This window comes from Schistocerca nitens, chromosome 1, assembly GCF_023898315.1.
Source record: "Schistocerca nitens isolate TAMUIC-IGC-003100 chromosome 1, iqSchNite1.1, whole genome shotgun sequence".
Classification (NCBI taxonomy): domain Eukaryota; kingdom Metazoa; phylum Arthropoda; class Insecta; order Orthoptera; family Acrididae; genus Schistocerca; species Schistocerca nitens.
In genome coordinates, this window is record NC_064614.1 from 665,779,191 (window position 1) to 665,851,279 (window position 72,089).

The 72,089-nt window shown below is 41.7% G+C and overlaps 2 protein-coding genes and 1 pseudogene across 2 annotated transcripts in view; 2 read left to right on the plus strand and 1 right to left on the minus strand.

Annotated features, from left to right (window-relative positions):
• The first annotated feature begins 14,139 nt into the window (after positions 1-14,139).
• LOC126236694 (uncharacterized) lies at positions 14,140-21,435 on the plus strand. Its single transcript, XM_049946194.1, has 3 exons — positions 14,140-14,197; positions 16,704-17,141; positions 20,387-21,435. Exons 1-3 carry the CDS (start codon positions 14,192-14,194, stop codon positions 20,678-20,680), a joined length of 738 nt encoding a protein of 245 aa, XP_049802151.1. The 5' UTR covers positions 14,140-14,191; the 3' UTR covers positions 20,681-21,435.
• LOC126206297 (5S ribosomal RNA) lies at positions 14,799-14,916 on the minus strand (annotated as a pseudogene).
• A 47,204-nt stretch (positions 21,436-68,639) lies between the features above and the next one.
• Positions 68,640-72,089, plus strand: part of LOC126236698 (uncharacterized) — an 11,626-nt gene continuing 8,176 nt past the window's right edge. Inside the window, exon 1 of the mRNA XM_049946209.1 lies at positions 68,640-68,671. Coding sequence (XP_049802166.1) covers positions 68,666-68,671 — 6 coding nt within the window. The 5' untranslated portion in view covers positions 68,640-68,665. The remainder of the gene's footprint in view (positions 68,672-72,089) is intronic.

Sequence of the window (72,089 nt, forward strand, 5' to 3'; positions counted from 1 at the left end):
CTTAATGAAGTCGATATGAGATTTATAGATTCATATAAGACAACTGAAAAGCTACTTTGGCACAAGGGATTTTGCACTACAAGTTCTGTTACCAGAGGGAAGTTTTGATGTGGGATTTACAGTACGCTGGAGAATAATAGCAATAGAGTACTTCTGTACTACCAAGTAAGAGTACCGATTTTCCTCAAGTGCATATCGTTGGGCTGGAAGCCCCTTGGCAGGGATATGAACCAAGAATCTTCCTTACGCGTCGTGAACAGACAGCTCAGTCGGCTGCACTTTGCGGTGCACTTATCGCGAAAACACGGTTAAAAGTTCAAGTCCAGAGCCCCATTTTTAATCTGGCAGCGCAGAATCCGCTGCACAATGAAACATTCACCATGATTGGATTTATTATTTTTTCTACTACGCCAAGTGAGAGCATAGGGGAACAACTAGTGCGACGAACGAACCAGGTAGGTTAAATGAATGTGACTTAATTTAAATCTGGTAGTACTGTGAATGCTGATACACCGATTGTAAAATTGAAGTGTTCATGATTAACAAGATCATCCTCGACGTCCATGCCTCTAACGCTGTTGGACACCGGAAAAAGGGAACACAAGACACGTACTGAAGAAGTGAATTTTTTCTGAGACTTACGCTAAACGTCTGTCATATAATCTCGTCCTATAACTAGATCCCAAATCACCTTAACTGATCATATAAATTTCCACTTCATTCACAAAGTTCCCAAGTTTCCCTCTAACAAATTGCAACACAGCGTCATCAAAATTCCCATACCACAGACTATGATATTTTTTCATGCTAATTTTTTCCATGTCTCTATCTATACTGCGTATGACGGTTTTCAGTTTGTTGAGACTGGTGAAATACTTATCTAGTACATCCTCAACTGTAGTATAGAGAAGAGGGTAAAGAGTAAGAAGAACGTCTAACACCTCGTCGGTGATGAGGTTATTAGAGATAAAGAACAAGCTGAAACCGAACGTAGATAGGACAGGAAATTGACCGAGAAGAGACGCGGAAGGGTAAGTTTTAATACATCTGTATTCTTCCATGAGTTCTTTCAACATTTCGTATGTGCACTCAATCATATGGCGATACGTGTAAGCAAATTAACTCCTAATGGATTCATGTCGTATGAGAAGCTGTCGTATATTTATAGAGTGCACTTACTTGGGCATTGTGATTGGTATGCGTATGACTTCACACTTGAAAGCACGTACAAACCGATGTCAGCATCCACGACTCACTTGTTAAGGCTATCGTGGTTTGTTATGGGCCCTTGCATACTCCGCTGACAGTCTGGCCTGGAGAAGACTCCAGAAATAGACGTCGACTGGTGCTGTGCTGAATCGTACGACCTGTTCGCATGACATAATGGCCGCTGTTTACAAACAGACGGGCACCGTCTCGCCCTAAAGCCGTTATCTGAATCCGAATGCTACTCCGTTACAGCACGGCGCCGCAGTGTGCCAAGGACAGACAGCACGGAGTCACCGCTGCCACCGGTGCTATTCGCCACGAATAGGCAAGCGGCTACCCGCGTGCGCCCGTTGTGTGAGGGGAGCAGTTGCGTGCCCGCCTGGCCCTCCGCCAGATTCCCGGTGACCGCTCACGCGTGCCCGCCCCTGGCACTGTCTGCGACTGCACGTGGCCCGCACGTGGTCCGACTACTCCATCGCACTGGCTGGCCACCTGTCGGGATGCAGACGGTATCGTTTGCTGCACGTGCCAGGTAAACCGAATTTAGCTTTGTTAGTGCGTTGAATCGCAAGTGTCTCCTGAGTTTTGTTTCTGTGTGTGTGAGTTCTGTCGTATAGTTTTATATAGATTATCGAAGAAAAGTCGTTCGTAACAGCAAACGATAAACTCTTTTAACCTAACCAATCATGCCGAATCCCATTTGTTACACTTAACCCTCGCAATACCAAGGGGAGGGGAACCTACTTTGCTCCTACCTTTTGAAAATATCTCAACGGTTGGAAGCGTTCGGCCCAAATGAGTATTAATCACCAGTCGTATTTAAAACTACTTTATTAAACTGAAATGCTATCTTCAGACAATATTTAAAACACTTTTAGTACTGATAACAATATTTCGATTAATATGGAGCAATAGCCTTTAGGCTTCGCTAGAACTTTGAAATAATAATTGAACAATTATTCTCAAGTGGGAACGCAAACCATCGGACAAAATGAATGAAATTTAACAGTTTTTATCACGCATTCTTTAGACTTAACAGGAATCATAATTGACTTTACTAATTAGAAGGGCATGGATGTGTGTGATGTCCTTACGTTAGTTAGGTTTAATTAGTTCTAAGTTCTAGGCGACTGATGACCCCCGAAGATAAGTCGCATAGTGCTCAGAGCCATTTTTGAACTAATTAGAAACCCAAAAGTGCTCCAAGAGCTGTTCCAAACTTAAAATAAAATTTTACCAGCAACAGAAGTTACAGAATAACAGCGGTAACACAAATACAGCAAAATGAGGACAAGTGCAAAACGTCATAGGCGCCCACGACCGGCGCTGAATGGCAAAGCGAAACGCCGCACTGACGTTTTGACTAAGTACGGGAACAGAACACACAGAATACTTTATTAGAAACACACACGACAATTAAATACCAATTGAAGTCTCGGATCGCAAAACTGAGTGAGAGTTGAGCTTAGGGACGGATAGATGAAACAAAATCGACAGGTAAACGAGCTAAGAACGCAATGAATAATTGGTTTTAAGATGTCACTTGCCTCTCCTTCCCCCAAAACAGTATATGACTCACGGGAGGCTCCAGCAAGAGGTCAGGTTAGACTACTAACGAACTCTAAGACGAGAGAAGACAGTGCACAAAAGTAACTGAAAGTGCCAGAATATATAAGTAGTTTCGGTCAAACTGCTTTTTAAACTGAACTAGCACATCCCAGGATGAATGCGTTACTATTCCACCTGCTAATTTACAGTTTAATATACCAGCGAATAGGAAGTAAGTTATTCAACTGAGCGACCCCAGGCATGTGGATCGACTCGGTTTCACAGTCTACAATGCACAAACTCAGCAGTAAAATCAATGTCCACAGCACAGAAAATAATCAGCAACGTTAATGCGGCTGGAGTCCACAGATTAAGGGCCATTTAGGCACGGGAACTATTATATGATCTTCTTTTTCTACTACCTGTGTCCCGCATCGTGCGCAGTGTCGGCAGGGTTAAGTACGGGTTTGGTATGGTTAATCTGAAGGGGTGGCCGGATGCCCTATCTGCCGCCACCCCATAACCCAGCTGTCTGCGTCTAGCATGAATCGTGAAATAGTGAGAATGTGTTTCAAATGTCTGTAGTCGTGTAACTGAGACGGGACTTGGCGACCAGTCCAGTCTTCACCAAGAGGGATGTGGAAAACCGCCGGCGCGCCAATCGGAGTCCAGGAAGCAGCACATTAGCGCTCTCGGCTATCCTGGCGGGTAATTATTATATGATCTATGATACATAGAATATCTTGGAGAGACACAAGTCACGCTAAGCCATGAAAACTTACAACACAGTGAAGCTGAGCAGAACCAAGCTATAGAAGTGGGTCAAATATCGGCTACCGACAGTACAAGTAGCGATCGTTTTGATTCTGGCAGGAACCGTTCTGCGGATGCATAAATTAGCCGTTGAATTAACCAGCATTGACCACCACTTAATTGCAGCGCAGAAACGGAACTGTGGTTCGAATAATTCCAAATCAAGTATGTGATCATCGGATTCTCAGGCAGCGTAGAAGACAGTTAATCAGTGTGGCGGCAGCAGGAAGGTCAGCGGACGTCATTCCAACACCCGATCTTACTGCAGATAGACCAGACCTCTCGGACAGCTCTGCCGTGTTCCAATCAGACATCCCAACCGGCGTCAGTCTCCACATTCCACGTCTTATGTGACCACGAAGTCTTCTGTTGGGCCTAGGAACATTGGAACTCAGAATGCCGCATGCTAATACCGTATCACTTCAGTACGCAACCGACAGTAACCCCCCCCCCCCTCCCCCCACCCGCGTCGCCACGAGCAGTATCGTAGTATCGTCAAATCTCCGTTTTAACGGCACACGTGCGCCGTCTTGATGACGCTTTCCGCACACCAAAATCTTTGCCTCGAAAGAGTACTACGATTAATCGATAGGCCGTGGCATAGCTGACTTTTTATAAAAAATATTTATTGTTTTTAATAATTCCGTATATCAGAATTCGGTTACAAATTACTTCTTAGTAGTGAATTGACTTTTCGCAACAGATTTCATATTCATATATCCAGGTTCAGGACCGTTCTCACACATCTGCATAATTTAAAACATTATATTGTGAATGGTGATCAACGACAGTTAACGAAATTTGCGTTTCTTTAAGTTTTTTTGTATTCATAAGGTATCCCTCCGGTCAATGTAACATTACGGAAAATGCGTTTGTTTTGGTAAGAGTGTGCTAAAAGATATTTTCAGCTTCTGTACCCTACTTATACATGAGTACCTTCTTACGAAAGTATGTTCATAATAAAACTTAAACACATTTAACAAAATATGTTTTTCTTTTTGTAGTTTTTTGTGGTGGTTACAAAGAAGTACCCCCCCTCACTAAGCCACCTTGGTATTAGGCGTTATGGAAAATGCCTTGGTTAAGGTATATTTATGACAACAGCGCAGTACCTCTGATTGCCTGACGAGTGTACCGCTCAAACAATCCTTACGAAATAATATTTTAGTACTCCTGCAAGAAACCGAAATTTAGAATGTTTACCAGTTTAATTAACTACTCCATATGTTGCTACCATAAACTGCAAATCGATAGCAACTAAAAGCTGTAGCAGAATAATAATTTTCGCGGGTGGCCAAAATCGTTTGGGCAATTCCTTAGTTGTATCACATATGAGCAAAAGAAGCTGTTGCTTAATATTTAGATTCAGTTAAATGACTGTTTTCAAGAGTAACATTTATTCAATAGACGGTGGAGTAAAAAGATCATTATTATTACTAACATACGAAGCAGAACATTAAATAACCCGTAACTTAGAAACTATTGTAGATTCGCAAAATCTAAGAGCAGTTTTGGAATCAGCAGAGAAATTCCTTGAAGATGAGACTTTTTTTACATGTGCCCAGTAGGCCTACTTTTAAATTTCCTAATTATTTCAAAAATGGTTTAACAATGGTTTAAAATGGTTTAAATGGCTCTCAGCACTATGGGACTTAACTTCTAAGGTCATCAGTCCCCTAGAACTTAGAATTACTTAAATGTAACTAACATAAGAACATCACAAACATCCATGCCCGAGGCAGGATTCAAACCTGCGACCGTAGCGGTCGTGCGGTTCCACGCTCGACCACCCAGGCCGGCTTAAAAAATGGTTCAAATGGCTCTAAGCACTATGGGACTTAACATCTGAGGTCATCAGTCCCCTAGACTTAGAACTACTTATAACCTAAGGACATCACACACAGTCATGCCCGAGGCAGGATTCGAGCCTGCGACCGTAGCAGCAGCGTGGTTCGGGAATGAAGCGCCCAGATCCGCGCGGCCGCAGCGGCCGGCCCTAATTTTTTAACTATGATAGTAGGTATGTCTGAGGGTATAATACTAGACTCAATGATGGTCGCTAGCACATTAACAACCATTCAGGCAAATTTAGTATGAAGCAGAAAAATCTTTCAAATTAATACTTATAGAAATGAAAACAGAGCTGGCATCTACGGAGCATAATCAAAATTTTAAGAGTACGTTTATACTATGTTTTGTTATATCCCATCTCTTAAACCGGTGAAGAGAGGGATGTCTCTAAATAAATGTCTCACTTAAAAGTGAGTTGATGTCTTGGTGGGTACCATACAAATGCAAAACCTTAAACTTTTTTTAATGTCAAGAAACTATGACTCGATGGCAGTGTGTAAACACGCCCGATAGTAGTCAGCTTCCAGCTCTATCAGTTGTTTACGAAATAAATACTGAGCTCTGAAGACATGTTTTGTTAGGTAATATTTACTTTGTCAAAGATACAGAAACCAACTGTGACCAACATGTGGTGAATACGACAAGTATCATTTGTACGCATACTGCATGCAGTAAGGAATGGTGGCTCTGACCTTTTCTTTCCTGTTATTATGACAGTCGGTAACTGGTGTTTACCTGGAAATATTATTACGACAGCTATATTTTTTCGTATTTTTTTATTTCCTTGCTTGTTACTCATCTCATTTCAGGGTCACAGCGGCACTGAACTAGACCAGGTGGTTGAGAATGGGGCTGCGACCCCCAAAAGTAGTAACTAATAAGGAGGGAAATAATTGTTAAAATTGAAACGTTATTGCTGGACAAAATACAGTTGGTAAGGAGCACCCTGTACGGGTTTGTGCAGAATTTTGTGAAAATTCCAGTACAAACAGGTATCTTCCGCAGCTCGTTTCCTGTCTCATCTATAAAGACGTGCCTCCAAAGTTGGAGTCGTTGACTCCCGCCTTTGCTTCGCGAACATCTCGAAAGTAACCAGTGAAATCCATTTGGTGAGAGAAACTTTCACCACCATTATAAACTTAGGATTGTCACAATCAATAAGATTTTTTTCTGGGTTTGTAATCGCAATGTCAATACGTAAGACTACCGACGTTTCGGTCACTGTTGGAAGTGACCTTCTTCACGGTGTCACTGGCAATAGTGGCCGAAACGTCGGTAGTTTTACATATTGACATTGCGGTCACAAACCCAGAAAAATTCTATTGATTTCTCCACCATTGTTTGACCGAGAAGGAGAGCATAGATGGTAGCGTAAAATACCTGACCTCCAGATATTGCAGGAACGTCCTCCGCGGTGTCTGAAGGACTGGTGAAGGTGACATCTCGATGAAGATCTGTACGTCGTATGGCGACATTAAGCTTGGTCCTCTGTGCTATTCGTAGTTAATATGCTGGCACCATGGTTCACCATCTGTCTTTACTCATCATGCAGTTATACCAGACATACATTACAATCGTCAACACTCAACAGACACTTTTATCACACAAGTCTCGCACAACTCATGGGAAAGCGTCGTGCATGGACGACGAAAGCCATTTCCGATTACATCGCTGGAAAAACATTCTCGTTCTCCAGGCCAATAATACTCTGTCTTTCTTTCTTTGCACTAAAACATCTCAGGTCTTACTACGTCTAAGCTCGTAGTAGTCAGGTGGCTACAGTAGGACAATAGATGTGATCCATCCCCGATTGAGTTGCTAACACGGTAAGAACAGTGCGACATCTACTGACGATACGTAGAGCCACTATGTATCGTATCATGTGGGAAGACGCTACGGTTGTAGGTTCGAATCCTGCATCGGGCATGGATGTGTGTGATGTCCTTAGGATAGTTAGGTTTAAGTAGTTCTAAGTTCTAGGGGACTGATGACCTCAGAAGTTAAGTCCTATAGTACTCAGATCCATTTCGTCTTGTGATACTTTCCGTCTAGTGCTCAGAGCCATTTGAACCATTTGATATTTTCCGTCAGCCCCTGTAACTCCATTTAAAACCAGACATTCTGAGTTACCTGTTTCTCTCTTAGACACTTTCACTCCATCCTCAAGTTCATCGAATGCTGATTCGACGTTTCCACTGCTGTTAGACGGAGATTATTACATTTAATGCAGTTCACTCGTGACGTCAATGGCAGAGTGACGGTGACTGCAGAGGTAGTGCAAATAACTATACCGTCGCCCAAACTGCTACAAACCCTGTGTTGTGCCTCACAGTCGAAGGAAGACTGACTTGCACTCTTTCGCTGATGTACGCCGTGATAAGACTCGTCCGACGGTAGTGAACCTTACAAACATATAGTAGTCGAACAACATACAATTCAGGCAGTGGGGAACTCAGGTTTCGTATTTATTGATCGACTGAATGTTTCTCTTCACCGAGAACTATATAACATCCCATTATCCAGTATTCAAGATTTGTAAGCGTTGTTGATTAGTATGACTGACGCTGTTTTAGCTCTTAGCAGACATATTCACACTATTTTCTTCAACCACTGTGACTCCATTAAAAACAAGATGCTCTGGGTTTTCTGTTTGGGTTCCTTTCTTCTGGTTAGAAACTCTACTACAGCACGGTCTTTCTCACGCACCGACGTAGTTACGTTACGCATCGCCATGTCACAAGCTTCAGTTCGGAGCCCTCTACCGCAGAGGGTTGTACTTCGCGTCAGCGGCGCAGGAAGTCGACCGAGTAGTATGTATGACCTGTAACACCTCAACCGACGTTAAAAATATAGTAAGAGCTCGGAGGCATTACTTTTCAGCACACTCTCGCATTCTCCTTGGCTTTCTTACCGCTCCAACTATCGTGACGACTCTAGTTTTCGACACCTTTGCATCATAGTCATGTGGAAGTTGAAACATTTAATTATCACTAACACAGATACAGACAGAGAATCGAAAAACCTTTACTCGTGTCTCTAAACAGTTACTGCAGCAATTTCTCGAGTCGACTCACGTAATATTTACCACTGATATCTAAGGAGGTGACTTTAATTTATCCACGATATATTGGCGAAAATACAGTCCGGAGGTACACATAAAACATCATTCAGATTTGTGCTCGTCTCATTCTCTGAAAATTATTTGAGGAGTTAGTTCATGAGCCTACGCGAATAGTAAATGGTTGTGAGAATAAACTTGACCTCTTAGCAACAAACAATCCTGAGCTAATAAGGAACATCAAAACGGATACAGAAGTTAGTAAAGACATCGTTGTCGTAGCGAAACTGAATACTGTAACCCCCAAATCCTCCCAAAATTAACAAAAATTACTCCTATTCCGAAAAGCAGATAAAAATTCCCTTGACGCCTTCCTGAAAGACAATCTCCACAATGCAAGTGTAGACCAGATGTGTTTTTAATTCAGGGAACTAGTACCGAAAGCAATTGAGAAATTCGTACAAAATAAATTAACAATCGAGGGAACTTCTCCACATTGTTACACAAAACGGGCCAGACAATTGTTGCAGAAAGGGCGAAAAATGCATGCCAAATTTAAGCGAACGCAAAATCTCCAAGATCGGCGATCTTTTACAGAAGCTCAAAATATAAGGCGGACTTTAATGCGAGATGCTTATAACAGTTTCCATAACGAAACTTTGTCTCGAAGCGTGGCGAAAATACGAAGAGATTCTTGTTGTACGTAAAGTATGCCAGCGACAAGACATGGTCTCTGCCTAATCTGCCCGACACCGATGGAAATATTCCAGACAGTAGTGCTGCCAACACAGCCTTCCGTAATTCCTTCACTAAAGAAGACGAAGTAAATGTACCAGAATTCTAACGAGAACAGCTGCGAAAATGAGTAACTTGCAAGTAGATATCCTTGAAGTAGAGTAGCAACTTAAATCACTTAATAAAAGCAAGTCTCCTGTTCTAGAATGTGAACCAACTAGGTTCCTTTCAGAATATGCTGATGCAATAGTTCCATGCCTATTAATCATATACAACCTCTGGGTCGACGAAATACCCGTACCCCAAGACTGGAAAGTTGCACAATGATATCAATGTTCAAGAAAGGTGCTAGGAGTAATCCACTAAAATACACGTCGATACGCAGTAGGATTTCGGAGCATAATTTGTGTTCCAACACCATGAATTACTTCGAAGAGAACCAACCGTCTATTGACACATGGTCAACACGGATTTGGAGAATACCGTTCTTGTAAAACACACCTAGCTCTTTACACACACGAAGTGTTCAGTGCTATTGATAAAGGATCTCAAACTGATTCCGTTTTTCTAGATTTCCAGAAGGCTTTTGTCACTGTATCACGCAAGCGACTTTTGGTGAAACTGCGAGATTATGGAATATCGTTTCATTTACGGACTAGTTTCGTGACCTCCTGACACAGAGGTCACAGTTCGTAGTAATTGGCGGAAAGTCATCGAGTAAAACAGAAGTGAGTTCTGGCGTTCTCCAAAGTAGTGTTATAGGTCTTTTGCTGTTACTTATCTATATAAACGATTTAGGAGACAATCTGAGCAGGCGTCTTAGGTTATATGCAGATGATGTTGTCGTTTATCGTCTAGTAAATTCATCAGAAGATCAAAACAAATTGAAAAACGATTTAGAGGAGGTATCTATATGGAGTGAAAATTGACAATTGAACCTAAATAATGAAAAGTGGGAGGTCATGCGTATGAATGCTAAAAGAAATCCGTTAAACTTCGGTTATACGATAAATCAGTCAAATCCAAATACCCTAAATTCAACTAAATACCTAGGAATTACAAAGAACTTATATTGGAAAGGACACCCAGAAAACGTTGTGAGGAAGACATACAAAGGACTGTGTTTTCTTGGGAGAACACTTAGAAAATTCAACATATCTACTAAAGAGACTGCCTACACAACGCTGGTCCGTCCTCTTTTGGAGTACTGCTGCGCGGTCTGGAATCCTTACCAGAGAAGATTAACAGAGTACATCGAGAAAGTCCAAGGAGGGCAGCAAGTGTCGCATTATAGCGAAGTAGGGTAGAGAGTGTGACTGACTTTATACACGATTTGGAGTGGTCGTCATGAAAATAAAGGCACTTTTCGTTGGGGCAGAATATTCTCGCGAAATTTCAATCACCAACTTCCTCCTCCGAATGCGAAAATATTTTGTTGACGCCGAGCCACATAAGGAGAAACGATCATCATATTAGAATAAGAGAAATCAGAGCTCACACGGAAAGAAGTAGTTGCTGGTTTCTTCGACGCGATTTTCGAGATTGCAACAGTAGAGAATTATTGTGAAGGTGGTTCGATGAAACGTCTGTCAGTTACTTAAGTGAGATTTGCAGAGTATCCGTGTAAATGTAAGAAAGAATATTTCATAGGATATTGTAAAACAGTCTTCGATCCTTTCCTTTTTTCGAAATTAAATGTTCAGACATCATTACGTTGTAGTACCAATTCGATTGCACAAACCTGAGAACATCTTGCGTTTTATCAACTAGAAGTTGAGCTGTAATATTTCTTTCTTACGCTAATATTTTTCCTGAAAATATCAATGGAAAATAAGTGAGAAGAGCAGAAATAACTTTGTACAAAAGCGGAACTAGTCCATAGTCAGAAATGTGACATTCGTTTCATCATAACCTCAATGTATTGACTGTATATTTCCCTGCCCTTCTTTCTTCTCTCCATCCAGATTTTTGTCTATAGTTGTCCAACCATCTCCCATGCTGCCACCTTTCTCCAGTCACCATTCTCCCCCCCCCCCCCCGCCCCACCACCACCACTCCAAGAGCTGACAAATATCTCTCCTTCAATTTCTCTACGTGCAAGTCACATTCGTAAATTACTATAGACTCACAAGGGAAATTAGAATTATATATTAATATTCAGCTGCTAACGTGCGTTGATATGTATCGACGGGGACAAGTGAAAATGTGTTCCCCAACCGTGGCTCGAAACCGGCATCTCCTGCTTACATGGCGGTCTAACCACCTGAGCCACCGAGGGCACAGAAGATAGTGTGACTGCAGAGACTATCTCGCACACGCCTCCAGCGAGACCCACATTCTCATCTTATATGTCCACACACTACATTGGTAGTGTCCCTACCCAAAAGGGAAAAGTATCAGTATATAACGTCGCGCTGGTGACGAGGTCATAACAGTCTCGTCCTCTTTCCTACTATGTGTAATGAGCCTTATTAAACGATTTATTCCAGTTATCCATTTAAAGACTCTGTATGAAGCAACGCTGGTAACGGAGAGTGTTTCGTGATGTACTGAAAGCTAATTAATGAACGTGAAGTCTTGGAGCCCCGCCCAAACGACAACTGTTGCTCCGGATTCTCTCATATTTTTTCGGAAGAAATAAATTCCTCAGGCATCAAATTGTAACCACTACGAACCTCAAATAATGAAATTATTTTGCCCTTGATGCGTGTTCTGAAATACGTGCTGTCAAGCGGCTGCCCCGTGGCTGACACGCAGCTACGCAGCAGCCCCCCAGGATAAACGGGACAGTTGGAAGCTGACACAGCAATAACGTGACGCCGTTTCGGGCGAATTCCCTGCTCGTATACTGCCGTGACAATAGGGGAAAATAACGAATCCTATGCAAAGAGGAGGAAAAATTATCGCAATTAAAAAACGTTACAATGATGGGAGTGAAAAACAAAGGAGACAAATGATGGTGCCGGCTAAGGTATTCGTTCACTTTTTTATGTTACAATGTGACTTGTTTGGAAGCATGCACGGGTTCATCCAACATATTAAAATTCATAAATCTATCTGAGACACATGATTCTGTACTGTGGGACACACTTTGAGGAGTTGAATACCATCCCCACTTGATTAATGGGGTACTGATGTACTTTTGAGCGGAATACAACAGCTATTCTCTGTGGCGTGGATTCGGTAGGTCATTGGTAAGTTTTCGGAGATACGTTGCGCCGCACGTCTACGCACTGAATATTTGATCAGTTGAACATCCGGAACCGAGGAACATATTTAAAGAATAAAAATCCACTTCGATTGCAAGTAATTTTCTTAATGTATTCCATGACCGGTATGGAAGCTTAAAGCTTCATCTCCAGGTGCCATCAAATAATTAAGCGTCCACCTGTACAGTTGTGCTCATGTGCGAACCGTAAGTAATACACTACTATCACCATCATACCGACTGAATTAACACAAAACTCAAACCACAAACCTTCATGAAGTTAGTATATCTCTGAGCTGACAAGAGGGACCGTCAGACGTGTTAATCACTGATCTTCACGTCTCTCAGGTAAGTTGTAGATGGACCGGTCCTGTCTAACTGCGTAGCGGCTTTTAATTCGACGGCCCTAGATCCTGATGTTTAATAGGTACGATCTATACCTTTAATGATCGTAATGTTGCGACCACGCGAGCGTAGCGCAGCGGTTAAAATTTGCGAATCCTCTGATGTTTTCACGTAATCTATTCGGTAACAGAATACGCATTTGAAGAAAATTTGCTGTGATTTAACAATAGAGTAAAACGAAAGTGAGTATTTTTGAATAGTTTTGCATGGCATATAGCATTTAATAATATTATGTATGGTGAAATCGAAAAGACAAAGAGAAGGTACACATAGGGTTTGAACCTGTGCCATCAGGCTTTTAGCCGTGTACCATGCATACTGCCCTAGCTCGCTTGCTTGGAACGTTATTTGCGTTACACGTAGAGGAAGTACGCATAAAAATTCATCATTGATTTTCTTGGAAACAAGGGGCTGTCGCATGAAAAGCCGGCAGCCAGGTACACAGGGCAGATTCCTGCACTACACACCTGTCTCCTCAAAATCCAAGGTTAACAGATCTGACGGTTCACTTGTGTCATGTGTTCTAATTTATTGCACGTATTTCGATTTTCGTTGATCTCTTGAAAGTTCAGAAGAAACAGCTAGTCTCTACTCCCACACATCTCCTAAGTACTGGAGTCATGGAATAGGAAGTAGATGTGTATGTCAGTGGAACTGATTTGGTAACGGTTGAAGAGATGCTGGATGTTGACTAGTATGCGGCAAGAGTGGTAAACCTTGTTGTCATATCCTACATGACTGGCCTACCAACCTGCATACTCGAGCAGCTGACACCACGGAAGATATGAGAAATATTTGTTAGCTGACCTGCCTGCTCCTCTGATCTGTCAACCACTGTAAATGTCTGAAATGCTGTAGAAAGACGTATAGTTTTATAGCAGTCTGTAGCCTGCATTCTTCACGAAAGAACACTGAATGTGTCTCGGGCACGAGCCACAATGATGGACTTCATTTGGTACAGGTTATCTGGTGAACATCTCCACGATGTTTAGCAAGAATCGGGCTGGAGCTTCAACCTGTAACACATTCCATTTCCATCAGTGTATCTTGATAATCTAAAACGAGATTCAGCTCGGTTTTGAAGTTCAAAATTTGTTGAGAAGTATTCAGAATGATACTTACAAATATACCTCTAAGTACTGGAACTGCCGCACACAGGACGAACGCTTTGCGTGGCTCTGAATGCACCTTGACCCATGGTCGTTTCGCAACGCACGCGACACCTGCAGGACGCGTAATGGGCTGCTGCCTCGTGGCGTAACCTTAGCTTCGCCAGAGTTCGGAGCATTATAAAAGGCACCCGATACAGCGGTCCGACATCACAGTCTTCCAGGCTTCCACGTACAGCAAGCCCAACGGCAGACATGAAGGTGAGTTCTTAGCTTCTCCTCCCTTGCCTTGGTGTCAGCGGCAGTGTCCTGGCTTCATCGCATTTACATATTGGACAATCTATATACTGTTGTTCCATTCCGTGTACAAATTCCCACGTTGCCCCTGAAGTTGTTTACGAGCGACGTTGAGCAGTATTTTACGTTCTGAATTTATTGTTGAAATTATGTAGATAATTTCAGTTGTAAACCTGCCTTGTTACAGGGCACCCTAAATATCAGCGGATTCAATGTTGCGTTTGGCGACAGATTTTGCATTTCATGCACATGATAGGATATACTTAACGAAAAAAAAAAAAAAAAAACTGAAAGTGAGATGTAGGATGTACTAGGTGACGATGAAGATCAGTGGAAAAATTTTGCTTGGATAAGGAGTGAGCTAATTCCATATGTGTTGCTACAAGTGGCCGATCGGGACCATCTGACTGCCGTGTCATCCTCAGATGAGGATGCGGATAGGAGGGCCGCGTGGTCAGCACACCGCTCTCCCAGTCGTTATGATGGTTTTCTGTGACCGGAACCGCTACTGTTCGGTCGAGTAGCTCCTCAATTGGCATCACGAGGCGCAATGCACCCCGAAAAATGGCAACAGCGCATGACGGCCCAGATGGTCACCCATCCAAGTGCCGGCCATTTCCGACAGCGCTTAACTTCAGTGATCTGACGGGAACCGGTGTATCCACTACGGCAAGGCCGTTGCCTACATAAATTATAATTGTGCTTAAATGTAGATGGTATGCTGAAATCACGTATCTGGCATAATAATGATGCAAATGGAGACCGGAACCAAATCAGTCGAAAGAATGAATAGAGAATAGATAAAACAAATATTCTTCCTAACAGTATTCACAGGAGCGAAAGGACAGAAAATGTCCTTTATAGGTGGAAAATGTCCTTCCAGGCATTAAGTATTAGTATGAAACTGCGAAAATAGTTCGCAGTGGAAAGCGATTGAACCGAAAAAAGTAACTGTAGGTAAAAAAAACCTCTGCAATGCTTCTTTTCCGCTGCTTCACTCTACAAAAAGCAGCAGAACACTTCTTGTTATTACTGTTCATATATGCTCAATGTTAAAAAAATGTTATAAGTTTCATAATATGTTTTATCTTTCTGTTTGTACATCAGATATCCGCAACGTGTCAGGAATATAAATAGCTAAACAGCCTTGTTATCAGTGCATATGAAAATATACAAGACCGAAGTATTGAAAAAATGTAAAGTATTATCCCAGGGAATGAACTATTAGAGCAGTTGAAGTTAAAAAAGTTAAAGAGAGATGGCTAGGATGTTTACAGTACGCCTAATTGATGTTTGTTGCTGGTATGGAAGTACTACGGCAGTATAGACACCGTGTTTATCGTGCCCTAAAGATTCACTGAAATGTTTCAGTTCGAATGTTACATATAAACCAAATTTTGATAGAATTCGATTTTACCCACAAATTTATAGCAAGTATAAAAACAGAAATACCTACCTGAAATGGGAAAACATAGTCTTCTTCTTGTTCTTTATTGTAAATGGAGTTTTCCCGGAAAGGCATTTTCCATCCTGACTGAAGATGGCAAGTTAATTTTATGATGATTGAAATGATGTATTTGTTGATAGGGTGCAGAGAGAGAGAGAGACAGAGAGAGAGAGAGAGAGAGAGAGAGAGAACAATTCAAGAAACGGAAGGGTAGGAAGAGAACTATAACGAATTATGTACAAGAATAGTTAACAGATTCTATAGAACAACGAATTAAATTTAAATAAATTTGCAGATGTAACTGACATACTTCAGTACCTAGTACCGTTATCAGGATTAACAGCTTATTGAATGGAATGAAATGATGAAAAACTTTATCAAATAAGTGTCCTCTTTATCTGGCTCAAGAAACCATGATCAGGAACTATTTGAGCATCAGTCTCAAATGCTGCGATTTAAAATTTTTATACATTAATTAAATAAAAATGAAATAAAATTCAAAATAAGAAAATTGGGGAAAACTTTGACAAAATTTAGTTATGTAGTGGATAAATATTGTGTAAAATTGTCGTGGAGTGCCTCATTTGTTAACACAACGGAAGTTGGTCAAGTCTTAGGAAATTTTACTGGCGCAAAAGTGTCGCAGATATTTATAACAATTGGAGACTCTACAGTCATGTGCGTTACGAAGAATCTTATGTTTTTAGAACTAAGGTTGGGATGACCATGAACGTGGAAAACTTTCCTCCCATGTAGTTCCTATTTTATGATCACGGAAAAATGGGAGACATATCGGCTCTAGACTCGTGTCTAGTATCCTTCAACAGAACACAGATAAGGGGATGGGGAAATGATCCAGTTCTGATGTGTAGTAGAGTAGTTTTTAGAATAAAAAAGAAGGTCTAAATATAGAAGTGGTGTCTGAAACATTATTCTGAGAGTATGAACAGGGTTTGAGGAATGAGCCAAATCACCAAGAAACAGAATGCTGAACATACGGTAATGCAGCTCCACCTGTTGCAGGTGCTCGGTTTCCTGGTGGCGGTGTCGTTGGCGGCGATGGCGGCAGGGGAGGCGCCCTCCAACAGTTACGGCGCGCCCTTCGGTCAGCCTCAACCTCAGGCCCAGTTCCAGCGCCAGCAGGCGCAGCCCAAACTCAAGGCTCAACCTAAGGCTCAACCCAAACCTCAGCCCCAGCCTCAGCCTCAACAGCAGCCTCAGGCGTTCGCCCAGTCGCAGGCGCAGCCTGCCTTCTCTGCACCCCTGTCCTTGTCGCCACTGTATGCAGCGGGCTCCCCCCAATTCGGCAGACAGTTCTTCATCCCGGCACCAGAACCCTCTCGGCTGTCTGAGCTGTACCGCCTGCCCAACGAGTATGGTCCCCCACCAGCCACGTTCACGACCACCACTGAGGCCGCCACCACCACAACCGAGGTTCCCACCACAACGGAACAAGCTAACGTAAGTATCCTTGCCTTCTTTCACCTCTGTACCTTGTAATATACACATAAAATGGAGTGGTGAAGTACACTTTTAAGTCACAAGATTCTGAAGGAGTCAGGTTAGACAGAGAAATACTAATGAAGATAGTAGACCAGTATTTTTATTTGGGTAACCAAGGAACCAGCGACGAAAGATGAAGATACAGATCGCAGAATTAGTACGACGGATTACTACAGCAAACAAGCAAGTGCATACAGCGTGCAATAGCTACACAGTGTTGAAGATACTTCCACATGATAGACAAATGTGGAGAGCTGCATCTAATCAGTCTTTGGACCGAAGACCACAGCAAAAAAAACCTACCTAGAAAACCACTCGCGTTTCTTTCCTTTCAGTACCTTGTAATATACACATAAAATGAAGGAGTGGTGAAGTACACTTTTAAGTCACAAGATTCTGAAGGAGTCAGGTTAGACAGTGAAATACTAATGAAGATAGTTGACCAGTATTTTTATTTGGGTAACCAAGGAACCAGCGACGAAAGATGAAGATACAGATCGCAGAATTAGTACGACGGATTACTACAGCAAACAAGCAAGTGCATACAGCGTGCAATAGCTACACAGAGTTGAAGATACTTCCACATGATAGACAAATGTGGAGAGCTGCATCTAATCAGTCTTTGGACCGAAGACCACAGAAAAAAAAACTACCTAGAAAACCACTCGCGTTTCTTTCCTTTCAACCTTTTAGATACTTTTTTCAGATGATGTTAGCCATTAGGATTATTGGAAACTGTCAGACTAAAAGCTAATGGTTTCATATTCAGTTTGAAGTTGTAGGATTATTTCTGTTACTTATCAAACTTTTTATGGTCTGAGAAATCTCTCTATTTATCAAAACTTCTATGCTGAGCATTGACTGCAAATCAGTGTTGAAACATTAGTCTCTCCATAACTGACTGGGTAAGCCAGTTCGAAATACTTCCAGTAGGATCATGCGTAGTAAAGAACTTCCGTTTCTGAAGCAACCTAAGTTACCTTTAACTTGTCTCAGTGTAAAAATATACTTTATTTCGCAAACAGTACGTCAGATGATTAATTATGAGACAGCTTCCCACAGATAGGCCTAAGCAGCCTTCCTTCCATTATTACATTGTTGAATTTTCAATGGGTGCCTCAGTGGAGGACATTTTTGAGGAACAACAGTTCAATCTACGTCAGAAAACTGATAGTAATACCTGCAAAATTTTTTTCATGGCTGCACGTTCAGAGACCGCGAATAGTTACAATTGAAAGGAAAACAACCGTCGGTCACTATTTGTAAGAAATTAACCTGGTTTCAACACTGCTAGGAATGTCATCCTCACAATTTAAATCAAAGAATGGTCTGTATTCTATAACATGGTCACAGAAATTACATATAAGTACTACCAGTCTTTTACGCTGATTCCGTACTTATACCGTATCATACGATTTTAGTCATAATTCTGTGACCATGTTATAGAATATAGACCATTCTTTGATTTACATTCTGAGGAAGACACTCCTAGCAGTGTTGAAACCTGGTTAATTTGTTAAAAATAGTGACCGAGGGCTGTTTTCCTTTCAATTGTAATAATACCTGCATATTTTCGCTGTAATTTTTCAATATTTCTGTCCTAGGTAAACTGAAAAATTGTTGAGCAAAAAGTGCAAACTTGAAGATTCGAGTGGGTCTGTGATGTATATTCCAGCAGCGCAGTAGGGACTATACTGTCAGCGACGGTGAGGCCTAACAGTCTGAGTCAGAGTTTTAACTGGGTGCATGTATCCACCATTGGGAGTACTCCGCTAAATAGCTGAAATAATCCATTTTAGTATAGTTCTACCTTTTATAAGGAAAACACATCCTTATTACCTAAAAAGAATCAACTGACAACCAAAACGTTCACCTGTTTGGGCGTAAAGAGCATCATGTTACCTCATTTCTTTGCTATAAAACAGTACAGTCCCTACACTCACTACTATAAAGATCATTATAAAATGTGAATCTGCGATAAAGACTTAAAAGTCACCTGTACCGTACGGTGAAATCCCTCATGGCACAAAACTGAAACAAACTTAAATGTGTATCCACTCATTTCTTCCAAGTGCAGCGCTGAAAAAAAATATTAGTCTTCTCTTTGTATTGTGTATTCCACATTGTTTAATTTATCTATGTCTTTTTACCTTACAGTGCCAGTTTAAGCTCTACATAAAAGCATAAGAATACCATTCCTAATCTGATAGTTGTTGTTCAATAACGTAGCTACACCAGCGAGTCGGATCTGAAGACAAGTTTTGGAAATATGATACTTCATATTTGTCAGGTACCTTGTCATTTGTTTCGACGGAAATGTTTCGGTAATAGTGATGGACTGATGTGTGTCTGTTCAACCAGTTTCAGCATTTAAACAATATTTGGAGAGTGTTAGGTAGTCATGTTTCTCTTCCAGATATTAACATGTATCTCTATAATGACAAATGAAAACAACGAGAATGTGCAGAATGTATTACTGGATATTCGGCGATTAAACGTATACAATTTAGTCGGGAAATGGGGGTACGATATATTTTCCATGGAGGATTTTCTTTGTGAAGAATGTGAGCAACATTTGATGAACGCTCGATAAAAGAAAATTCCAAATCGAATTTCTCAGAAATGCATCGACCGTTAAAAGTGAAATCTAAATGGTTATGTGTACAGGCATGTTACTCTGTTTTGTGCACTTTCCCAGAACATATTTGAGGGAGACGATCTGCTCGCAGGAGTAAAGTTTGACGAAGTGAAAGCTAACAAGAGACTGCATCGTACAAAGAAAGTATGTTTCACTTAAAAATAATGTATTTCAAAGTGCAGGCTGCAGCTCATATGCAACACAGCCACCATCTTAAATAATATGTTTTAAGTTTTCCTTTCTTAGCATACCAAACTTTTCAACCACTCTTGTTCTTTCCTTCGCCAAGTTAATTCTTTACGTAGACCCCCTATAATATATCTCACAGACATTTATTCTGATATAAGTTGGGCATATACCTTTCATCCGTACTTTGCAGCAGCTCCTATTACCGTGTTATATGTATCTGACCACATACCACGTTTTAACAACTACATGAGGCACCTAGATTTGAAATGCTGCCAGGTTCTTTATGGTCACAGCTTGTTTTTCGATTCCATACCATACTGCACTGTTCGAGAAAGCTAGCCACGCTCCATACTAAAGACCACTGACCTACCCACAGTTCGGCTTCGCCGGCGGCCGCAACGCGGCGCTACGTGAGGCAGAGGAGAGCGGCGTGTACTACGTGCTGCAGCCGGACGGCCGCCTGCACCGCATAGCCTACAGCCACGGGCCCGCCCCCGCAGCAGCCGCCCCCACCTCGGAGAAACAGCGCGCCGCCTCCAGTGAACTGTCTGCCCTGCAGCAGCCAGCACTCGCTCCCGGATACCTGGCGCGCTTCCAGTACCAGGAGGTGCAACCAGCTGGGGCACCAATCTACACCTACGGCCAACCCGAGCTTGTGCGTGTTAACTAAACCCCCCGCGGATCCCTCCTACAGCTAATACTCAAAGCCACCAATAAGAGGCTATCTCCCAGTTCTTTTTATCTCAAACCGGTCTCCATGATAGATTGTTGTGCAGTGTCTCTATTCCAGGGAAGCGTTTCAGTGTCTGTTATCAACACAGTTTATGTCCTAAATATATAATAGGGCAATACTAACGTATATATTCCACAAATTTATCCTTCCATTCCCCACATATCCTTTCTGTATGGCTTCCAATATATTTTGCAATTTTCGTATTCAATAAATGAATGCATAATGGAAAATCACTGACAAACGAAGGTATATGTGACTATAACAAAAACGAAATGTCCACTTTCCTGTACTACATCGGTTGTGACAACTCTTACACATGTAGAGAAACTGATTACGAACCATACACAACACATCTCGCATCTCAAATGAGACTAATGTGGCAAACTTTCTTGATATTTTTATCAGTTGACATGTTAGTGTCAAGTGAAGTGAACTGATCTTTTACAAGTCACTTTGCGTTTTTAATTTGTAGCAGATGAGACTGAGTCCCAACTTTTCTGATATTACCACTGCTTTTTTGTTTTCCTCCTGTTCTTGTTGCTGTAGGTGATTTGTGTTACAAATCTTGATAGACTGTGACATTGTGTAGTACATGTAATTGAAACATTTGTTGTGAATATGTTGTATCTCCTTGTTAATTACTGATGTTATGTTGTGCACATATTAATAAAAATTTTATACAGTTGATGAAATGGAATCTCATTTATTCATCAGTGCCTTACCAGTTCTAAAACTTATGCCCCACTGCGAAAATTGGTTATTTGTGGACTCACAGCGAGACTGGAAAATATTCTAGTCATTTGTTGTGTAATTCTTGAGCGTTGCTACTGCAGTGCTTAGCTCAGAATTACATATAACTTGAAAAGAGTGTATCGACAGCCTAATCACATTTTAATCATTTAATAATTGAGTGACTGTTACCGTCTACGTTACCATATTGAAAGAGAAAAATATTTACTTTTCTCCTTGAAACATAGAATTGCAGGAAACTGAAGAAGTCAATTTCACATAACTGAATCATAGCAAAAAAATCTAGGGAAAGAATATTATGAGAAATGTTCACATCAACGACAACATCTTCGATGACAGATAGGATGTTGAAGAACAGACCCACAAACTGTAACCCATGTCTGGAACTTCCAACAGAAAATGTCTATTACGACATGAATGCGTATTATTATAGACATGAGTCAGATAATATCCCTCTAACAGAATTCTTTTCTTCTAAATACTAACAAGGACTAAATGTGCATAAAATAAACTCGTTCATCAGGATTTCGCGAAACATGAGAAAAACACTGAAGGTATAAAACAGTTACCAATGACTGAGCTTTGAATGGATGATTTATTTCTCTTTGCCTGATTTAGGGTTACTTGAAGATTGAGTCTGGCAATGAATATCTACGAAATAATACATTGTCCATTCAACAAAACAGATGACAGGTTCAGTTCTTTTTGTTGTCTTATCCTAAGTGATCTGTGGGGTTCATAAGTAATCTTGACATTATTGTTAAATGACCTACAGATCTCCATGCGTTGGAGGAAGCATTTTCTATCACTTATCAGAATAACCTGATTGGGCAGCTCACAGTCTTCTCCTGGAGAAGCTGAAAGATTACTTTAACAGCTAACTTGCTGGTTTTCATCCGAATAGGATAAAGGCTGTTGCATTAAGGAAAACGAGGAATGTAGACGACGAGACATCTTTAGAATGGGGAGTATCACTTTAGGTGTACCACATGGTTCGATGTTGCGTTCACTCTTGTTATAGATATCGCTGAATGACGTGTCGTCTCATATGAGAATCAGATCCCTCGGCTGAGCATGAAAACATAATGGGGCAAATTCAGTATTTAAAAATGTAAATAGCATTTTATAAAAGATTAATAAGATTTTCTTGTAAATGGACTGCCAGTGAACTCAGATAAAACACAATACACGCGATTCGTAAAATTCAAAATGTTTCTTCAGTGTAGTGGATATGGAAACTGTATATGTGACATACTGGAGTTGTTACTGAATGCAGTTATAAACTGAGGCCTGTAGTAAATTTCAGGAAACACTGTAGCAAGTTGCCTCGTGCCTAGTGATAAGTACATGTAATGTTTTGATGCTGTTCTGCAGCATACCGTACTGGATTCGTCAGCGTAATTCTTGACAAGCTTAGCTTGGAAAGTAAAAAACTTGATTCTACAATTAAAAAGAAGCATTCTAACACCACACCAACTGTCGAAGACGCTTTCTCATCCAACCTCCTTCTCCATAGCCCATTTTCTGAAAGCCAGTGACTTCATCAAGATGAAATCAGACATGACAAATTTTCAAAAAGTTATATTTATATTATTTCAGTAAATGCTGTTTTCATGTCCATGTTGCAAAAATAACATGCTTATGAAAGACACATATTCGACACACGTAACAATATATTAAACAAATACATAAATAGTAAAATGTAAACTGTCACAGCCGTAAATGTAATAATTTCGGCTATTATGTCGTGATAAAATGAATTTCTTGTATAAGCCCAACATTTCGCCACTACCTGTGGAGGACATTTTCAATGGGGATTTTAGTGTCTATCATTGTCAAATAGACACAGTGGATCGATTTTGTCAACAGTAGAAGTTCGTTTCCATGTGTTCCCCTGCAGAGGCATGACGTCATTTGTTTCCAAACATCACGTGGAATTGGGCATTGTCAGTCACTGGTTCCGGTTCTGATAGCTAGGACACGAACTTTATGAAGTTCAGTCTGATGATCTGAAAGTTTAAAGTGTCTTCCATAACAGCTGATCGATGCACTCTTCAACTTCTATACTTGCTTCTATTTTCATCCAGGCGTTTATCTCTCGTTCTGTCTTAGAACCGTATACACGTCTCCACAACTTCACCGTGTTGCGTCTTTGAACGAGAGGAAAACTTTGGATTTGGTAGACTGCTGCTGGTCTGTATGAACCTTACGTTGGGTTCTTAACACCCGTTCCATTGGACTGGGCAAATACCCATTCTCTAACAACTCACTGGTGTAAAGTTCAAACTCTACTTCAAACACCTGCACTTCCCTGATATCCTTTCCTCTATTCGCTGGCGTTTTTATTACACTAATTTTCGCTGAGGTTGGTAACAGTGCACCATGGTGACCCCTGCGGCGCAAGTTACCACACAACATCTCATTCTATTATGTGGACGTTACCTTACAGCTGTAGTAATGTGTCCAGGGTCAGTGACCGCAATGGAAGGTAAATCTGGCTGTCACAGGTCAGTATGTATTGCAGTTCACATTCCAGGGCGTAGTTGCAGAGGAACGGTGGCAGGTGTTGGGTACTGGACTTTTATGGAAACAGTACTGGTTGAATTTGGTCTTTATTGTATAACAATTACGGCTCTGGGGAAAGAGCTAGAGGCGATCAATAAGTGTCTGTTACATCGGCAGCCATGGCCGATGTGGCAGGTTGAAGTGTCAGCAGTAGCCCGCCAGAAGGACGGCACACTGGGTGTTCCGCCGCGGTGATGACGGCTGCTGTCAAGGTGCATCGGTCAGGACACTAGCAGAGGTGGTGAATCAGGACAGTGGTGGAAGCAGAAAGTGGCTTCAGCTGATGGTCTTCTTCTGCGTTCGGCGGAAGCAAACAAGGGCAGGTGGGATTAAACCGCGCTCTTCGTCGTGGCTGACGATGGCGACTTGTGCCTGCACTGAGACAGTAAAGGTGCCGGCCCACGCAAGGCGACGACGACAGGACAGATAAATGGCCATTATCGGAATTTATATTACACAGATCAGCTCTCGTTTCTGCAATTTCAGCGGTTTTGCCCTCTAATTCTAAGCGTGAGGCTTAGCCTTTGAGGACAAACATGACACCATGCTCCAGTATTTCCGTCTTGTCATTAATTTCATAGCTCTGGAGGCACTGTAAAGGTATCGGAGCTTCTCCTTTCAGAAGCGCATTCTGCAACGTCCGCCTCGTATCAGGGCACCAGTTACAACGGTGGGCAGTGATGCCTTTCCTTACAATGTTGTTTTGCTGTGATGTCGTAAGACCCTTCATCAGAGCCAGATAAGACCTTGGTGCAATCTTCCTCTCCTCTTCATGGAATCTGGTCCATCAAATTGTCGAACATTTGTGTTTCTGAAAAACCTCACAACTCATTTCATGGTGTGACAAATGTCCACAACATTCATCAGTACTCCCTACTCTAGTTCGGCATCAAATACAACGTTCTTTGGCTGCATTTTAAAAAAATTCCTGTTTTATAATGTTAACCTAGTCCACAGGTGATTGACATACAGGAAACTCCAGTGGTTAGTCGGGTTTCCGCCGAAAGTAGGTACAAATTACACAACCACTGCAGTAGCAGAAACCAAGACATCACTTATCGTTATGACTTTGGCAAATGACAATAACAGATCGCTTTTTAGTCATTTCATCTATTCATCATCCATTTTTGCTCCATACACTGTTTATCTAAATGGCTAAAGTGCCGGAACTTATGACGACTTAATATGATCCTCTGTGGACCAACAGATTGCATGCATATCTCAGGTCCTATGCCATCATCCCTCTGAACTGAGAAAGGCTGGTACCTTCGTCAGCCCTCAGAAACATCAGTTCTTGTGACAGCTTTCCCTGTCACCCCCGAGCATATGAAAAGGAGAGAGAGGAAATAACAGATCCTTTAACCGCACTCTGATGTCGAAACTGCAAGCTTGATGTGGTGATTATGTACATAACCTAGCCATTGCCATCTGTCAAAAGCTGCTGATACTACTTATAGCATGCCATGATGAGTGACTTCAATGGTAGAAGGTGCATCTGGCTGTGAGAAGTCAGGCTGTATGGTAGTCCAACTGTAGTGTAATAGTGGCAGGTGTCGAACGGTCGACTGTCATGGAAGCAATGCTACTTCAGTTAGTCCTTTATTCACTGACAATTACAACAATGGCGACAGGGCTGTAGAGGGGGTTAGTAGCCTTCATGCCTTGACGAACCTGACGGTGCAGCATGTGGATGTCAGCAGTAGCCTGCCAGAAGAGAGAGACGGTGCGTGTTCCACTGGTCTATGATAGTGGCTGGTCAGGTGCTGTGGTCAGCACAGCAGCATAGAAGCGACGAAGGGCAGCAGTGGCTGCCAATAGTGGACTCCAGAAAACTGTGGGGTCTGGCATGGGCGATGATGATGTTGATGGCGTGTGTACGTCCTGGGCGACGGGTAGCAGGTCGCAGATAGCAGTCAACAGAAGTCAGTTGAGCGTCTTCATTATATTACGCAGTTCAGCTGTAGCCCATCATCAGGTGATCTGTCGAAACAACATTTTACAAATCATTCGTAGGCCCATGGTAATCCAGATCAAAAAGTTGTAAAATAACACGTGTCACACATTATACTTTAGGTAGCAGAAGTAATACATACCAAGTAACGCAGTTGATGAAATCATTTTAATCAAATTCAGTGTGGCACGTACCAAGTCACAATTGCAAACTACAAGTGAAGTGAATAACGTCAATACACACCTGAGGAAATACTTCCTCCAAAGTTTAAGATGAACAATTGCACAGGGCAGATAGCCTGCTTATCGGTGGCGCAGCTTAAGTCTGTGCAAGAAATTTCCGTTTTATATCAATTTACTCGTTACATATTAATTTGAAGAAAGCCATGATTAACTGCGGAGAAACTCAGGACACAATCGTAAAAGGTTAAGCGGCAGATAACTAATAGATAAGAAAAGTAACTAAACTGCTAAAAACACTGTTCAATAAGTCATCACCAGTTGGCGCCAAAACATAATAATCAAATGCTCGTAAAATGTAAAAATATTTACGTGAAATTATATTACAAAGTGCTGCAAAATAATGAAACCGATACAACAATGTGAATAACCTAAAATATAAATTAACATAATCAAATGTTACTCCCGTGTTTACACGAAGCTGCACTAAAGCTATTGCATCATACACATTCAGAATAACAGAAACAATAGCGTTGATGCTAATGCGTATCAAAAAAGAATATTAGTAACAACAGATTTATTAAATGTTTTTTGTTCTAGTCTTTTGACGATGACTGGTTTCAGTCCCCAATGACCATCTTCAGTCATTACTGACCGAAACCAGTCATCGTCAAAAGAACATTTGACAGTATTGGATCACTGTTCATATACGCCACTATGTCGCAGCTGGTGAAACAGATGTATTACGTTACCAAACAAAACAGAATATTTGGGTAGACATTTCTTTAAGACTTGTACAATTCTACCAAAATGTTGTTTTATTTGTGATAGGAAGGAAACATAGACGAGAATAAAAGCAAATGATTATTTGCTGATAAATACAACATAAATAAAGGTGAAAGGAGACAGATTAATGAACCAGCACATCGTCAAAGATATTAAGACAGGGCTTCACAACATACGTGCTCGCGGAGCAAGCTGTGAGCAGCAAGGCGCGAGCACGGAGCAGTCCGAGCACGCTACCCCCACTACCGCACCAGAGCGGAGAGTGGGGAAAGTCACGTGGGGCACACAACAGCTGCCGCCAGTCAATGTAAATCCGTGGCCACCTGCCGGGATATCACTCACGAATTATTACTGCGACAAATGAAACAAATAAAGGAGAATGTACACATGCCACATAATTTTATTAGCTTAGTGTATGCCTCTACATTCGCATTAATTTGTGAACTGTTACACAATAAAAGGTGTCACTGAAGTGTGGGATTCTCGGTTATCTTGTACTTTTTGCCCTTTACAATTGCGTCTATGATCGGAGTAATTGTTCTTGTGCATTTTAGGCGCAGCGTGCAGTTTAAATTTCGATCAGACAATGCGTTTCTCAGGTGCGTCTTGTTACATTTCATTGCAGAGAACAGTTGTTCACAAACATACGTGAAACCGAACATTGATATTATTGTAGCCGCCAGTTTGTGCAAATGAGGAAATCTATAGTGAGGGCAGTATCTGTAGAATTCCAAAATGTTTTTCTTGTTCTGAAATTTGTCTCTGTATTCTCTGTCACACTGCAGGTCAATAATTTATTGCTGCAGCTCAGGACAAATCTCTTAAATATTCACTGAATATGGAGAGAACAGATCAAAATCACTGTCTAGTGCTGTCCGATCTTGAAAGCGCTGATCAACTAAACTATACGAATAACGTTCACAGTCTTTGTGAACATCTTGCATGGATGATAATTTAGGAAAATGAGCTAGGTTTCCTGTTTCCAGCTGACTCAACCAAAGTGTCAATTTCATTTTAAAAGCCCGTATTCGATCTATGAAATGAGTAATTAGCAGATCTTTACCTTGTAGTAAAATGTTCAAAGCATTCAGATGGCTGGTTAAATCTGCTAAGAACGCGAGATCACATTCCAACGTGCGCGCGCATTTCCCCTCCCTCCCCTCCCTCCCTCCCTACTCCGCGACCTTGCACCTGCTCGCGAGCATGTGCCTGAGCAGACGCGAGTACTCGCGCTCAAAACCGGCCAGTTGTTAAGCCCTGTATTAAGAAAATAGTGTACGTTCTTACCACTTGGACACTGATGACGATATGACACAGTCTCGTATCCCAGTCCATCAGGAAGACGACGTAGAAATACAGTGACCTGTTGAATGCACTGTATTAGTACATAATGTTTGCTGTGCAACTTGAGTGCATCATGTCCCGTCAGTTGTGACATACCTTCCAGACGGATTTCTAGGAGAGTTTCCCGTTACCAGAACAATATGGTGAATGATTTTTTCATCATAATGTATGTTAAACGGTAAAATCTCCACGGTAGTCCTCAATTTCACAGAAAATGGAGAAAAAGGAAGACGACTTCGAAGTCAATGAGCAAAATTAGGATAGTTTATAAATACCAACTGGTCGTTAGGGAATAGATAAAAGAAGAACCTAATAATAGTCTTCTAACTGGATCATGAACATACCATGAATCAACATATGACAGAGGTCTGCTGCTTGTTAAATTTTTCCAAGAAACATGTTTTGGTGTAAATTTCTACAACTGGATGATACACGAAATATATGGATTGCAACATATACCAATTTTTATATGAAAGATGTGAAGAGTCTAGGGAAAAAAAAGATAAGGATCCACTTTTTATGAAAAATGAGCTTGCAGTGAATTAGTACAGTTTAACGCCAAAACAATATGTTGCACTACTCCCAGAAGGCTAATAAGATGAACTATGGATACACAGCCAACAAAAATATGTTGTTGAGGCAAGAAAGATGAGGGTGACATTGTATGTGAGCTACAAGTATGAGGGTCCTCTTAGTTTGCTGTGCTAACTGCAGAGTGCTCCTCTTTCAGTTCCCCAGCTGTTGGTTGTTTAATGTTGTGTTAACCGCTGAAGCGTGTTACCCCATTGTTGGTTTATTGGATGTTGTGGCTTGTTTGGTCTATAACATATCAATGAAAATGTGTGAAATGAAGAGGATATATTTTAATAAACATTTTTGGATCAGTGATCAAAAATTTTTAAAATTTTTCTTTTTAAAATTTCGGTCGTATCACACGACCATCCTCAGGTCTGTAATTTAATTTAGAAAGTAATAGAAACCTTACTATATTGACGATAAAATATGACAAAATGCTTATAAGGATAAAATACAATATGACATGGTATACCCATGGCATCCTTCGAAGACTGTAGGTGGAGCCCTCTTCTCAGCTGCTGTGATGTCAACTGGTGCCAGCAAGTGACGAGCATACGCTTAAATACGAAGATGCTCTACCTACCTCTTCTCCCTCCACCTCACGTCAACCAATCATTATAAAATGGGTTCACATAATCGTCAAAACGTAAAAAAATAACAAAGTACAATAATAACATAAAAATAGTTATGTACAAAATATTTCTTAACAACCATGGAATTACTTAAATATTGTATAAAATATCAATTAAAAGCTTTAGAATAACTGAACAGACGATGTATACTCAGTGTGCTCTCTATGGGCTAAAGTGGTACTACCACAATGGTTTAAAAGTCAATGATGTTGTGGAGGTCTATGGCATTGCGGTATCATATCGATATGTGAGTTGTAACTCGACTGCAAGTATACATCTATGCTAGATGCAGTCTGTCTGTCTTATATTAACATTATTTGGCACTGGAGATATATGTAATGAGGAAATGATCAGCTGCAGAGTGGTATGATATTAAATAGATTTTTTTAAATGTCATAAAGCTGAAAAAAATTGAGTCATATTTCGTAATATTTCTAGTTGAAAGTTTAAAACTGTGATATAAATATTTACATACTGTTCTAAGGTACATTTCTGTCATGGATACAACTGGGTCCTATGATTTTCTGGACAAAAGAGTACATATGTGTTCATAGAATTTCGTCAAAGAGATTATAAAGATGTGTTTCACGAAAATCTAACTGTTCATTGAGAAGCACTGACGGTTCATCTCTATAATGGGCATTTATCTCGATCTCCTCCAAAATATTTAATAATAAGCCGTTATTAGCGTAATGATGGACTTGCAAATTCAGTTGTACCGTCCCTTCGGCATGCTTATTAAAAGTTATGTGATGGCCAAAGACTGATTTTGCTCGTGCAGTACCTGATGTACGTTCTTTGTATCGTGTAGTAAAGCCCCGGCCTGTTTGGCCGATGTGTATTTTTCTACAGTCACCACATTGGATCTTGTGAACCCCTGATCTGAGAAATCTATCGTTATCATTACCTACAGTATGTCTTAATTTATTTTGCAAAGTATTGTTAGTTTCAAATGCTATTGTTATTTCAGAATTCTTAAATAGATTGCTGATCCTAACTGATATGTTCTCCATGTAGGTAATTTTTGTGTATTTATGAGCTCCTATTAGTGGTGTACTTACTGATTGTTGCATTTTATTGAACATAATGTCAACTTGACGTGTGTCAAAAGAATTAGTCTTTGCAATCTGATTTAGAATATGTAAGACGTGTATATTTCTATTGTTTATTGTCAAATCACAATTTATGAAAGATGTTTATATTTTATTAATAGGATTAAGTAGGAATAATTAATATTTGTCATGTTGGAAATAATTGTGGTAGCAGGGAATGTCTGCACCAAAGTATTGTGACAAGAGAGACCGCAAATTGATATAATTTTTAAAAACGGCGGGAGAGACCGCGTATGGATACATTTTAAGAAATGAGCGGGAAAGACCGCGCATTGATACATTTTGTAATGGTAGCAGTGATTTTCTGCACCAGAAAGCATTGTTGGCAGGAGAAACGGCACATTAGCGTTCGTAGGAAGTCAGTAGTAAGCGAGAAGTGAAGCGAGTCGGTAGCAGGTCTGAAGCGAGAGGATGAGAGGAGTGGTGTGCCTGCCATCCACTAGCTATGATTTACAAGAGATTATAAACGGATGTACAGAGACATCAGCTAACTATTATAATAAGAGGAAGTAATATTATTGAATAAATTTTTTGAGAAACTCATGTTTGCGCATTGCTAGATGTATGATTATTGTAAAAATTAAGTCCCATTTGGACGTTTGTAAAATCATTTCATTCAGAATATAATGAACTTTTGCCAGCAATATTGCATTTCTAATTATAATCCATCCCAAAAACCATCAACGTAAAACTTTTCAAAATTTTATTGTTGTCAAGAAAAGGTTTAACTATGAATTACGTAATTTCAGTCAAATTAATTGTAGAATAATGTCAGCCTTGCTATTATAGAATAACGTCAGATTTGGTAATAAATACAGCCACTTATTATGAAAGCCCACCAGCAGCTAATAGAGTATAGTAAAGCAGAGTAAGTATATTCATGTCGCAGTTCGATGTAGCAGTCAGATGGCGACCCAGTAAAAGTAAGAAATGTAAGGAACAGTTTTGGGTTATTGCAGGTAACGACTGAGGGCCACGACGACGACACATTCTATGTTTCGTCGAAATAATCAGAAAATCACTTTTAATAAGCAGCAATTAAATTTGTATGCGAAGATAGAGAAAGAGAATAAATTTCAAAGGGAAGATTTCATTTGTTATTACTAAGCAAGATAAAGCAATCCTAAGGAACGGTTTCATAGTTTATTGTAAAAGGGAAGGATATCATTAACAAAGGAGGTATAGAGGAGACGGGAAGGTTTCAAATAGTTGTTTCTTTTTTAATTTCCCCTTGAAGAAAATGAAATAGATACGTGCCAGATTCTATCCAGTCGGTGCTGTATATCGTAAAAAACCCCGAGTTGTTCGATGGCCTTGCCCACAAAGCTCTCAACAGGGCAGAGATCTGGTGACCTTGCTGGCCAAGACTGGGCTTGGCAAGTAGCTAGGCAAGCAGTGGAAATCTTGCAGTCTGCGGACGGGAATTGCCTTGTGAAATGTAAACTCTGGATGGCTTGCCATGAACGGCAACGAAACTCGGCGTAGTAAATGGTTAACGTACCGTTGTGCTTTAAGGATGGTTTGGGTGACAACCAGATATTGGGTCTTGCTATGAATACACCATCACTCCTGGTTGTCGGACCGTGTCAGGTTGGTATCCCACGATTGTCCTGGAAGTCTCCAGACACATCTTTGACCGGTAATCTCATTGACCATAGCAGCGTTGTCTTCCGTGATGAGTTCCAATTCCAGCTGAGCCCCAATAACCAGCGAATACGTGTCCTGAGACGCCCTGGACGGTGGTTGGATACCAACGCGTCACAGACTTAGTTAATTTGTCAAGCTCTTTCTCGTCAACAAGTCGTGCAGCTTTTCTGAAATTGAATTAATTTGTTTCTCTGTACATGTACATTATATCTATCGATTTCCGTTCCATTCGGCTAATTAAGTCATTCCGCATCTTCTGTTTGTCTCAGAGTGTATGAAGAGAATCTTGATGACTCCAGAAAAGCTCATAGTGTTAACAGTAAAAGTATTTGATATGATTTCCCCACTGAGATACGTAGACGCTATGAGAAACAGGGGTCTGTTATCGGCACAACTAGGATGTACCTTAAAGTGGAACTTACGACGTCAGGGTCAACTCAGCGGCTTTTCTACTGTTACAGAGACCATTACGTTGAAGCAGAAGCTAAACTATACCTGGCATGTTTAATTAAAATGCTGTTGATTATGTTTTCAATCTAAAGGCTGATGTGATGTAGCTGTCCACACTAATCTGTTCTTATCAAACCTCTTCATCTCTGCATGACTCCTGCAATGTACATCCATTTGAATCAGGTTACTGTAATAACGATTTTGGCTCCTCCTACCATTTGTACGATCTCCCACACGCCCGTACTTCATTCCATTACGAACTGATGAATCCTTGATATTTTAGGAATTGTTCCCTTAACGATCTCTTCTCTCCTTATCATTTGTTCGATCTATCCAACTACTCTTCAGCTTTCTTGAAACGCTTCTGTTCTCTTCATGTCTGCGCTTATTGTCCTCCATGTTTCAATTCTTTACGTAGCTGTAACTAATCCGAATACCTACTTAAAAGGTTTCCGAACATTTAAATTTGTATTCGATGATAAGAAATTTCTCTTTTCCAGAAACAGTTTGTTGCTATTGCCAACCCATATTTTACAGCCTCTCTGTTTCAGCTACAGTCAACAATCCTTGCCACAGTGAAAACGCCGGTTCCCTTCAGTTCACCTAAGTTAAGCACTGTCGGTCCTATCCAGCACTTGCCGCCAAGCGGGATGCATTCAGCCTTTCTGAGGCCAGTTGAGGTATTTGATTGCAAAAAATGATTCAAATGGCTTTCAGCACTATGGGACTTAATTTCTTAGGTCATCAGTCCATCAGTCCCTTAGAACTACTTAAACCTAACTAACCTGAGGACATCACACATATCCTTGCCCGAGGCAGGATTCGAACCTGAGACCGTAGCGGTCGCGCGGTTCCAGACTGTACCGCCTAGAACCGCTCGGCAAGTCCGGCCGGCATTTGATTGCAAAGTAGCGGCCGGGATAGTGTGTACTGACCACATGGCCCTCCATACGCTCATCCAGTCACGTCTATCGTCCGAAGATAACAAGACGGGTGGTTGGTACCATTGGGACTACCGAGTCCTGTTCGGACGGAGTCTATTTCAGCTATCATAAGCGATTTTGCTGTCCAAATAGCAAAGCACACCTTCCATGTGTAGTGTCTCATGTCCTAATCTATCAGCATCATTTGAAAAATTCGACTACACTCTATATAGAACTTTTAAACTTTAATATGACAACGATGTTAGCTGCCTAATTGACTCTCAAGAGCGAACCTAGGATATTTATCCCTTTTCAGATATTACTAGCGAATGTTACTAAAGCTATTTTCTGTAACCTTTCATACAGAGTGACAATTATTGAACTACATGAAAAAAACATCAATTAGGTACAAACTACGGCGTGCACACAGTTTATTCAACATGTAAATGTCACACAGATATCCGGATTTAGGTTATGATATGTTAGAAATCTCTGCCATCATTCGCGATGATGTGGCGCAGACGAATAGCGAAATTCTTCATTACCCGGTGCAGTGTGGGAACATCGATGCTGTCGATGACCTCCTGAATGGCTGCTTTTAGCTCAACATTGGCTTTGGGGTTATTACTGTACTCTTGTCTTTGATATAGCCCCTCTATAACGAGTAGCATGCATTCAGGCCCGGAGAATACGGCGGCCAATCGAGGCCCATGCCAGTGACATCTGGGTACCCCAGAGCCAGAATACTGTCCCCAAACTGTTCCTCCAGGACATCACTCTCCTGCTTCGATGAGATCGCGCTACGTCTTGCATGAACCACATCTGGTCGCAATCAGGGTCACTTTGGAAAATGCGGATGAAATCGTTTTCCAAAACCTTTACGTACCTTTCGATACTCACCGTGCCATAAAGGAATTTCACACCAAAGAGTCAGCCGTTGGGAGTGAATAGGCTTCTCGATCGCGAAATGAGGATTCTTTGTCCCCAAAATGAACCAATTTTGCATATTGACGGCCCCATCCAAATGAAAGTGGGTTTAGTCGCTAAACCAACCACGCATGTGTGCTCTACTTCCCATCATGCCCTGCAACCAGCAGTGCAGTTTGAACGTCCTAACGCAAACCGTTCAGAAGTTATGACTGTTTTATATCATACACATCAATAATTGTCACCCTGTATCTTTAATTGTTCCTCCGGCTGGTAATTCGTTCATTAGTTGTTTCGAAGTGTGGATATCTGATAAACAATGCGAGGTAAGTCTTACCACTGAGGTTTTGGAGTTAGAAATTATAAATCCATTAGACTTCAAATTTGATCAATAATTGTCATCTTGCATCTCTAATTGTTACTGCACATCTACTGTTTCGGTACATCATCTGCAGATGTTTCACTCTCTGAATAAATGCATAATACATTCTTAAGACAAAAGAAACTACAGACCACAAAGGAAATTTCAGAATGGGACGGAAATTGATAGATGTCACGTACTTGTACAGACAAACAAATGAGAAATAGTTTCAGAAAAATTGGATCATGTATTCAAGAGAAAGAGCTTCACAAACAGAGTAAATGAATAACGTGTTGATCCACTTCTGGTTCTTATGCTAGCAGTTATTCGGCTTGGCACTGATTGATACAGTTGCTGGACGCCCCGAGGAATATCGTGCCAAATTCTGTGCAACTGCCACGTTAGATCGTTAAAATCCCGAACTAGTTGGAGGGCCCTGCACAAAGTAGGGTTTGGAAAACTGGCAGACAACAATAAAAACTCTCGCCATGTGCGGATGGCTTGCAATGAAGGGCAACAAACCAGGCCGTAAAATATCATCGACGTATATCTGTGCTGTGAGTGTGCAGCGGATTTCAACCGAAGGAATCCTCATATGAAAAGAGCCCTCAAGAACTTCATTCCCAGATGTCGGAAAGCAAGGCAGGTTGGTATCGCACCGCTATCTGTGGCGTCCCCAGACACGCCTTGGCTTATCGCCTGGGTTGAGTTCAAAGCGAGACTGATCACTGAAGGCAATTATACTCAGGTCAATGTTATTCCAGATCAAAGACGTGTCGAGAGACGTTCCAGACAGTGGTGGGATGCCAATCTGACTTACAACTGCCATACTACTCGACAACCAAGAGTGATGGTCTGGAATGCCATTTCTTTTCACACTACCACTCATTTGGTTATCATCCGCGCCACGCTAACAGCAAAGAGGTACGTCTATGATACTCTGCGTCACATTTTGTTGCCTTTCGTGGCAAGCGATGGGTGACAAATCTCGGCAAGATGAAGCCAGCCCTCACATAGCGCGGCTGTCTACTCCTTGTCTTCGTGCTTGCCAAACCCAGCTTTGGCCAACAAAATCGCCTGATCTCTCACCAATTGAAAACGTTTGGAGCATATTGAGCAGGGCACTCCAACTATCCTGGGATTCTGATTTTCTAATGCGAGAATTGGACAAAATTCAGCACCATATCCCTCAGGAGGATATTCAAGAACTACATCAATCAATGCCAAGCCGAATAACTGCTTGAGCAATGTCCATATACGGACCATAGCGTTATTGACAAGGTGCATTTGTGAAGCTCTTTCTCTTGAGCAATTCATCCAATTTGTGGAATCCAGCCCACTCGTGTAATACAGGTAGATAACATACAAGCAAATCATATTAATGGAGTTTACTGCAGTAACTGAATTGACAATACTTAACTTTGATTTACAATGACATTTCTCAAGCAATTGGCGACATGCAAATAATCAATGTTCTTCAATGTATACAACTTCCACGTAAGCAATTAAATACAGATCACACAAGTTCATAACTCACTACTCGTCTTCTAGTTAGAGATGGGCAAAACTGTTCTTTTCAGAGATTGGATCAGAACTGTTCACTCCCTGAAATGAATTAGCTCTTTTTCATGACTCACCACTCATTTACAATAGAAAATAAATGGAAGGCACATTGCCCTTTAAACTTGGTTTATTCCAGTACTATACCTGTATTTTGATCTTATTTGATCCTATTTTGAAGTAACACAGATAATGAGTAAGAATTTTGTATTGTTTATTGAAATTTCCATGATATGACAAAGTTTTTGATTATTGATTTATTTTGCACTATCGTGGTTTTTTGGGTGATCGGAAAATGTTGTAACTTGAGATTTACATTAACAATATATTTGGCTATAATGTATTAAAATTTCATTAACCTCATACAAATACATCGCAAGCCATATATTTTTAAAGTGAATGTTTCCTTCCAAAGACGCCTAAAATCGCAAAATCCGTACCAGAATAAGAAAAAAATATATAAATTAGACTGTAAAACGAAAGTGCTGCATATAGCCTTACGCAGAATAAAACAAGGAAAATATTGGTGTATCACATTTTGCGATACGTTTATCGGTTCGCTCGTAATTCAAGCGTAAATTCGAGTGTCCATAATAAAAATCCTATGGTAAGAGGAGTCATCAGGAACCTAATCTAATCAGTTTAAACAAATAAAAATAAAATAAAAACGATTGATGTATACATAACATAATAATGTAATATACATAGGGGTATTACTACGAAGAACAATATCCAGTGGGGACGAACTCCGATGCAGAGGCGCTGAGTCGAGCAGGTCGAGCCGCGAGCTGTATTACTGCATGAGCTGAGACCGCAGAGACCAGAGTGACACCTGAGTCGCTTTGCTCAACGCTCTGGCTAGAGTCGAGACGGTGGGGTGAGCGTTGAGCGGGCGAGTTCCGAGGGTGGGGGGAGCGGTGAACTCACCCGCTCCGAGACAAATCGTCCGTTCCCTTGCGAGCAGGTTTTTGCAAGTAGTTCCTATGTTATCCGCTAGGTGGCTCTCTGTCCTGTTGCTCGCATCAACTGCCCAGAGGGCAGGACGTGCGACTGAAACGATCGCCGACAGATTGCGATGCGAAGTTAAGCTGCGCCAGACACTGCACACGGCAGACGACGCACAGAGACGGCACGGCATATGTGAAACACAAAATCCAATGGGGCACTGCACAATGCAGGCAGCCAAGGTAGAAGCAGGACAGAGGCCGGCGCTGGCTGTGTTGTGTGGGCTGCACTGTGCTCTGACCAGCAGAGGCGCTGCTGGTATGCTCCGTCTCTCTCTCTCTTTCTCTCTCTCTCTCTCTCTCTCTCTCTCTCTCTCTCTCTCTCTCTGCCGTGGGAAACGTTTGGAGCTACCGTTCTTTTTTTCTGAATCACTGATTGTTCACTCCTTTGAAAGATTCAACTCTATGAATTAGTTCAAGAGCGGATCCCCCATCTCTACTTCTAGTGCGGCTCTCCTGGTTCCTATCCTTTAGTGCGGCCGCGGCTAGGAGGCGCGTCGCCTTTCTTCTCATCGTGTACATGCGGCTCTTGCTGTGGTGCCGTCCTTGGCAGGTTGCTATTGGCTGACGTCGTCTCACAGCCATCTCTGCTGTATCGTTCTTGATCTTCGTGCCCCCCCCCTCAAAGCGATGGACCGTCGTCATTTAGGGAGTGCACAACAGAGGGGCAGGCAGGAGCGTAGGCGCAGTGCTGGACCGGAAGTTCTGGCCGCAGGGGATGTGAAGCTTCCGGTCGTACCCCGCCATCCGGCCTTCGCTCAGGCGGAAACGTCCCCCGTAAAACGACCAGAAGAGCACGCGTCCACTTCAGGATGACATGAACCAGATGAAGGAGGTGGCGTCTGGTGCGGTGTGGCCAAGTGCAGCTCCATCGGTAGGACGAGAGGAGGCGGAGGAGACGGAGGTTTCGTCTCCATGGGGTCGTCCCACGGTGTAGTGATGACCCCCTCTGGCGGCTGCTGTGGCCCCGCTGTCGTAGGGATCCGTGAATCTGGGGAAGAGACACTGAAAGATCGTCGTGCACGTGACAGAGGCGAAGTTGTTTTTGATGCCAGCGCTGCAATCCATCTGAACCTGAAATATAATACATGCAAGCGCCAAGTCGACGGACAGTCCCGCCTCGCTCCCACCGTCTGCTGCCGCTAAAAACCCTGTAAAAGACAACATCATGCGGCGCGAAGCGATACTTGTGGCCTTCCTTCGGCACCGGATGATGAAAAGGGTGGGGCAGATGGAGCAGCATCCGATGGCGATGGCCGTGAAGCAATTCCGCCGGCGACGGTCTATCTCCTGGGTGTGAACTATAGGAGGTGAGAAACAGTTGCTGCATGCTTGATCCCTGGTGTGTGGATTGACGTTTGGTCATCTGTTCTTTGAAGGTTATGACAAAACGTTTCGCTTCGCCGTTTGATTGTGGATGGAACAGTGCACTAGTTAAATGCTGTTCGCCATTGCATTTACAGAATGTTTCAAATTCATTTGACGTGAACTAAAGTCCGCCATCTGACACTATTACTTCAGGTAAGCCGTCGAGGCAAAAAATAGAGGACCACACCGGAATTGAGCTACGTGACGTTTGCGAGTTCATTGGAACAATAGAAGCCCGCATCTCGTGGTCGTGCGGTAGCGTTCTTGCTTCCCACGCCCGGGTTCCCGGGTTCGATTCCCGGCGGGGTCAGGGATTTTCTCTGCCTCGTGATGGCTGGGTGTGGTGTGCTGTCCTTAGGTTAGTTAGGTTTAAGTAGTTCTAAGTTCTAGGGGACTTATGACCACAGCAGTTGAGTCCCATAGTGCTCAGAGCCATTTGAACCATTTTGAACAATAAAAGGAAGCTTGCTATACGAGTCAACCACAATCAATCAAGGAGTGTTCCAAAAAGCTCCCGCAAAGTCTTGGTGATTATGGCTTAGGCCAAGCAGAAAATTTTTGTGGCGTAGTGGGGTGATTTCCCGCTTATGCGTGACACTGTGACGTCATCTTTTCTATTTGGGTGTCCATACCCTGCCAAGTACAGTGTCGACGCGTTAACTGTTTCGTACGACCAAACCGTCAGTGTCCTTCGTGAAGTAACAGCAGCACTTCTTTATTGCAAAGCTTTAGGGATCAACACACGTGAGTGTCCACTGTCATTTTGAACAAGAATCACACATTTCTGTACTGCCAGTCTATGCCGGCGTGCAAAATATCGGCGCACTACAGAATTTTTTACGCTGTTAAGTGAGTGACGCCACGATGTGCGAATGTATGTTGGCAAACTTTTCAAACCTGAATCAGCTTCCATGACCTGTACTGTTTTCCTATAGTTCAGCGGAAAAGAATGAAGCAATTCAGAAACTTGAGCATCTATGTGACAACAAGATGCAGTAGAAGCGTCGAAGTCTTTATCAGGACCATTCGAAAGATGTGAGAGTGCGTCCACATTACCGTGTTGAGCTGTCTGACGATAGACACTCTTGTACCGGTATTGAGACTACAAAACGCCCATCTTTGCAATGTATGAGCAGTTCGTACAGGAACCGGTTTCGTCGGATGAAACAAGGACTGCAAATGCTTGTGATCTGTTACTAAGTAGAATTTTCTGCCGTACAAACAGTGGTGAAATTTGGTGGCACCATACACAATAGTCAAAGCCTCTTTCTCAATTTGGAAATAGTTACGCTGAGCTCTTGGTAAAACTTTTGATGCGAAAGCAATAGGTCTATCTTTGTCACCGATTCCGTAAGAGGAAGCATCGACTTGCCATACAACTTGTTTGTCAGGATCAAAGTGAACTACGCATCGATCACTGAGCAATGCAATTTTAAGTTTTTGGAAAGCTAACTGTCACTCATCTGCCCAAACAAAGGGGACATTCTTGCGATGCAGACGATGCAATGGAGCCGCCATTTCAGCAGCATCGATATGAACCGAATACAATAGTTTATCTCTTCTAAGACTGACTGCCATTCTGTGATCTTGCGAGGAACAGGCAAGTCTCGTATGGCTTACAAATGCGACTGAAGAGGATGTACACCTTGACTGTTTGTGACATGACCAAGATACTGTAATTCAGGTTTAAAAAAGTCACAATTGTCCAGTCTACACATTAGTTCTGCATCAGATAATATACAAAACAAAGCTGTTCCAGATACCGGTGGAAAATGGCTTGTGCGGAAGCAGTATCAAAAGGCAAACACAAATACGAGAGCAAGTCCAAATGAGTATTTACTAAACACACTTTTTTGAGATTCTTCATTGAGAGGTATTTGAAGATACGCATAACGCAAATCAATATTTGAAATGTAGCTACCAGCGCCTAATCTGTCCATGACATCCTCTGGGCATGGCAATGGATAAGTATCAACCAGTGTTTATGGGTTGACTGTAGAATTAAAGCCAACACAGGGGCCTATGCAACCTGAAGATTTGGGAAGATAAACTAGTGGACTTGCCGACTGACTAGCTCGTATAGGCGTAATAGCTCCGCTATCTTGCAATTCTCTAAGTTCAGCAGTGAATTTGTCCTGTAATACAATGACAACAGTTCTGGCCCGGCAAGATTTCGGATGAGCATTGTCTTTCAAAGTAATATGTACAACAAAATTGATAGCCTTGCCTAAACCATAAGAAAAGAGCTCCGGCAATTCTTTTAGCAACTGACAACACATACTCCTGAATGTTAAAGCCAAACAAATTAAATTAATCAAGACCAAATATGTTCGCACAATAGTGTGATTGTAGCGCCGTAAAAGTCAGTATTCGCGTGGGCGAGCCATACATGGCAGGCAAAGTACATTTTCCGAGAACGGGAATGTGTTGTCCATTACAAGCCGTCAGTTGCGTGCTAACTTTAGACAGGCGTGGGGAGCCGAACAGTTTATATGTGTGACGATTTAGCTTCGTGATAGAGGCACCCGTGTCCAACCGAAATTTCAATATGTTTTCCATAAAGAAGTAAATGAATAAAATGTTTGTTTGACTGGCGTATCACTGAAGATACTGCTCGTGTGCTAGTTTTGTGAATACCTGTTGTAAACTTTAAATATACTGCTTTAATGACATGGGCCTTGTGACTAAATTTTTGTGAGTGGGCAGAATTCTGATGCTTGTTACGTGATGTGGTCATGAAAAATGTCCCTGATGTCAGACTCAGAAACATTTTGAAACAGCCCGATCCATCATTTCAGCAGTTGGTGCAAATCCTAGATCAATACGATCGAGGTGTTCTGATGCTTGTTACGTGATGTGGTCATGAAAAATGTCCCGGATGTCAGACTCAGAAACATTTTGAAACAGCCCGATCCATCATTTCAGCAGTTAGTGCAAATCCTAGATCAATACGATCGAGGTTTCCCGTCAGCCGATATATTTGAGCAGCCAGCAATCTGTCAGGCTGAATCCCTTGTTTGCGATCGGCCCATTCAGCAGCCTGCACTCGTTACGCCAAGTAAACAACACTTCACGCCACGTAAGCAGTTCACTAAATGGGCGGCTACTCAGGTTAACAGAAGTAAGTCTTACCCTTGGTGTTATTCACGGCACAAACGCCAAGACTATCCCTGAAAATGGCTCTGAGCGCTATGGGACATAACATCTGAGATCATCAGTCCCGTAGAACTTAGAACTACTTAAACCTAACTAACCTAAAGGCGTCACACACATCCATGTCCGAGGCAGGATTCGAACCTTGCACCGTAGCAATCGCGCGGTTCCGGACTGAAGCGCATAGAACCGCTCGGCCACCGCGGCCGGCAGACTGTCCCTCCCGACAACCTCAGTGTTATATTTGTAGCAGGAAAGGCCATGTGCAATCCGTATGTTTGCAAACGAAACACAATTTTTGAGAAATTCTAATCATTTCTTATTTTTCTGTACATGTACATCATATCTGCCGATTTCTGTCCCATTTGGATAGTTCCTTCGTGATGCGTCTTTTCTTTCGTAGGGTGTGTTTCAGTTAAATGTTGGAGTTACACATTGAAACTTAAACCATCGTGTAAGACCTACATATATAAGATAATTGGGAAAGGAGATAATATGTAGGCCTAAAGAAAGCCTCTACTCGTTTACTTCCGTTTTTTGGGCAGTGATCTGACAGAGTGTACATATAGCAGTTTGTTCTCGAGGAAGACAGCAATTCTGTCAACTGTAATATATTGAGTGGGAGAGTTTGTCATGTATCCATTTGCATTCATTCCAAGTAGGCTTTTGATACTGACTGGGATAAAAAAAAATTGTCTGCGGCGTACTCGTCACGAGAAAACAGTATTCCTTAAACAAAAATCGTTGTTGTCGTCTTAGGAGCCACATGTATGTATTATTAACATGTACAGGACGTTTAGAATCGTTAGAAGCATTATCTCCTGTAATTCAGTGGGTAATCTAGAGATTTACCATCGTACATAAAGGGGCAGTTTTGTGTTATACATCATATTTTAATATCAGTTTTGGTACTCAGAATGTTATGGGAAACTCTGCTAAAAAGCACCCGTCTTTGCATTATGTTGTGTGACCTACAAAACCCGTTCTTCAAACTACAGTGATGCAATTTATATAAAACCTTCAGAAAAAAGGTACGCTCTGTAGGGGACATGGTTACTATTAATAAAAGCTAAAGGAAAGGAGAGGAACTGAAGACGTAGAGACGCTAATTAGAATGGCCTAAGAAATGGAACAGTCTTTCAAAGATTAGATTAGATTAGATTAGATTTACTTTAATTCCAATTGATCCGTAGTGAGGAGGTCCTCCAGGATGTGGAACATTTCAGAAAAACAACAATACATTACAAATATTTACAACTAAAACAAATAAGCTAATGTACCATTCCACAGGTCCCAAGTGGAATGATCGGCATTTTTTAATGAACACTATATGAAACTCATTTTACAAATACTAATGCACTGAATTGTAAATAAAAAAGTTTTTTTTATTTATAAGGTAATAAACATGTAATACAACTATTATAATTCTTATTTACAGTGAACACATTACTGCACTGAAAGGGTGCAGAAGTTAGATAGTACTTACACCTTACACACACACATTTACAATGAACACATTACTGCACTGAAATTGCGCAGAAGTTATATTGTACTTATATATATATATATATATATATATATATATATATATATATATATATATATATATATATATATATATATCAATTGGTTTTACTGAGAAATTCATCAATGGAGTAGAAGGAGTTGGCCACAAATAAATCCTTTAGGCTTCTCTTAAACTGAATTTCATTGGTTGTTAAGCTTCTTATGGCTGCTGGCAAGTTATTGAAAATGTGTGTTGCTGAATAATACACACCTGTTTGTACAAGACTAAGTGACTTTAAATCCTTGTGAAGATTGTTCTTATTTCTAGTATTGATTCCATGAATTGAGCTGTTGGTTTGAAAAAGTGATATATTTTTAATGACAAATTTCATTAAGGAATAAATGTATGGGGAAGCAGTAGTTAGTATCCCTAGTTCCATAAACAGGCTTCTGCAGGATGTTCTTGAGTTCACACCACATATAACTCTTACTGCACGTTTTTGTGCCCGGAAATCCTTAGCTTGGCTTGATGAATTACCCCAAAAAATAATCCCATATGACATTATGGAATGAAAGTAAGCATGGTATGCCAGCTTTTTCATTTTTATATCCCCTATGTCTGACAAAATTCGCATTGCAAACAGAGATTTGTTAAGACGCTTCAGCAGTTCTGTGGAGTGCTCCTCCCAGTTGAATTTATTATCAAGTTGTAATCCCAAGCATTTAACACTGTCCACTTCTAGCTTCTTGTCATCGTATGTTAGACATATACTCGTGGGACACCTCTTACAAGTTCTGAACTGTAAGATGGTTATGGCCGTGCGGTTAAAGGCGCTGCAGTCTGGAACCGCAAGACCGCTACGGTCGCAGGTTCGAATCCTGCCTCGGGCATGGATGTTTGTGGTGTCCTTAGGTTAGTTAGGTTTAACTAGTTCTAAGTTCTAGGGGACTAATGACCTTAGCAGTTGAGTCCCATAGTGCTCAGAGCCATTTGAACCATTTTTTGTAAGATGGTTATAAACCCGACTGTACATAACTTTTTCGAAAATTTTTGAGAATGCTGGCAACAGTGAAATTGGACGGAAATTTGATGCTATTTCTTTATCTCCCTTCTTAAACAGTGGCTTAACTTCAGCATATTTCAGCCATTCAGGAAATATTCCACTGAGAAATGTCTGATTAAACAGATAGCTTAATATGTTACTTAGCTCAGAATCACATTCTTTAATTAACTTTGTTGATATTTCATCATACCCACTAGATGTTTTTGATTTTAAAGATTTTATCATGGACATTATTTCTGTTGGGGTAGTGAGGGTCAAATTCATATTATGGAAGTAGCTTGAAATTTCTGGTCTCATGTATTCCATAGCAGCATCTACCGAACCTGACAACCCCATCTTTTCGGTGACAGTTATAAAATGTTTATTAAAAAGTTCTGCAACACTATTCACATCTGTCACCAATGTACCATTTACCCTTAATGCTATTTGTTCCTCTTCATGTCTGGTTCTACCGGTCTCCTCCTTCACTATATCCCATATTGTCTTTATTTTGTTATCTGATATGACTATCTTTTCCTTGTAATATATTTGCTTTGACATCCGTATTACAGTCTTTAATATTTTGCAGTATTTCATGTAATGTGCTATAGCATCAACATCGGAATTGTTTCGGATTGACAGATACAGTTTTCTGTCTGTTTTACAAGATACCCCTATTCCTCGAGTAATCCATGGCTTTTTTGTAGACTTTGCTCTAACCTTGGAAAGTTTTGGGGGAAAACAGTGTTCGATTAATGGTTCAAATGGCTCTGAGCACTATGGGACTCAACTGCTGAGGTCATTAGTCCCCTAGAACTTAGAACTAGTTAAACCTAACTAACCTAAGGACATCACACACATCCATGCCCGAGGCAGGATTCGAACCTGCGACCGTAGCGGTCTCGCGGTTCCAGACTGCAGCGCCAGAACCGCGCGGCCACTTCGGCCGGCTTGTTCGATTAAGGTAAGCACTTTATTAGCCAATGTGTTATATTTTTTATTCATGCCATGAGCACTGTAAACATCAGTCCAGTGAATGCCTCTGAGGAGTGTCCTAAAATAATTAATTTTTAGCTTATTGATTACCCTCTTGAGCTCAGATTTAACAGATTTTATATCCTGTTCAGTATTAACATTTAACAGAAGGAACTGCATGTCATGGTCTGAGAGGCCATTGACTATTCGTTTTGTAATATAATTTTGTTCATTGGACTTTCCTAAAAAGGTATTATCAATGGCTGTTTGTGATCAAGTGGCTACCCTAGTGGGGAACTTTACAGTGGGAATTAAGTTGAATGATAGTGTTACTAACGCAAATAAGTTCTTATTGGGACAGTCTTTAAGTAAAAATCTACATTGAAATCACGAGAAACCACTATTTCTTTGAAACTTCCTGGCAGGTTAAAACTGTGTGCCCGACCGAGACTCGAACTCGGGACCTTTGCCTTTCGCGGGCAAGTGCTCTACCATCTAAGCTACCGAAGCACGACTCACGCCCCGTCATCACAGATTTACTTCTGCCAGTATCTCGTCTCCTACCTTCCAAACTTTACAGAAGCTCTCTTGCGAACATTGCAGAACTAGCACTCCTGAAAGAAAGGATACTGTGGAGACATGGCTTAGACACAGCGTGGGGGATGTTTCCAGAATGAGATTTTCACTCTGCAGCGGAGTGTGCGCTGATATGAAATTTCCTGGCAGATTAAAACTGTGTGCCCGACCGAGACTCGAACTCGGGACCTTTGCCTTTCGCGGGCAAGTGCTCTACCATCTGAGCTACCGAAGCACGACTCACGCCCGGTCTTCACAGCTTTACTTCTGCCAGTATCTTGTCTCCTACCTTCCAAACTTTACAGAAGTTCTCCGCGAACCTTGCAGAACTAGCACTCCTGAAAGAAAGGATATTGCGGAGACATGGCTTAGCCACAGCCTGGGGGATGTTTCCAGAATGAGATTTTCACTCTGCGGCGGAGTGTGTGCTGATATGAAACTTCCTGGCAGATTAAAACTGTGTGCCCGACCGAGACTCGAACTCGGGACCTTTGCCTTTCGCGGGCAAGTGCTCTGCCAGCTGAGCTACGCAAGCACGACTCACGGCCGGTCCTCACAGCTTTACTTCTGCCAGCTTTACTTCTGCCACTATCTCGTCTCCCACCTTCCAAACTTTACAGAAATTGCTCCTGCGAACTGGCAGAAGTAAAGCTGTGAGGACCGGGCGTGAGTCTTGCTTCGGTAACTCAGATGGTAGAGCACTTGCCCGCGAAAGGCAAAGGTCCCGAGTTCGAGTCTCGGTCGGGCACACAGTTTTAATCTGTCAGGAAGTTTCATATTAGCGCACACTCCGCTGCAGAGTGAAAATCTCATTCTGGAAACATCCCCCAGGCTGTGGCTAAGCCATGTCTCCACAGTATCCTTTCTTTCAGGAGTGCTAGTTCTGCAAGGTTCGCAGGAGAGCTTCTGTAAAGTTTGGAAGGTAGGAGACGAGATACTGGCAGAAGTAAAGCTTTGAGGACCGGGCGTGAATCGTGCTTCGGTAGCTCAGATGGTAGAGCACTTGCCCGCGAAAGGCAAAGGTCCCGAGTTCGAGTCTCGGTCGGGCGCACAGTTTTAATCTGCCAGGAAGTTTCATATCAGCGCACACTCCGCTTCAGAGTGAAAATCTCATTCTGGTCACTGTTCCTTTATTTTTGGGTGTTAATTGGGCCAGTACAGCTTCGAGGTGGTTTACAAACAGATTAAAGTTACCTGCAGGTGCTCGATATACACTTAATATTATGAAGGATTTTTTGTGAAATTCTAATTCTGTTGCACATGCTTCCATATGCTGTTCTAGGCAAAATTTATGAATGTCTATGTTCTTAAATTTATGACAGTTCCTAATGAATGTAGCAACAACTCCTTTCTCCATTTCTGATCTACAAAAGAGAGATGCTAACCTAAACCCTGTAACACTTAAAAGTTCTATACCAGTGGTCACATGATGTTCAGAGAGACAGATTATGTCAGCTGGGTTTGAAGTCTCTAATTCATCTATGCAGATAGTTAATTTAATAATTTTATTTCTCAGTCCTCGAATATTTTGATGCAATAAAGATAGCTGACATTTCACATTGAATGAGTTAAAATTTGGTAGAGTTATAATACCTGCTGACTGTTGAAAATTCTTTACCAATAGCTGTTTATGCTGATGTAATAAGCTGGAATTATGTTTTTTGATTTCTTTCTCAAACTTAAGGTTTGTCTCAGTTCTAACCTCTCTTAAAATTTGCTTTCTTTCTGTCCTCCCTACCCTAAAAAAGGGTCTTTTCTAAACCCTATAACCACTGGTATTTTACCACTCATGACAGTGCCTCCCCCCTTTAACTTTCCTGCTGTTTCCCCAGCAAATTTACCCTTCCCCTTCCTGTTGAGGTGAATGCCATGCCTAGTATAATCCCACCTACTAAGAGAATCAACGGGAACCACACCAATGTGTGACCCTGCACCCGACATAAGCAGCCGTTCCAGCTCCAAATTAACTCCCTTGACAGAAGAGTTCAAACGATTTCGGTCATGGCGCCCAAGAACAGATACAAACTAAACACTAGTATGCTTCGATGCCGATGCAACCTGCGCCAGGTCACACTCTATACTGTACCCAGGATCTCTGTCAATACTGTTACCTCCCCCACCCACTATAACCACGGTGTCTTCCCTAGTGAAATCTTTGCAAAGTGATCCTAAATCCTCTGTCACCTGCTCCAGACCAGCACTAGGTTTAAAAAAATTGGTGACCTGGTATTCTGATCCTAGTTCATCCTGCAAACGTTGGCCAACACCTCTTCCATGGGAACTACCTAACAACAACACTTTCTTTCTCTTTACTGATTTCCTTACATTCTTACTTTTCAATTTGCTGCTGAAAGTTTGTTGTGCCCTGTCTACACCTGCAACTGCTTGAGGCTCACCAACTTCTAACTGAAGCAACAGGTCATATCTATTTTCCACATTCACCATGAAGCTGTCAGACTAAGTTCTAGGCCTGTTCCTCCTGTTGCCTGTTGCCACTTCCCACCTCTCTTTACCCTTCTCCCTCCTTAACCCGTCAAGATCTCCCCTGGTCTTGTCTAACTCAGCCTGAAGGGCGGCAATTTTCCCCTCCTGTTCTAGTATCTTCCTATCTCTCCTACAAATCCTACAAAACCACTGATGAGTCTCATTTATTTCCCCTATTCCCACGCTACTACAGTCACCCACATGGAAAAAACTACAGCACCCATCACACCAAAGCCCCGACCTAACAAATCTACGGCAAGTCAAGCACTTTTCACCCATGATAAACGTAATGGTTGATTAAGAAAATGTCAGTTAAATTAGAGATAAACACGAAAAGTGGGTTACACAAATTTGGCCTATACGCAACTGTGTGTAAACAAAAACAAAAGTGCAAAGTTTCTGAAACAACAACTTAAACTTTACGCTACTTTCCGGAAATGCTAGTTAAATAATGAAGAGCCACGCTAATTTAAATTGTTGGGGAGAGCAAGGAACAACTAAACGAAATTCTATAGATTTGCTGCAGCAGAACGTACACAGAAAATACGACTATACGGTCTAGTTCGCGTTTTCTGCTTTATTACGTAAAGAAAAATGAAACTTTTAATGGTACACTTAAAATGCACACTAATACACCTATTTACCACGTAATCAGTACTAATCTATATGTTTTATAATCTAAAACGACTTATCTTTACAAGACAACAGTTATAAGTTTCTTTGATGACATTGTTATCTCTAGTGAGGGTGAAGAATGTTTACGAGATCTGAGGAATGGGTTGAGAGACCGAAAGTAGCTAGTCTCAGTCAATCCGTCAGCTGTTTAAGTAATTATCAATGAACAGTTCCATATATTACTGGACATCGTGAATTCAGAACCGTATACCAAGTGCTTCATTCGAAGACTTGACTGCAATCAAGTCTTCGAATGCGCCATTTCGGATACTGTTTTGAGTTCATGACATCAGGAATACCTGGCATTGAACGCCTACATAGTATGTTCTTGAGAGATGCACAATGGAATGCTGAAACTGGTAGTTAAAATAAAATCAAATAACATCTCCATTTCATTAATAATTATTGATAATAAGATGTTAGTCAGAGTTGCATGTACTGAATTTACGGACGCCAGACCAAGAAGACACAGTGAATCACAGAAAGACGAAAGTCTTGAGGAGAATCAGATGTCATACTGCCAGATGTACCTCCACTATTGGAGTAAAGATATTCTGCTACGGTGGAGACAAAGAAATGCACGATAGACGAGGTAGGTCCGCATCTCGTGGTCGTGCGGTAGCGTTCTCGCTTCCCACGCCCGGGGTCCCGGGTTCGATTCCCGGCGGGGTCAGGGATTTTCTCTGCCTCGTGATGACTGGGTGTTGTGTGCTGTCCTTAGGTTAGTTAGGTTTAAGTAGTTCTAAGTTCTAGGGGACTGATGACCATAGATGTTAAGTCCCATAGTGCTCAGAGCCAGACGAGGTAGGGAGGACACCAGACGCGAAGTAACGTAAGTGAAACGAAGTCCACTGGTATCATAGGTATTACTTTCTGAGAATGTATGTCTGGAACATAGTGCTGAATGGACGTGAGTAATGAACTGTGTGATAGCAGGATAACAGGAGATATTTAGTGAGACTTTGGAATGTATGTCGAAAAGACAGACTGAATGCCATATGCGAGCGAGTATTCATTGCTGTTGGCAAAATTATTGTGTCTATGGCATTCGAATTTCAGTCTGACTGTGACGTTATCTGGTCAAAAATAGGCGGGTGTATATGAACTTAATTTCATTGCTGTATGTTTCTACAGGGCACCTGATTGCGCCGTAACAGGTGTCTACGCTCAGTAGCGCGGAAATACACAGATAGTGCAGAATTAGTTGGAGGCGAATTTATTGTAACGAGTGTAGACTGGAACGTGTATGAATTCACTGAGGGTGATAAGGATAGACAGTCTTATAAAGCACTTTTGAACGCGTTTTCCGAAAACTCCCTTGAACTACGACCCACACGCAACGCAAGAAGGCTAGGACAGTGTTTATGCTGGATAAGGGGCATACGCAGTTGGTAGCATGGTTAGCATTCTACTTAGACAATGAACGGACTTCATTTAACTTCAATATGACGGACGCAGAGGAATTATGGGGAACGTTTAAACTGATCGAAAATCGTGCTTCGGAGACCTATGTGCCAAGTAAGTGGGTTCAGGACCAAATTTAATAATCAAATTCGGAAATTTCTATTGTACCTGATCTATATGAAAGACATAGGAGACAATCTGAGTAGCCGTTATAGATTGTTTGCAGACGATGCTGTCATTTACCGTCTTGCAAGGTCATCTGATGATCAAAACGATCTGCAAAATGATTTAGATAAGATATCCGTATGGTGCGAAAAGTGGCAATTGACTCTGAATAAGAAGTGTGAAGGTATTCACATGAGTACTAACAGAAATCAGCTAAATTTCGATTACGCGGTAAGTCACACAAATCTGATGGTTGTAAATGCAACTAAATACTTAAAATTTACAATTACAAATAACCTAAATTGGAACGATCACACAGATAAAATTGTGTGTTGAGCAAACCGAAGACTGCGATTCATAGGCAGAACACTTAGAAGGTCCAACAGGTCTACTAAAGAGACTGCTTACACCACGCTTGTCCGCCCTATTGTGGAGTATTTCTGTGCGGTGTGGGATCCGCATAAGGTAGGACTGACGGATGACATTGAAAAAGTACAAAGAAGGGCAGCTCGTTTTGTATTATCGCGAGATAGGGGAGATGGTGTCACAGACATGATACGTGAATTGGAGTGGCAATCATTAAAACAAAAGCGTTCTTCGTTGCGACGGGATCTTCTCATGAAATTTCAGTTACCAGCTTTCTCCTCCGATTGCGAAAACATTCTGTGTCCTTCATAGGGAGAAATGATCATTACGATAAAACAAGAGAAATAAGGGCTGGCGTTTCCCGCTTGCCGTTCGAGAGTGGAACGTTAGAGAGACCGCTTGAAGGTGGTTCATCGAACCCTCTGCCCAGCACTTTATTGTGAATAGTAGAGTAATCACGTAGATATAGATGTTCTTTTAGCGAGGCACCACTGCGAAAATTTGGAGTACCGGAATTTGAGGACGACTGTTGAACGAATCTCCTGCAGCCAACGAACATTTTGCGTAAGAACCACGGAGATAAGTCGCGAGGAATTAAGGTTTGAATGGACTCTTTTAGATACTCTCTTTTCGCTCCTTTTATTTGTGAGTGGAACAGAAAAGGAAAAGACTAATAGCGGTGCATGGTGCCCTGTGCCATGCAGCGTAGGATGGCTTCCGAAATATGTATATAGATGTAACATACAAACTTTCAGGAGGTATTTTTACGAACAGATAATGAATATTAAATGCAATGGTAATACCAAAATTAGTTTATCCGCAGAATCGGAGAGAAAAGCTATGGAAGACAAAAGTAGAAGATGGGACATGGTAATAGGAGGAAATTGTGTGTAAATCTTACTCTGAGGTGAGGAAACTGGCACAGGAGACAAAATCGGTGTGGTTACTTGCATGTACAGCGGTAAAGAAAGTATAACGGCTAGGCTTGACAGCAGCTTGCACTGGAACCAGAAAAGAGGCCTGCTTCCACCTTTTGGTCAGAAAACTCATACTGCCAGCTAATTAACCAACTAGTGGCTACCCATACACCTCCTCAGATCCGTACTGTTTTGGTGCTCCACAACATGCTGTCTTACAGTCAAAGCGGGCTTTCCTCGTTGCTTCCAGATGGCGGTGGCCCCGCGCCGCACCGGACAGCAGGAAAAAAAGTTCAAATGTGTGTGAAATCTTATGGGACTTAACTGCTAAGGTCATCAGTCCCTAAGCTTACACACTACTTAACCTAATTCATCCTAAGGACGAGCACACGCACCCGTGCCCGAGGGAGGACTCGAACCTCCACCGGGACCAGCCGCTCAGTCCATGACTGCAGCGCCTAGAACGCTCGGCTAATCCCGCGTGGCTCCAGATAGCAGAGCCCATCAGTACAGGGCCAGAGAACGGCCACAGGTTTGGCGGCACCATCTTAAAGAGGCAGAACTTCGTAACCTTCCCAAAGTTTGGTCCGCAGTCATGCAACAATTTTTGAATGATATTTCATCCACTTGACTGTACAACCTTCCTTATCTTATTTTACTATCATGATTTCAGCCTTAAGCCACTATCAGGTACAACACTGAAAATATTTTTGTACAGAAGCATAGAAAGTGAGAAGGACAAAAATTTGACATTATTATGCACAATATCTACTGAATTTGGTGTTCCGGCATATAGACAACAACAAAATCAGAGAAATGTGTAGCAGACAGGTAGCAAATATGTTTTCCCAAAAGAACAACTGAGCCACAGAACGGACGGCAGTGGCAGTCGTTACATATCAGTGAACATAGTCTGGAAGTATTCTGTAGAAGTTATGGGTTGACTGGTGATCGAAGATTTACTTCGTAGGTTGTAGGTCTATTTTGCATATTCCTGGCCCCTCTCCCCCTGCCCGCCATTCCACTACCACCCGCTGCCCACCACATTTATAAATATCCGAACATTATTAGAATGTGCATTTAATACCTTACATTTCATGCATTATATTTCTTCTACTTAATAATGGTTAGAACACTATGATTAACTTTCGTAATTCTTTCTACCATGTTTAAGTATGACACACAGGCCTACTTCATAATAAGTTTCGGCAGATGGTTGTATTCTGTCAGTGTTGTAACTGTTGTGCAATTCACTGATGAATGAGTGCTTCTCATTTAAACTAATATATGACGTTCAGTGCTCTTCCCGGAATGATGTCATATTTTCGCACTATCAGCATATTGTTTTCTCTTTGGATTAACAGATGACACTGATACTCCACAGATGTATTTACATATGTATTCTCATAGGACACTGTTCTTACAAAAAGGTACGAATGTGTTCCAGTTTTATGTACCTACAACCTTTGCGTAATCGTGGAATATACAACGTAGGCTTAAACCTACGTTGTTTGTTTGACTACCAATCGAGCCAATAATTTCCACATTACATTTTCACATCATTTACCCAGCATATGTAACAACTCTATTAACATTCGTTATGAGGCTCAGTTGTATTGTTGGAAAACATATTTGATAACAGTCTGCCATACAATTCTGTGATTTTGTATTTTTCTATTCGCTGGGATACCCAGTTCAGATCTTAGCGATGACTTTACTCATCAAAGTCTAATTATACACATCATGTAAATAGCATTTCTTTGATAACTTTTAATATGTCATTGGAATGACACAAAGGATGCTAAATTTTCGTCCTCACTTTCTACGTATTTGTAAGGCCGAAATCACGATAGTAGCATAAAATAATTTTGTACACTCAAATGAGTCTTGAAAGGAGAATATAAGATGAACATCAACAAAAGCAAAACGAGGATAATGGAAATTGGTCGAATTAAGTCGGGTGATGCTGAGGGAATCAGATTAGGAAATGAGATACTTAAAGTAGTAAAAGAGTTTTTCTATTTGGGGAGCAAATTAACTGATGATGGTCGAAGTAGAGAGGATATAAAATGTAGACTGGCAATGGCAAGGAAAGCGTTTCTGAAGAAGAGAAATTCGTTAACATCGAGTATAGAATTAAGTGTCAGGAAGTAATTTCTGGAAGTATTTGTATGGAGTGTAGCCATCTATGGAAGTGAAACATGGACGATCAATAGTTTGGACAAAAAGAGAATAGAAGCTTTCGAAATGTGGTGCTACAGAAGAATGCTGAAGATTAGATGGGTCGATCACATAACGAATGAGGAGGTATTGAATAGAATTGGGGAGAAGAGGAGTTTGTGGCACAACTTGACAAGAAGAAGGGACCGGTTGGTAGGACATGTTCTGAGGCATCAAGATATTACAAATGTAGCATTGGAGGGCAGCGTGGAGGGTAAAAATCCTGGAGAGAGACCAAGAGATGAATACACTAAGCAGATTCAGAAGGATGTAGGTTGCAGTAAGTACTGGGAGATGAAGAAGCTTGCACAGGTTAGAGTAGCATGGAGAGCTGCATCAAACCAGTCTCAAGACTGATGACCACAACAACAACATCAATCCTTTCTCTGGTGGTTTTTCATTTCCTGTGATCTTTTCCATAGCAAGTAACGATCCCTTACTGTCTGTCGAGCAACGCATTAATTTATTCCGTTGTTCGCAGGGTGCTAGCATGATATGTATCTAATGGGGTTGGCCCAGAATCGGGAGCTAAAGAAGAAGCGCTTGCAGTAGGAAATTAAAATTCGGCCGGTCATTTTGGCCGAGCCGTTCGAGGCGCTTCAGTCTGGAACCGCGCGACCGTTATGGTCGCAGGTTCGAATCCGGCCTCGGGCATGGATGTGTGTGATGTCCTTAGGTCAGTTAGCTTTAAATAGTTCTACGTTCTAGGGGACTGATGACCTCAGATTTTAAGTCCCATAGTACTTAGAGCTATTTGAACTAATCAGAAATTAAAATTCGACAACTTAGCACTCAGGGTAGTGTTAGAGAGCTGGCGGCCAGGTTGCGCGCGGCATTGGGCGCCTTGCTTTGCGTTTAGGCGAGCACGATTAGGGAGCTAGGTGTTTCTCTCGATAATATTTCTGTGGCGTTGGAAGAGGTACAACGGAACCTATCCTTTCTGCAGGACAATAAACCTACTGCTAAGCAAATTGGTAGAATTCAGGTCCACCCAGCACATTTCGGGAATCGTTTGACGGATATTACCTCCTTCCATCTTAGCCAGCCTTAAGTTAACAGGGCAGGAACGAGGGAATTGCAGGTCCAAACAGCGCTCTTAAGCTTGGAAAGTCGGGAAGCGGGATCAAGTCCAGCAGCTATCCCCATGAATAAGCTTCTTATCGGGTGTCCGTGCCCAAGGTTTAGGTAGCCCTCTGCCTAATCATTTCGCTAGACTACTCATCACAATTATGTGCTTAAGCAGTGGTATTTCAGAGTTTTCACTCGGTACCTTGGCCCGTGTCCACCAGTTTTTGTGGCTGTTGCTGGGATTTGAAATCCATGCGGATGCCTTGGGACGCCTCGTCATGTCATTTTAGCATTACTTTACCTCTTGGCGAAGGGTACTCTGAGTAATTTTACATCTGAAGTCCTGAAGCGGGAGGGGTTATTATGATAACTAAGGTGAAAGATTGTCGATAGGAAGCTCTCGCCGTGGGTGCGGAACGAGCTCTAACTGAAATAATTCTGGCTGGTGCCGGCATCATTAGAACCGCTGAGCAAGTACGTCGAGCGAGTGCGCCTAGCCACATTGGCTCTTGGTATGCCTGTTTCGGAAATCAATACTGTATCAAACATTTTGGAGGGCATGCGTTCCAAGAATAGGTCATGCTTGGTCTTTATTTCCCGCCCCACTAGCTTCCGAGAGTTGCGAACATTGGATGATTCCATTGAATTCTTGTCATTTGCCAATGAGGAGCAGAGATCTGAGGAGCGCTTGGAATCTCTTCCGCCCACCTCGAGAATTAATATGGCTGCTCATGCATCCAACACATTTTCTCGGAAAAGTTGTTTGCCGTGCGGCGCCCGCGATCACTTGGTGGGCGAGTGTCCCGTAGCACGAGCTCCTAGACCTGGTATATGACGCCAGATGAAGAAGGGGGGGAGGGGGTAGGGGGAATTGTTTCCGTCCGAGGCGTGCGCCATGGTGCGCTCGTAATCAAGCTCCCTCCGGATGTGCCCTCTCTTTAATATGTGCCCGCTATTGGATCTGGTAGCTCCGCGTTATTGTTGAATCGTAATTGGTATTTGGAGTTTGGGCATTTGTGTAAATTATCTTCTGTTCACTTCTGTCCTCAAAGAGTTCGTGACGCCAACAGGTAAGAATTGCCTCTCTGGTCGGCGAGGTGCGCTGTAGTTTGTCCATTCGTAATTTCTCATGGCGCGTTACGCTTTTGCTTGTTGAAGATCTAGCGCTCAATTTGTTGCTCGAGTGTGATTTTATTCAGAAAACTGAATTAGCTCTCGATTTTGTGAGCCGCACCATCTCTTTTAGATTTTCGCCTAGTGATAAGATATCCTTTTGCTTTTGCCACTGCTCAATTGTGGGGGATTTACTAAATTGTAAATCCTGTGAAGTTTATGTGGCACATTTTAAGTAAGGTCAGGCCGGCCAGTTTTTGAATTTATTAGGGGAGTTTAGCGAGGTTTTCTCTAATAAGCTGGTTGTCATTAACGCCATACGGAACCACATACGCTTGGGTGACGGTATTCTGGTGAGACAGTCTCCTCAGCGCCACCCGCAAACCAAAATGAAAATCTTGAGACAGAAATTGGCGAGTATGTTGAAGGAGGGGTTACATCTCCCGACGCGTCACCGATTTTTATCGTTCCTGAACCTCAGGGCCAGCACTACTGGCCGGTGGTTGATATAGACTCCTTAATAAAAAGGTGATCTTAGAATCTGCCCCCTGCCGGATCTTCACGACGGGTTTACCTGGTTTTCTCGGGATAAGTGGTTCGCAGTGCTTCATCTCAGCCACATTTATTATCAGATTCCTCTTCCGTGGAGTCTGAACATGTCACAATATCCTGCACTAATTGGAATGATTATGAGGTCAACCGGAGGTCGGTCGGCTTGAAGACTGGCGGCGGTTTTGTGTCGTTGTTAGATCATATCCTGAAATACTTGAAGTTGCCTGTGCCTTAAAATTACTTTGATGATGATATCATCCATAGTCTTTTGAAGATCGTATGTGTCATATTCGGGTGGTCCTCACCAAGTGTCGTGATGCGGAGTTGACTGTTAGGCCGTATAAGATTACACTTGGTAGGAAACAGGTGTCCTTTCTGGGCCATTTAATTTTCGGAGATGGCAATAGGACTGAACTGAGCTGTCGAACAAATTTCCAAGGCCCCAAAAAAGGAAGGAATTGCCAGATTTATTCGGGTGGCAAACTATTTTGATCATTTTTTTCCAGATTTTCCCAAGATGGCAGTTCCCCTTAATAAACTACGTAGGAAGGAGGAGAAATTTGTCTGTCGTGAGAGAGAGCAGGCGGCTTTTGAACATGTCAAGATCCCTATCACAGAAGAAATATTGAATTTAATTGATGTAAGGAGAAAATAAAAAAATGCAGTAAATGAAGCAGGCAAAAAGGAATATAAATGTCTCAAAAATGAGATCGACAGGAAGTGCAAAATGGCTAAGCAGGGACGGCTAGAGGACAACTGTAGGGATGTAGAGGCTTATCTCACTAGGGGTAGGATAGGTAGTGCCTACAGGAAAATTAAAGAGACCTTTGGGGAAAAGAGAACCACTTGTATGAATATCAAGAGCTCAGATGGAAACCCAGTTCTAAGCAAAGAAGGGAAAGCAGAAAGGTGGAAGGAGTATGCAGAGGGTCTATAGAAGGGAGATGTACTTGAGGACAATGTTATGGAAATGGAAGAGGATGTAAATGAAGATGAAATGGGACATATGATACTGCGTGAAGAGTTTGACAGAGCACTGAAAGACCTGAGTCAAAACAAGGCCCCGGGAGTAGACAACATTCCATAACTACTGGCGGCCTTGGGAGAGCCAGTCCTGACAAAACTCTACCATCCGATGAGCAACATGTATAAGACAGGCGAAATACCCTCAGACTTCAAGAAGAATATAATAATTCCAATCCCAAAGAAAGCAGGTGTTGACAGATGTGAAAATTACCGAACTATCAGTTTAATAAGTCACAGCTGCAAAATACTAACACGAATTCTTTACAGACGAATGGAACAACTGGTAGAAGCCGACCTTGAAGAAGATCAGTCTGGATTCCGTAGAAATACTGGAACACGTGAGGCAATACTGACCTTACGACTTATCTTAGAAGAAAGATTAAGGAAAGGCAAACCTAGGTTTCTAGCATTTGTAGCCTTAGAGAAAGCTTTCGACAATGTTGACAGCAATACTCTTTCACATTCTAAGGGTGGCAGGGGTAAAATACAGGGAGCGAAAGGCTATTTACGATTTGTTCAGAAACCCGATGGCAGTTATAAGAGTGGAGGGGCATGAAAGGGATGCAGTGGTTGGGAAGGGAATGAAACAGGGTTGTAGCCTCTCCCCAATGTTATTCTATCGGTATATTGAGCAAGCAGTAACGGAAACAAAGGAAAAATTCGGAGTAGGTATTAAAATCCATGGAGAAGAAATAAAAACTTTGAGGTTCACCGATGACATTGTAATTCAGTCAGGACCAGGAAGAGCAGTTGAACGGAATGGACAGTGTCTTGAAAGTAGGATATAAGATGAACATCAACAAAAGCAAAACGAGGATAATGGAATGTAGTCGAATTAAGTCGGGTTTTTCTTAGGGAATTAGATTAGGAAATGAGACACCTAAAGTAGTAAAGGAGTTTGCTATTTGGGGAGAAAAATAACTGATGATGGTCGAAGTAGAGAGGATATAAAATATAGACTGGCAATGGCAAGGAAAGCGCTTCTGAAGAAGAGAAATTTGTTAACCACTAGTATAATTTACGTGTCAGGAAGCCGTTTCTGAAAGTATTTGTATGGAGCGTAGCCATGTATGGAAGTGAAACATGGACGATAACTAGTTTGGACAAGAAGTGAATAGAAGCTTTCGAAATGTGCTGCTACAGAAGAATGCTGAAGATTAGATGGGTAGATCGTATAACTAATGAGGAGGTATTGAATAGGATTGGGGAGAAGAGAAGTTTGTGGCACAACTTGACTAGAAGAAGGGATCGGTTGGTAGGACATGTTCTGAGGCAACAAGGGATCATCAATTTAGTATTGCAGGGCAGCGTGGAGGGTAAAAATCGTTGAGGGAGACCAAGAGATCAATACACTAAGCAGATTCAGAAGGATGTGTGTTGCAGTAGGTACTGGGAGATGAAGAAGCTTGCACGGGATAAAGTAGTATGGAGAGCTGCATCAAACCAGTCTCAGGACTGAAGACCACAACAACAACAACACACTCAAATGGCGGAAATATTATTGTAACGTGGCAGAATTGTTATGATGTATTTTCGAGTCATTTTAAATCCTAGCATCAAATAGTTTTGAACATTAATCACAAAAGAAACAAATGATTTATGACAGTTTTAACAGTGACCGTCTCCTAAGAAAACACCTAGAGCTAGGAAGGCAAAATGAATCATGTATCCACGGTCTTTCGTTCCTTGTTGGGGGTGGCGGTTCGAGCACGTGACCTACCGTCGAAGAAAAGTAGCTTCGATCTTTAATTCTGCCTAAAGGTTTACCTTTTTCCATCACTTATGCACTTTAATTCTGATGAGTTCAATTTGAATGTCTCGTACATCATAGGTCGAATGTTTTTTATTGGATTCTATCTGTGAGATGCAGACGATCAGTACAATGAAAATACCTCATGCAGCACGTAAACTAGCAAACCGTTTCTCACTGCAAAATATGTACCCACTTGTGGTGGAACTTCAAGAGCCCATGTTTAAATTGTAGACTAAACCCGAAAAGTATAGGCAGCACAGAAGTATGTACTCCAGGAGATGCCTATTAATATGTTGAAGCTAAGATCACTAAAGTTGTAATTTATAGTGTTGTATTACTAATATACATTTGTTTTCATTTAATTTTACTTTCTTCCACTTGTGATCCACGGAACGAGAAGGAATCTTTATCACTGTGAGGAGCAAGACTTAAGAGTATCACCTTAGAGAGGCCGCCCGGATAGCCGAACGGTCTAACGCACGGCTTTCCGGTGTGGGAAGGAGCGTCAGGTCCCCGGCACGAATCCACTCGGCGGACTTGTGTCGCGGTCCGGTGAGCCGGCCAGTTTGTGGACGGTTTTTAGGCGGTTTTCCATCTGCCTAGGCGTATGCGGGCTTGTTCCTCTTATTCCGCTTCAGCTACACTATGTCGGCAATTGCTACGCAAACAAGTTCTCCACGTACGCATACACCACCATCACTCTACCACGCAAACATAGGGGTTAGACTCGTCTGGCGTGAGACGTTCCGTAGGAGGGTGTGGGGGGGGGGGGGGTCCACTGGGGTTCGAACCGCACAAAAACCCTGGGTTCGGTGTGGGGCGGCGGAGGGGAATGCGGTAGTCGTCATCGTGTTGGGGTTGTGGACGACTGCAGCTGCGGCGGGGACGCAGCCTCTCCGTCGTTTCTAGGTCCCCAGTTCATACAATAGAATACAATCACCTTAGACACCATGGTATGGAAGACAGTTTACCTAGTCAAAATGAAGCTCTTTTTCTTTCAGGTTATCACAAACTACCTTTAAGACTTTACATTACCATACACCAAAATATGCTAGAGTGCCTTCGAAGATCCGATCTCAAGTATTAGTCTTACACACATTGAGGACTGAAATTCCTGTGTACAGATGGAGGAAGCTCATGAATTGCGGCAGAGTGCAGGCACTCAGATATATAATTCATACGCAAGACGTAGAAAACACATAATAACTTGCAATAGAAACAAGCAAGTTTACTTTCTTCCACTTGTGATCCACGGAACAAGAAGGAATCGTTATCACTGTGAGGAGCAAGACTTAAGAGTATCACCTTAGAGAGGCCGCCCGGATAGCCGAACGGTCTAACGCACGGCTTTCCGGTGTGGGAAGGAGCGTCAGGTCCCCGGCACGAATCCACCCGGCGGACTTGTGTCGCGGTCCGGTGAGCCGGCCAGTTTGTGGACGGTTTTTAGGCGGTTTTCCATCTGCCTAGGCGTATGCGGGCTTGTTCCTCTTATTCCGCTTCAGCTACACTATGTCGGCAATTGCTACGCAAACAAGTTCTCCACGTACGCATACACCACCATCACTCTACCACGCAAACATAGGGGTTAGACTCGTCTGGCGTGAGACGTTCCGTAAGAGGGTGTGGGGGGGGGGGGGGGTCCACTGGGGTTCGAACCGCACAATAACCCTGGGTTCGGTGTGGGGCCGCGGAGGGGACTGCGGTAGTCGTCATCGTGTTGGGGTTGTGGACGACTGCAGCTGCGGCGGGGACGCAGCCTCTCCGTCGTTTCTAGGTCCCCAGTTCATACAATACAATACAATCACCTTAGACACCATGGTATGGAAGACAGTTTACCTAGTCAAAATGAAGCTCTTTTTCTTTCAGGTTATCACAAACTACCTTTAAGACTTTACATTACCATACACCAAAATATGCTAGAGTGCCTTCGAAGATCCGATCTCAAGTATTAGTCTTACACACATTGAGGACTGAAATTCCTGTGTACAGATAGAGGAAGCTCATGAATTGCGGCAGAGTGCAGGCACTCAGATATATAATTCATACACAAGACGTAGAAAACACATAATGACTAGCAATAGAAACAAGCAAGTTACGCGGTATTTAAGAAACCTTACTGAATTACTGCTTTTCGATATCTCCCAGTAAACAGACATTATGATACCTACATATACACATTTAAGAGCCTGGTATCTGTTCTGTCGGACATGCACCTAGACGGTCTAGTAACATTAACGTCGCCTCCACCCCCCCCCCCTCTCCAATTGTTCTGCGTCAATGTGCAATAGCCACTCACCGAGAGCAAGTGGCATGACTACCAGTACGGGTTATACAAGGCTTATCTGGAGGATGCGATAAAAACTGCAGTCGTTGCTGCAAATTAGAAACGAAGCTATTTATCAGATGTCCAAAAGACAAGATCATTGGCTTTCGGGCCGTGGATGGAAGCATTTCCGAAACGGCTAAGCTTGTAAACTGTTCTCATACTGCCGTTGCTAAAGTAAGGGATAATGGTGCTACCCAAACTCGGCGCCAAGTCAACCGTGGTGCACTGCGGACAATGGATGACAGAGGTGAACGACAGGTGCCAAGAATTGTACGGGCGAATAGACGTGCAACTACTGAGCATCTAACCACCCAGATGAGCAACCTCTCAGCGGAAGTTACTGTACATGGGCCTCTGTAGCAAGTGCCTTGTACATGCACCCATTCAGAATGCTGCTCATTGACGACGAACGCTGTAATTTTCACATTAATACCGCAACTGCATGTCTACTGAATGGTGACAAGGCTTTTCAGATGATTCACGTTATATACTACATCTGACAGAGTGTCGGTCATTAACGTGCACGGCTCTCCGACAGTTGTCGGAAGGAAAAAATGGCTCTGAGCACTATGGGACTAAACTGCTGAGGTCATTAGTCCCCTAGAACTTAGAACTAGTTAAACCTAACTAACCTAACGACATCACAAACATCCATGCCCGAGGCAGGATTCGAACCTGCGACCGTAGCGGTCTTGCGGTTCCAGACTGCAGCGCCTTTAACCGCACGGCCACTTCGGCCGGCGCGGACTGGAGGAGCGTAGCTTATAGTCTAAGGAATGTATTTCTGGCATTCCTTGCATGATCTCGCCATTCTGGAAGGCACAATGGATCTACATAGGCGTGCATCTATTCTTGGGATCTATTTCCATCCCTACATAGTGTTTGTTTTTCCTCCGCATGTTGGCATCTGCCAACAGGACAATGCAACGTGTCACGCTGCCCACAAGAACACCAGGATGTATACCACACTCATCTGATAACCAGACTTTCTGGATTCAAACATTATCTGCGTCCACCACGATTAGGCTGTTCAAGCCGTGGATCGTCAACCGTGGTACGTAGCACAGTTGGCCACGTGGCAGGAGTCAACATGACTCCACATCCCTGTCGGTACCTTCCAGAATCTCGTTCACTCTTTTCCTGCACATCCACACAGCAAAAGGTAGTTTATTCAGGCTTCCGACAGAGGATTACATTAATGTGACTGGAACTTGGATATGTGTGTATATCTCCATGTCCGTGAGCGAGAAGCGTCTTAAAATTAAGTCAGTGCGGCCGAACACGATGTCCGAGCTCCTGTGCGAGTCAGGATGCGCTGCCAGCAGGGGGAGAATGGACAGGGACGCTACCTGCGTACGGCAGGATGGGAACTTAGGTCGGATGGGAAGCGTACCACGACAGCTCCGAAGCGGAATAGGAGACCGCTCACGTTAATCGAGATATCCGGCTTCGTGTCCCGATCGGTCACAAATTATCACTTATCCTCTTTGGATTTATTTCAAAGCCCGAATGCGGCTGATGTCATTAGTATCTCTTAATTCAGACATTATAATGGGTTTGACATGAGACTTCGTATCACTGAAGCACCTGCAAGCTTTGGTATAAACGGGATGGTGCTATACTAGACTTGGTCCTATTAAAGGCGGTATGCCTTTTCTGTCCTGCGTTCTTTTAACTGACTGGTAGAGGGACCAGCAGTTTAAATAGATTCCAAACCATTATGTAAGTCGGCATTTTTCACATTACATTGCCAGTGGTGCAAGTAGAGGTAAGTGACATCTTAGAACTGACCGTGGATCGATCCCAAGACCTTTGGATCTGTAACGCGTTACATTATCACTGTTTTAATTTCCTAAATTATTCAGTGCTTTTTGTCTTATAATCCTGAAATTAAAACGAATTATTTCTCTAGAATAAAATGGAAAAGAATGGGAATTATCCGTCACAATGAAAGACAGCCAAAGCAACTCTTCTAGAAAAAACAATTAAAACACTTTGATAAAAAATCACCTAGCAAATAAACTTCACGAATGTGAGAAAATCTTTCATCATAAAAAAGAGAAACAAAGGAATTCTTCTGGAACAACACTGAATATGTCTGGGAATCTCAGATTACTTTGCTGAGATTTCAAGAAAATTGCAGAAAAATTTTCATATTTTTAACAGCTGGTGTAGCATAATCAAATAGCCTCTAATGCCAGTTGTTTCTGGCGTTGAAGTACGTAAGACAGAAAGTGAGCTGCGTGCCAAACATAGCTGTTCAGCTTTGCACGTCACGAGAGTGTCCATCTGGTCGTAGCGTACCTTCCAGTTACATTGATGAAAGTGCGGTGCAGGTGACAGGCACCAACATTTTACGAAAACATGACCACGATTTGTTTTCATCGGTACATATTAAACCATGTTCTAGGCTATCCTGCAGAACGCACGTTACGCAAAATGGCCCCTATGCCACTCCGATTTGAAACAGTTTACCTTGCGCCATCACTTTTTGAGTGATAACATCATACCATTGTGCCCTGATTGGCAGAGACGTTTGATGTTTCTTAAGCCACACAAGCGCCAATTCGTTATAGGATGGACGATTTTTCTTCGCTTTACGGGAGATAATTCGAAAAATCTCCAGTGTGAAGTGTCCGTAGATAGGTGTAAACGGCCCTCATCAATACGTATAGCATTTGTATAGTATTTTCTGGCGTAAGGAAAGGTGATCTGTGAGCTTAAAATACACATACTGGTGGTGACATGTCTGTAAGTTTCTGGTGGAGCCTCACAGCTCGCGAGAGATTTGTTATCGCTTTAAGGATGCAATAAGTAGTCTGTACAAACATGATTAAAAAACATTCATCAATCAACTTCTGTGACAGACTACGTTTTAAATAATGGGGAATATTTTACTGTGAAGCGCATCATATGAAAAGAGGTTTTATTATTTTCTTATTCCTGTTACGAAAATATCATTAACTTGTGGAGATTCTTATATCACAAAACGTATATGCAGTATCGAAGATGGAAGAACGGGTAACAATTGTACTCACAGACAGTATGTATAAGGCATAATAAGCAATCTCTTTATTACATTAGTGTTTTTGAGAAACAAACGAAGCATTATAAAGATGAGAGTTCCTCTTCTGTCTAGTCACTAATGTTTCAGACCGCGTGTGTTGTTAGCTTTGTGTCACATTTGATTTACCGAAGATAATTATTTTATCCATAATTGCTGGTTTCTCCAATCATTTTAGACAACTTTGTCATTACCACTCTAATTTTATTTAATGGTCTCAAATGCTTGAGTTAGAGGTGTCAGGATATTGTTCGCACACTGTTTGAAGGCAGAACCATCGATGGCTTATCGCATCGCATCGTTTAAGCACTGTATTCTCGACAAGTCCACCCTGCAGATCTATTTTTACGAAGTCCGAATTAATATGCATTACCACTTTGTACGTGGCTGTCAGTATATTATTTTCACGGTGAAAGAGCCTTAGAACAGTAGTGATGTTTAATAGCTCCCAGAGCTTCATACATCCAACGATCATGCTGGACAATGGCATAGGTATTTGACTGGCGATGATTCAGTACAGTAGAAATTTAGAAATTTGGCTGTATCCCGATTTGTGTCATATTATAATGTACCACATCGGGCCACAGAATTTTTGGTGTGACTTTTCCGATGCAAACTTTTATTCATGCATTACACATTTGTGACAAAACTTAAGGTGTGACCCAAAAGTCGGTTAACACTTGAAAATTCAATACTTTGCGGAATAATGTAGGCAGAGAGGTAACAAATGACACACACACGGAAATGACATGGGGTTTTACTGAAAAGAGGGAAGTGCACAAAATGACCTACATATGGCGCTTGACATGATACAAAAGCAATAAATAGCATAATAATTTTTTTTCTAAGACCATGTTCTTAACAACAAACGCTCAGCATCTCGGCCATTTCATCAACAATACATGTAATCGAGAGACGGGGTTGTGAACAGCACTGTATAGCGTATCAGTAGGTATGGTGAGAAACTGCCATCGTATGTTGCATTTTAGCATCGTTAATCAGGTCAGACGATCGCGATAGATCTGCAACCAATAATGACACGGATTGAGGTCTGGGGACCTGGTAGGCCAAGCATGACGAACGTGGCGGTTAAGCAGGCGATCCTTGCCAACCTATGTGTGCAAGAAATCTTTCACGCGTGTAGCAACATGGGGTGGAACTCGATCCTTCATAAAAGTCGTACCTTCCAGCAGGCGTTTATCAGCCAGGCTAGGGGTGATGCGATTCTGTGACACATCGGGATATCACGCACCCGTCACGCTGATAGTTTGAAAAGCATTTCTACGACTTTTGGTAGCCTACATTCTGCTGTTGTGGGTATTCTGATGTGGCCGTCCAGCGTTATCTGTTGGCTCGTTTTGGTTTCAATAAAACCTCACCACATTCCAGGCATTTGTGTCAAGCTTTGCCTCTCTGCCTATATCATTCAGTGAATTAAGCAATTTTCAAATGGTAAGGACGCCGGCCGTGGTGGCCGAGCGGTTCTAGGCGCTTCAGTTTGGAACCGCGCGACCGCTGCGGTCGCAGGTTGGAATCCTGCCTCGGGCATGGATGTGTGTGATGTCCTTAGGTTAGTTAGGTTTAAGTAGTTCTAAGTTCTAGGGGACAGGTGACCTCAGAAGTCCCATAGTGCTCAGAGGTAAATGTTAACGGACTTCAGGGTCACCCTATATATGCCTCACTTTTACCTGCCAGAAAGCAAAGATACTTTACAATCGTCGAACACTTTTCAGACTTTTGCCTCTAGATAACCCTGAAATAGAGGTTTTATAAATTATCTTGTTCCATTCTTAAACGATGGTATTAAATTTTTGTGTCCTGCAGTATGTTTCTCAAATGTTTATCGAAACGTGAAAAAATTTTCCGTGGTACTACATGGTCATGTACCCAGAAACAAACATTTTATGCCAATTTCTAAGTGCTTTAATCGAGAAATCCTTGTCAATGCTATACTTAATAATCTCTCTCTTGAGTTATTACATACTATACACCAATAATCGGTAAGTAGAATCAAATTAAATAGAACTTCAGTACATTTTGGAAAAAAAGTTACTGAAAACTAACATAAATGTTCAGTTAAATACAGGTAATACGATTACGATACTAATGTTACTCTATTCATTTTTAAATCCCGGATGTTCGATGGTGGATTGACCTTCCTTCGTGCACAATCGACGAATCATGGCTTAAGGGTCCTCATTTTTATAGAAGGTGATCAGAAAAAGTGTGAATGAATTCTAAGGGTGTTGCAAGGTAGGTTGTCTATAGGAATAAGGGCAACAAAAAAAAGTCGATACGTTGTGTCGTTTCCGAGATAATTAGCACTGAATCTAGTCAATAATGACGTTGTGGATACAAATTCAAGCGGCCTGCCAGAGACGGTATCACTAAACGTATTATTCGTTTTGTTTCCTAAAACGTAACCAGAGAGTGCTACGAAAACTGGACGTGGGACGGTATTAAGGATCGAACCTGAACCAGAGACTGAGCAAGTCTCGTGCCGTGCCATCTACGCTACGAGAACAACTGACTGTAGTCGTATCTGGCGTGCCGCTTGAATCTGCGGGCACAACGGCGTGATTGCCAACCTTCAGTGCTAATTAATTCGGAAACGGCGCAACGTATAGATTTTTTCCTTAATGGTTATTTCTCAGCATAACCTACCCTGGAACATCCGTACTAGCATATCAGACTGTTTCTGACCATCCTGTACAACCAGTTTTAAAAATGTATATAGTTTTTCTCATTGCAAACTTCTGAAACTGAAGTATTAACAATAACTGTCAAATACCTTAAATATATTACACAGCCGTTAAACGTATACATCTCAAAATATTTGCGAATGTACCACAAAACACATTCTCGTGTCTCACAAGTACAAAAACAGTAGAAAACGCCGGAAACCGCTTATGACGGTCTCTATTCCACATACTTCGTGTTATTTTAAGATTGCAACAGAGACCAGGGAGCATCACGTGTTCCTTAGGACACTATCCTTAAGGAGCAGCACTCTGACCTACAACTGCTTAACTGCCTAATACAAACTTAGCCATCCAGAAGCAACAGGGAACACATCGTGCAGAAATTAGGGAACACCTGTTGGTCCTTTTGCACGACATGTAGTTTAGAGCAGGCTGGAATACGACTCAAAAATGATCTTGCAGTGGCTGGAATGGTCGCAGAGCAAGGGCTCGCCGCGTGACGTAACGAGAGGCTGCAGACACCTTGACCTGCCGTCGTCTCGCAACTCGCGTGGCACCTGTTGGGCGTGCGATGGGGAGATCGCCCGTGGCGTAACCCCGTCTGTGTCGCAGCTCCGATCGGTATAAAAGGCGCCCGATATGGCTATACGGCATCACACTCGTCCAGCTTTCCGTGGTGCAGCAAGTACAACGACAGATATGAAGGTAAGTGCTGAGCTGGTATGTTGTTAATCTGAACTGCGAGAGAAGTGTTGCTTGCACTTGCTTGGTAAACAACTAGTGTCGTTGCATGACAGTTTAGTCGTTTTCGCGTAGTTCTCTTCAATGACTAGATCCCTCGCTCCTATCTTATGTTCCAGACGTACGAGAAGCATTTTTCAGTGTTTCTTCTTCCCCAACATTCGAGTTTAAACGATCAATAACACTCACAAAAATTATATGATAAAAAGAAACAATGCTAACAGAAATCCATGACTAGTCCACATGAAAATCCGGGCTGTGCAGCATTAAATTTTGCGTTTGACCTAGTACTGTAAGTAGTGAATCGTTGAACAGTTGCTAGTGTATGTAGAGGTGAGCCTGAAAGGAAACCTGGCAGCGTCAGTCATCGATTGAAAAACGCATGTACCGACAAGACAAGCTACAGTGAATCTTCAAAAAAGCCCCATTTACTGACTGGAACGGCTTACATTGAAACTTCAAAGGAGTGAATCTAGTTGTCAAACAAATAGATCATCTTCTTCACGTTGTAAATTTCTCTCAATACTCTGGACTGATGTTAATTGTTCCTATGGAATATTAATTCCTGTGATACCTGAAGAAGGGTGAATTTATTTAGGTTCACATATAAGATTAACCAATTCCAAATACAATTATTTTAATAACGGAAATGAAATATTTTGCAGATGAGAAGAGACTTTAACAACAGTTACATGAATTCCGTGAGAGTCTTTAAGATGAAATGTGAAGTGCTTTAATAAAAAACACAGCGTCATTAGTTCCATTAGAATATTCTGATCACCTCTTTTCTACATTGGTAATTCTAATTACTTATTCATGACGACAAAGTGATGAATTAATCTAGAAAACTGAGATTAAACGTTTTTTCAAGTAAACAAATGACACCTTAGAAGATAAATGTGTGAAAAAGTTTTTGAGAATACCCTACTGACAAAACCTCTTCCTTGGTTCGAATCATAAATAAATTATTGAACGTCAGGTAATGGAGAGTCTAAGAGAGGAAAAGAAAGCAACGACATTAGATTATGTCTGGAAAAGTTTACTTTACAGATAATTTGTATTTCAAATACAAAATGTAAAACATTTCAATGAGCCATGTAGGCTTCAGTCAAGTCAGACGTACACTCTGATCTTGTAAAACTCACTATCGCTGTCAGAATTCGAGAGAGCACCTACACATCTACACTAAGGTGTAGCAGGACTTAAAAGTACTTTCGGAGTTGTTATATTGTGAAGGGATTAAAGGAAAGATAAAAAAGATTACTAAATCTTATGGACACAGTTTATATCATTGCTTAGCTAGACAAAAAAAAAAGCAGTGGATGCACTACGCCGTCAGTTTGATGCCTTTATAGGCAAAAAGGGACGGTGAGATGAAATGTCACACCATGAATTTGAAATAGTTTTTCCTTCTGGGGTACGGACTCTTTATTATGAATTATTTCGAGACGTATAATTAGCTTCTCATATCATCATCGGTCTTTCTACAAGGCAGCAGCTGCACGTAGCTCTCTTCATCCTTCCACGCTTAAAAATTGTTTTTCGTACATTAGAAAAGTAAAAGATGAAAAGTTATCTTCCTTTGTGATAAATAATACGCTTCCACTACGAAAAATTTGTGAACCGACCAAAATCGAAAATCGGTGAAGTGGGACACACGTGTCCCACGAACCTAACTATATCCATGTTTTCATGTGAACCTGGGATTTCCAGAGTTAAATTGCTAATCTTAGATTGGTTCCATCAAGATGGGCATTTTAAAAATAAAGTATAACAAATAAATACCAAAACACATTGATTTTCCTTACAAAGAAAAACATGAAATCACAGAAAAATTTTCAATTTTGAAGATAGCATTGACATACTACACACCAGTATTTTCTAAATTCTATGACGTTTTAGGGGCATATTCGTCTCACTACATATAAATTACGTACAAAGCAGCAAAATTACTGTGGTATGTAGTAACGTTTCAAGGCAGTGTCTCTGATGTATAAGAAACCACAATTAATTATTTCAGATATCGTTGGAATGGAGAAGTTAGTGCTTTTATATGATTTTCGTGGAATAGACTTGCTGTGCCACCTACGGGCACACGGAATATGAATGTAGAGAAGAACATAGATTGTCCTTTTTCATTCAGTCTGTTTGCGATTTGAGCAAGAGACAGAATGAAGAGCAGTGATAACGTTTCCACCATGCATCTGTGATGGCTTGTGGAATATGAATGTAAGACGTAGATGTGTAGAGAAAGCGGTCTAAATTTGGGCTACCATTTACTTTTTAAACATGCTCACATTCTGTTCGAAATAAATAAAGAATACTGAGGTGAACAACAATTTGAAGTGCCATCCTTTAAACCATTACGGTGACATGTAGCATACGTCCACTATTTTCTTCCCATTTGGGGACTCAAAGAAATATTGACAACATTTGTAAAACTTAGAGGTGCGGTCTCAATTACGGGTGGTCTTAAAAGTATGGAGATATCATGGAAAAAAAGCTTAATAAAATAAATGAGGAATACGTTGTTTATAGAAAAAAATTTTATAAAAATTTAGTAAAGTGGTCGCAAAACCAATCAACTTTTTAACAGAAAATGTGGCCACATAATGCAAAACGTTCTATTCACTTGAAAAAAAAAGTTACAAATATAAATGTTTCTACGAGCTCCTCCACATTCGTTGTGTGCCCACATATTACACGTGATCCACGTAACACATTTTATCATAAAAGTTTCACTAAAAAAATGCATTTTGCATCATCAATGTTTGTCTTGTTTTGTCAATTAGTAAATGACATAACTGGTCATCTGTCTGAGACTCATTTCAATTATTTTCTTGCTTTTTTCGCCCATATAGATTTGTTTTTTTTTCTTTCATGTTTCTCAACCTTTAGTTTTTCGGATGAGATTCCGCACTGTTTTGCAAACCTCAGTTTATTTTTCACAGAGTTACATTTGGGGGGATTTCTTGATCAGCATCCTCATACAACTTTGTTTTCTAAGGTGTTACAGTGATCAGAACAAATCCTACTGCTTTGCGTCTGTTGTTGCATTTTCCTTTGCCGTAGCACCAGGAGCAATGTCGTACCTCGTAAGGATTAATAGCCGATGGAAATCTGTCAGGGTGAGGTCAACAATTAAAGGGGCTGACATGTGAAATGTTCCCAGGTAAGGACTATCCTAATTGGATGGGTACCCTTAAGAAAGCTGTGCCCATACTTTTATCTCTGACTACAGGAATAGATTTCGTTTTATTTGTTCCATTCTATTCTTCTTCTTTCCCTGCGCGGATACATATCGTCTTTGTTCCCGGTATTTTAAAAAGAAAACAGGGTAGCTATACTGAAAAATTGGCCCAAAATTTAGATAGAGTGCGAG

Bases quoted from the DNA above. Each gene is read 5' to 3' on its own strand.
- LOC126236694 (XM_049946194.1), top strand. The intron at 17,142-20,386 runs GTAAGTATCCTT...ACCTACCCACAG, and splicing joins CCACAACGGAACAAGCTAAC to TTCGGCTTCGCCGGCGGCCG.